This window comes from Arachis hypogaea, chromosome 7 (genome assembly GCF_003086295.3).
Source record: "Arachis hypogaea cultivar Tifrunner chromosome 7, arahy.Tifrunner.gnm2.J5K5, whole genome shotgun sequence".
Taxonomy (NCBI): Eukaryota; Viridiplantae; Streptophyta; class Magnoliopsida; order Fabales; family Fabaceae; genus Arachis; species Arachis hypogaea.
This window is the reverse complement of record NC_092042.1, coordinates 8,748,585-8,820,673: the sequence shown is the minus strand read 5'-3', so window position 1 is coordinate 8,820,673 and position 72,089 is coordinate 8,748,585. Positions and strand designations below refer to the sequence as shown.

Genomic DNA, 72,089 nt, shown 5'->3' with positions numbered 1-72,089 from the left:
AAATCGAGAAACAACATCATCGAAACTGCAAATTCGGAGGAGAGGAAGCTGAAACTTTCATGATTGTGCACCTTCAGCGTTGGAACTTCATTCGGAGCGTCGACAGTAGAGGAGACCTAACTAAAAGTATCATCCATAATTACACATCACTATGGATTTCAGATTTGTACAGTGCAGGGACAGTACCAGAAAGAGCATTAGTGTTGCAACGGCCATGAGCACACACCACATTGAAGATCATCTTCTTCAGGAGTGTAGTGACAAGGGAGTCTAGATTCCGGGACGGATGCGTTTCAGTTAGGGTTATTGGGTTTAGTTTAAGACAAAAAAAAGGTTTAACTTTATTTTCTGTATAAATTTTAAGTTTAATTTATATTATTGTTCGGTTGATTCTAAATTTTTAAAAAATTTAACTGTCAGAAATATATTTAAAGCAAATAAAAAATTTCTAAACAAAATTTATATATACTTTTAATTTTTGACAAACTTTAAGAATAAAAAATAAATTGAATTTTGATACTGTTCGTATCAGGAGTGGAGATCACGAAATGGGGAGTTGGAAAATTAGAGATCCTAACTTTGACGAGTGTAGAACCAGCCGAAGACAACCTGCAAGATACTCTAATACTTAAGTTAGCAATGTATTTTGATAGTATGATATTGTTCAAAATTTACCTGCTGAGTTTTCTTTCTTTTTATCCTTGTATTTTGAAATTACCGTTTTCTCAGCATTCACTGCTTTTATGTCATGTTCTTAATATCATGATTTGGCAGTTTCATGATTTAGTGGTGTGACCATTGCGCCGTATTCGACGTTATCTTGTAACATCGGATAACATCGGATTCTTATTTAATTGTTATCTTATTACGTCATTATTTGTCTACAATAGATGCACTATCAGTATAAAGCAGCTTTATACGTACATTCAATCACGTAACACTACATTATAAAAAATAATTATTATTTTTATTGACCACGTGAATAGTCGTCTAGAAATATGGATATTACAATTATATAAAATATTTTACACTATTAAAACATCAAAATTAAACTCATAAAAAATATATTTTATCTTTTAATATTTTTTCCCTTCAATAATTGTAGTTTGAACACTTAATTAGCTTGTGAAAAATCATGATGCCGGTCAAGTGGAATATATTGTTGGTAGATACATCTTATTTAAATTTCTGATATAGGACTTTGTATTAAACTTATAATTCCACGAGAATGTAATGTATGTTGTTTATAAATTAAATCTGTTTGCGAGCTTATATCTTGTTTTGTCCTTTGTGGGATGGTGGTCAGAGTTGAAATTCCAACTATCCATTATTGCATGCATATGTTTGACTAATTAAACGACATATTTTGAGCTAACGATTAATAAATAGATTTAATGAATAATTGAACAATGACTAATACAAAGTAATAATAAGTATTAAATTGTGCTTTGCATTTTGATGATTATTCGGATCACCTACCTTCCACTTCCCTTTATGTTATAGTGATGATAGTTGTTATAAATTCCAAATAGTATAATAACACTATAACATAACTTATATGCAAACTTCTCAACGGTGGTCCATTTTAATTAGTTTGAGATAAGTGCATACTCTACCCAATAAGTCTACAAATAATAAAATTAACATCAATGTGCATAATATGTATGTGCCATTTGCGTTCTATGGCTGGAATTTAGGAATTCTTTCTTTAATATTTTTAAAATTCCAATACATGCTTCAAATATTTACAATATACACTACAACGATATAAATTATTTTTTAGGGTTATAATGTGCAAAAGAAAATTAAAATTTGTCAAAAAAACAAATTTTGACACTATTTTAACTATGAAAATATGTTAATAAAAATTTTGTCAAAAATAATATTTTAACATATAAGCGATTGTGAAAAAAATTTAAATCTTATTTTGATAAATATTGGTTGTCAAAAATAATTTGTTAAAAAATTTTGAGAACATATTTTCTGTGATACTTATTAATTGTCAAAAATACTATTTATTTTGACACTTATTGACTATAAAATATTCTCAACAAAAAATTTTAACAAAGAATGAGATGTGATCTTGAAACTAAAGAATAAATTGAGATTTTGAAAATAAAGAATGAGTAGTATAATCCTAAACTGAGAGCAGTGTGATGTCAAAATTAACAGAGCCCAAAGAAGAAAAAAAATAGTAGAGTAAATTGAAAACAAATGAGTGTCAAAATTGAGGAGTAATTTTCTACGGTTAAATTTTTCGTCAAGAAAATATAGAAAATTTGACATTTGTGATATTTGTCAAAAATATATATTAATTTTGACATTTAATTATGGTGTTAAAAAATAAAGTGTCAAAATAACTCTATTTTCTTGTAGTGATAAAAAATTTAAATATTATTTAAAAATTATCAGTTTATATTTTTAAAATATTTAATTTAATTTGATATATTTTAATTTTATTTATTTAATTATTAAATTAGACTTTATATTTATAGACTTAGTATTTTTTATTTTAACTTAATAAAAAATTATAAATATATTCTTAACTAAGAAATTAAAAAAGTGCAAAAAACTTTTTTAGTTTCATCGTAACTATGATATGGATAAGTGGGATTGAATGGGATTAGAAGCGTGCAAAACACCTTGTCCATACCATAATTTTATCACAAAATTAAAAAGTACTTTGCATTTTTCTAATTTCTCTTTATATTATGACTACAATAGTTAAAGAAGTATTTATATATAACCTCTTATTAAATTAAAATAAAAAAATTTTAAATCCACAAATATAAAGTCTAATTTAATAAATAAATAAATAAATAAAAATATATTAAATTGAACCGTCTAACAATATAAATTAATAACTTTTAAATAATATTTAAATTTTTCATATTACGAATATTTAAAATATATATCAAGCTATCTTAAAAATTTTTTACATGAATTCATTTATGTGACAAGAGATTCAAGTCTATATATTAAACAAAGGAGTTTAACTAACATATATTTTTAAGATATAAATTAAAATTATTATTAATAAAATAGTTTAATTTTTTAATTTTAAAAAATACACAACATTTACATTAAAAACTAAACTTTACACATTTTTTATATTAATTTTTTATTAATAATTTTAACATGTGTCTTTTAAGTTTTAACATACATGTTAGTTAAAATCTCAATAGATACTTATTACTGCATAAAAGATGACCATTGCGTGCCCGTTAGCGCTATACTTGATGAATTCTTATACTCTCAATTAATACTAGTATATTTCAATTCTCAAGCTAATGACATTTTCTCTCGACCAAAAACTTAAAAAACTAAGGATAGTTTTACCCAACAAAAAAGTATGTTAATTTAACTATAGGGTGTTCATTATAACAAAAAAAAAAAGATTTTTGTCTGTTTTCTGGGCTTATGGCCCCTTTTGTCAACAAAAAACATTATGACAAAAATAACAATACAGGAAATTCCAAGTCCAAAAAAAAAAAAACAATACAGGAAATTAATAGTTAAAATAGATTTCAAAAAATTATGTGAGGATTATACGTTGGAATAAATTAATTTCAATAACTCAGATCATCCATATTGAATCATAAAAAATATAACATAATGCGGAAACGTACCTGAATTCATAAACATGAATTATGATTGGAAGATTTTGGATCTTGTGGTTCTTTCAATCTTCCTCAACCAAAGCCTTCTGTATTCCTAGGTGGCTGAACTGTAACTCTTTTGATGGGGAAAGAGCAACAAAGGCGGCTTTGGTATATTGGGGACCGAAATCCTGAAGGTCTATTTATATTTGAGCATGACACCCATTAAATCCTAAAACCCAAATAAAATAGTATCTAAAATCCAAAAGATAATATATCTAAAATCAAAAAAGATAATTATCTAAAGAACAAAAGATAATATCCGATTTTATTCTCATTTAATTCCAAATCAAAAGTAACAATGACTTATTCAATTAGAATTTATAACAATAAATGAGATCATCATTATATAAGTCATTTAATTTGAAATAGCATCATTTGTGATTATAATTGATATATGTATTGCCCACAAATAAGTTAGGAAATTAAATAATTTCCTAACAATCTCCCACTTGGGCTATACATATATTCTTTCTTGACATAATCACATCTTATAAACTTTTTGCGCGCATCTGAATGCTATTTCTCTCATTATTTTAACAATTTGGTCCGTCTCATACATTAGATATGGAACTACCGCAGTTTTTATCACGTTAAATGCCGTGACTAAACCACGCAAATCACCATCCTAATATACTTAACGATATAGATCAAATTTGGATGAGTAATATGAAAATTACATGCCAAGTGATCTCATGCATGTCTATTTCCAACTGGTCCAACTTTATTGAGATCAAACATAATACAAATATTGCAAAATGAACATTTCACATAACATGAAATAAACCATCAACTTAATTCTGCAGAAAATAACTCAATATCTGTCATAGGACATATAGCATAAAATAAACTCCCACTAAACTAAAGCATCACAAATATTGACACCCATCTGAGCAGTATGCTCATGAAAGACTTTAGGGGTCAATCCCTTGGTTATTGAGTCTGCTAGCATATACTCTGTTCCTATATGTCCTATGGAAATCTATTTTTCTTGAACTTTCTCCTTGACAACTAAGAACTTGATGTCTGTATGCTTCGATTTAGTCAAGCTCTTATTGTTATTAGAGTATAATACTGCTGACTTATTGTCACAAAATATCTTTAATGACCTTTCAATGTCATTTACTATATGAAGCTCAATGACTAAGTTTCCTAACCATATGCCATGAAATCAAAATCAGAGTACCTAATGATCTCCAAAATTTTTTGATCTCCGATAAATAAGCATGTAATCCTTTGTTCTCTTTAGATAACGCATTACGCGTTTAACAGCTGTCCAATGATCCATGTCCGGATTGCTCAAGTATCTATCCAACACTCCCACTATAAATGATATATCAGGACGTGTGCAAACTTGAGCATACATTAAGCTCTCAAGTGCTGATGCATAAGGTTTATCATGCATTGCTGTCCTCTCAAGATCATTTTTAGGACATTGTTTGAGACTGAACTTGTCTCCTTTAGCTATGGGTGTGTCCATTGGTCTACAATTTTTTATGCCATATCTACTTAAAATCTTTTCGATATAGTTCTTTTGTGATAATCCAAGAATACCTTGAGAATGATCTCTTAGTATCTCGATTCCTAATACAAAAGAAGCATTACCAAGATCTTTCATTTCAAATTTGTTCGATAGAAATTTCTTAGTTTCATGCAACAAGCCTATATCGCTACTAGCAAGTAGAATGTCGTCAATATGTAAGACCAAAAGGATGTATTTACTCCCACTGAACTTGCGGTATACACATTCATCTATGATATTTGCCTCAAAACCATGAGGTAATGATTTGATGAACTTGTGATACCATTGACGGAAAGCTTGTTTGAGACCATAGATGGATTTTTTTCTTTCTCTATTGGATCTCAATAATGACACTTCTTGAGGTTGTTGAGCTTGCTGTATGGATTGGGATTGAGGATGATTCTCATTATTTTCCTGTGATGTAGCAGTATCATGAGCAACAACGATATTCTCATTATTCTCTTGTACTGTAACTGGATCTACAGTAGGATTCTCATTGTGCTCTTATACTATAACTGTGTCTTGAACAATAATAGATACAAAGAACTGATCATTGTCAGTTATAGAATCCTCATCAAAAGTAACATTCCTAATATTTCATTCCCCTCAAACTCAACATCCTCAAGAAATCTTTCATTTTTCGTTTAAAAAATAGACCTTAATGCAGGATTGTAAAACTTGTACCCCGTGAACGCTCAGCGTAACCAACAAAGTAGCAACTAATTGTTCTTGAGTCTAATTTTCTTTCATACGGCCTATAAAGCTGCGCCTCAGTTGGACATCCCCAAATATGCAAATGCTTTATACTGGGTCTTTTCCCAGTCCAAATTTCATATAGGGTTTTGTTAACTGCTTTGCTTGGCACCCTAATAAGGATGTACACTGCGGTCTTTAAGACTTCTCCCCAGAGTGATTCAGGCAAGGAAGAATGACTTATCATACTTCTCACTATGTCCTTAAGATTTTGGTTCATTCGCTCTGCAACACCATTCATGCTAGGTTTGCCTGACATGGTGTATTGCGGAACAATACCACACTCCTCTAGGAAAAGAGCAAAAGGCCTAGGACGTTGCTCACCTGAACCGTCATATCTTTCGTAGTATTCACCAGCACGATGAGATTTGACAGCTTTAATTTTCTTTCCAAGTTGAAGTTCAACTTCAGCTTTGAAAGACTTGAAAACATCCAAGACTTGGGACTTTTCATGAATTAAATATAGATACCCATAACGAGAGTAATCATCTATGAACGTAATAAAGTACCGTTGTCCATTTCAAGAGACAGTAGGGAATGGGCCACATACATCGGTATGTATCAGTTCTAAGACATCTTTAGCTCTCTGGGCACCTACTTTCCTTTCGTTTGTCTTTTTTCCCTTTATGCACTCAATGCAGATTTTAAAGTCCGCCAAATTTAGGGGTCCGAGAATTCCATCCGACACGAGCCTATGAATTCTCTGTTTAGAGATGTGGCCTAGGCGTTTGTGCCATAATGATGCCAAATTCTCATTCAGTTTTTGTTTTGTACCCGTTTGCAGTATTTCATTATTATAGGAATTTAAGTTTAAGCCTATATAGATTATCCACCAAATGACCAGAGCAAATATTATTTGAATTATAAAAGAGACTGACTTTATTGTCTCCAAATGAACAAAAATAACTTGATTTGTCCAAACGAGAAACAGAAACCAAATTTTGTCTAAATGACAGTACATAAAATGTCTCTAATAAATCCAAGTAAAATCCACTCGTGGAACATAATCTAAAGGTTCCTATAGTTTCAATTGCAACTATATTGCCGTCTGCCACGTAGATGTATCTTTCAGCATCACTTGACGGTCGGCTCCATAGGCAACCCTGCATAGTGACACTTACATGAGTAGTAGCAGCAGAATCTACCCACCAAGTATCAACAGGTACATAACTTAAACTAGCCTCAGAACAAACGAAAGTAAGAATTATACCCTTCTTCGCACGCCAAGTGGCATATTTGGTACAATTCTTCTTCATGTGTCCCACCTTCTTACAGAAGAAACATGTTAAAACTTGATCCTGTTTCTTAGCCTTTTTTCTGCTGAGAAGGCGCATCCGTAATAGTATCACGCTTTTTTTTTTATACTGAGAAGATGAAGCCATGTGAGCACTTTCAGTCTTATCTTGCTGTAGCCTCTTTTCTTCTTGCACACAGTGAGATATAAGCTCATTTAAGGACCAAGTGTCCTTCAGAGTGTTATAACTCACTTTGAATTGCCCAAAGTGTGCAGGAAGAGAAATCAAAATGAAATGCACGAGTAAATCTTCAGACAACTCTAACTTTAGTGCTTTCAATTTTGAAGCAAGATGAGACATTTCCATAATGTACTCCGTTATGTTCCCTTTATCTTTATACCTCATGGAGACAAGTTTTGCTCAAAAGACTACTTGCCTCCGTCTTTTCATTCTTAGTAAAGAATTTTTCAACATCCTTTAGGAACTGTTTGGCATCTTTATCCTCAGTAATTGAGCCCCGAAACGCCTCAGAAATTGAGCGTTTCATGATCATAATGCTCATTCGATTCGATCTCTCCCACTTCTCTATTTGAACCTCAGTGAGATTTTCAAGAGTGGAAGTGGATTTCTCCTCTCGAAGAGCTATATCTATATCCATACAACCGAGGACAATCTCCATGGTATCCTTTCAAACTTTAAAGTTTGAACCATTCAGCATAGGAATACTGCTAATTTGTGCAGAAACATTGGTAGCTAAAGCCATAGTTTCTGGATTAGAACAAAAGAAACATGCAGTACACATTAGTTAAATAATGGAAAAAAGTCCATATTGAGATATCTAGAACAACATTAATTTTCAATCTTTGGATAGAAAAAGTAACTGTAAGTGATCTCATTGCAGTAATCAAATATTGTCAAAATTCCTGTCACATATTAAGCCTTTCTTTGGACCGACTGAATGCGCACATGGAAACTTAAACTTCGCAACCTATTTATTACCGCATATATTTTCTATTAATTGGCCAAACAATAACCTTCTTTTGGGCCGATTATTGACAGCATAATTAATAAAAAAATAAACAAAAGTGTGCAATGCTTATTATTTGGCCAAACAATAAACTTCCTTTGGGCTGATTATTGTTTGCATAAATAATAAACATTACTTTATTCTTAATTAGTTACCCAAATATGTATTTACTATCAATATGTGTATGTAATTCGGCTAAATACAGACATTCCTTTGGGCCAACCAATATTCGCATGAATTACATATCACCATATTTCTAATGTCTTAAATAAATTAATTTTTACAAAAGAGGCTACTTTAGCAGTATAATATTCAATCAATTTATTCTAAAACTAAATCTTTATAAAATAGATGGGTATACTAATCTAAATTATTACTAGTTTCTTTATGTAATAATTAAATAATATTTTTTATTATTATTCAAATATTATTAATATATACACGTAACTTGACCAAATATAGATCTTTTTTTGGATAGATCAATATATGCATAAATGGCATATACATAATAATCCTAATATTCCAAAAGAATTAACCAATTAACTTTACACCAAATTAATGGCATACCAAATTTAAATCCTTAGACAATCCAAAATTTTATATATTTAATATATTAATTATGATTCTCCACGCAACAAAATTAAATTTGAATACCGGTATTATTATTATTTATTTATTTCAAAATCACAACTGCGCATCAGTGATTTTAACAAAAATAATAATAATAATAATAATAATACATGGAAGAATTACTAATATTTTGCAATGGATTAAAAAAAAAGGCTATGCATACAAAAACCATACCGTCAAAATACAGTATGCACATTTACATAGTCAAAAGGAGGCTGATTAATTTTGATATGGAAAAGGTTTTGGTGATGTGCATTGAAATGGGTGTTTCACCAAATTTTGCACTGCTATGGATATATAACAAACGCAAGTTGCGTTTTTTATGCTTCACAATTAATTTTTTTTTGCTTTACAATTGAATGGAGACAAACGCATGTTGCGTTTGTGGAATTGGAATTAAAAAAAATTTTTTAATATAAAACGCATGATGCGTTTGTGAATTTGATGGGCTCAGAAATTTTTTTGGGCAGAGTAAATCGCATGTTGCGTTTTATTTGGTCCAAAAATTTTTTTGAAGTCCGTAAAACGCAGGTTGCGTTTTATATGTAATATAATATTATAATGAAGAACTTTGCCTATAAATTGCTAACTCAGCTATCTCAAACTCGTACCTCACTCCTAAATTTCTCACTTGTGCCCCCTTTCACCTTTCATTCGTTCATGCATCTCTTAATTGTGAGATTTTTTGGGTATTAGAAGGGTTAAAAAAGTGAGATTATGGAAGGTATTGCAAATATACGAGTGTATTATAACGGTGAGGTTATATCGAACACACACGAAGGAGTGACTTTTGTTTGTGAATGTCCGTTTTCATTTGCTATTCCATATACCACGAGTTTTGTGGAGTTGCAAAATGGTATTTGTGTCAACATACCAAGTCACATTTCGAAAAAGGTGAGTTATATTTTGTACAGGAGTCCTGTACAAGTATTTGGTGGGCTGATACAGTTTCAAATAATGGCTATCACTGACGATGCAAGCATGCAGAGGATGTTCTGTATTTATCAACAAACCCGATTTCAGGTGCCGCTAATAGAGCTGTACGTTGAGTTTGAACAGCATACGGGGGTGGACGAGTTTGACGAGGAGGTCAACATTAACGAGTTTGGGGATATAGGCTGGGAGGAAGATAACGACGACAGTGAAGAGGAGTTCGAAGCCAACTATGAAGTCGATGACGAAAACGATGACGGAGATCTGGCCGGCAATCCGGCGGTGCCAAATGAAGCGCATGCTGTTATAAGCCAGCAGTCGTTTGGTGTTCCGTCTTTTATGCGGACTCTTGATCTCGAAGCCATGCATGCCCCAGAATTTCCTGAGTATGCGAATATGGGTATGTTATATTATGGTTATTAATTCACGTTACCACTAGTGTCCATTTTATTTGCCTTGTCTGACTGATGGTGGTGCGCTTATCGTTGGTGAAGGCAACGCTGCGGCCGAAGATGGTGAATTCAGTGTCGGAATGGAATTTGGCTCTAGAGAGTCGGTGATATCTGCAATCAAAAGCTACACTATCTCTAGAGGAGTTGATTACACTGTGTATGAGTCTGAGCCGCAGACATTCTATGCGAAATGCAAGGGTTATGGTGCCGGGTGCGATTGGCTTATCCGAGCTAGTTTGATTCGAAAGAAAGCTTGTTGGGAGATCAGGAGATACAATGGCAAACACACGTGCACCATGGGAACTATCTCGCAAGATCATGCCAAGTTGGACTCAGACACAATTGCAGATGCCATTAGGCCGTTGGTCGAAGCAGATCCGTCCATAAAGGTGAAGTCTATTATTGCAGAAGTTCAGTCAAAGTTCAACTACACTATCAGTTACCGCAAGGCTTGGTTGGCAAAGCAGAAATCGGTCGCAAAAGTTTTTGGTGGTTGGGAGGTTTCTTACCAGACTCTGCCAGTTTGGTTGAAAGCAATGACTGCAAAGATGCCAAGGTCTCGTGTTCAAATAAAGACGCTCCCTGTTTACCGTGAGAGTGAGGAGGTACAAGGTGTAAGAGTTCTTCAACGCGTTTTTTGGAGCTTCTATCCGTGTATAGTAGCATTCCGACACTGCAAGCCACTGGTGCAGGTTGATGGGACACACCTGTACGGAAAATATAAAGGTGCGCTTCTAGTTGCCGTTGCACAGGATGGGAACCAGAACATTGTGCCTATTGCGTTTGCAATAGTCGAGGGTGAGACGGCAGACGCGTCGGAGTTTTTCCTAAGCAACCTGCGGAGATATGTTGTGACCATCGATGGCGTCGGCATTATTTCTGACCGCCATAACTCCATCGACGCAGCAATAGCTCGCAGCAACGGTGCATGGTCACCGCCAAGAGCGTGGCACATGTACTGCATCAGGCACATCGGTTCCAACTTCTTAAGGAGGTTCAAGGCTCCGTATTTGCATAAACTCGTGGTTAACACAGGTATTTGATTTCGTTGTTATGGTTCTGTTCCTATTAATTTCGTGCAACTTGCTTATGATTAAATGGTTTCTCCAACAGGATATTCTAGGACGGAGCAAGAGTACAACAAAAACTACCAAAGGCTGAGAGAGCGGGGTGAGGCGTATGCGCAATGGTGTGATGAGATCGGTGTTCAGAGATGGGTGTTGGCATTCGACGGGGGTCATCGTTGGGGACATATGACGACAAACTTGGTAGAGTGCATAAATTCTGTCCTGAAGGGTGCACGCAACCTTCTTGTGACTGCCATTGTTAGGTCTACTTTCTATCGGTTGAACGAATTGTTCACTCGGAAGAGCTCCGAGGCTCATGAGCGTGTCCGCAATGGATTCACATATTCAGAATTTGCCACCAAAAGAGTCGAAGAAAGTTTTCGACGTGCAGGCAACATTGTGGTCAATAGGTTCGACAGGCGCAACGAGATGTTTGAGGTTCGCGAAATGCAAGATGGTTCCATTCACACCGTTAATCTCGCGCACCGACACTGCGATTGTGGCCACTTCCAGGTCGAGCGACTCCCATGTCGCCACGTCCTTGCATGTTGCGCCAACCAGCGTCTTGATTGGCAAATATATGTGCATGACGTGTACAAAATGTCCGAAATTTGCAAGGTCTACAGAGGCGAGTTTGTCCCGATGGGTGACCCAACTACGGCCGCCATGTAAACTGCACACCAGTAAGCACGAGACCTATTAGTAACATTATTTTTCTTAACAAAGACCCTAACCTAAATGGTTAAAACTTACATCGTTGACTCCCATGTCATCGAGTCCTCGTCTGAACTGCGCCGTAGACCTCCGTGTATATCTTGTATGCCGGCGCCAATGACTCCACCTACGCACAAGTAGGATGACCTCAACAACAACAACAACAACAACAACAACAACAACAACAACAACAACAACAACAATAATAATAATAATAATAATAATAATAATAATAATAATAATAATAATAATTACATCAGTAAAGTACAATACCGTCGCGCAAGTGGAACACCAATATTGAGAAGCTGATTGCGCGGTATAGGGGCCATGAACGGCATACGCTCCCACGCCCAAACAAAAAGTAAAATCAGTGGCCCATCCATCTCTTTACAGTTATACCGCGATGCACGACACAACGATCTGTATAGATGTGCCAGACTAGCTGCCCCCCAACTGTATTGCGAGATCTGATGAAAATCCCGAAGTAGAGGCAAAAACTTCGAGTTCAAAGACGTGGTGGACTTATCTGGAAAAACCACTGTACCAAGCACGCAGAAAATGTGAGCCCTGACGTACCGCTCAATAGACTCCTGCGTGTCACACGCTTCACTGTCTCGACACCGCCGGACCCAATGGAGATTTACCTTGCCCAACACGTGATCGTCCGGACCCGGTTGCCTACCAAAACAAGCGAGGCAGTTATCCACCAAAAACTGGTAACTGCTATCCGATCTACCCGTGACGGGTTCTCCGTTAACCTGGAGGCCAAGTATATGTATCACGTCTTCCAGCGTCACCGTCACTTCACCCACTGGAAGGTGGAACGTATGGGTTTCAGGCCTCCATCGTTCCACCAAGGCACTTAAGAGTGCAGAATGACCTCTCATTTCACCAATTCGCGAAACGTGTTGAAACCCAGTTAATGCTAGTGCCTCTGCAGCTCTCTCATTAAAAGTATCCGGCGGATCAAGTTTTCTAGGCAACAAATTTCTGATCGCCTACAAAAAAAATAATATTCATTGAAATAATAATAATAATAATAATAATAATAATAATACTAATAATAATAATAATAATAATAATAATAATAATGCAACTACCAATAATAATAATAATAATAATAATAATAATAATAATAATAATAATAACAACTAGCAGTAAATAATAATAATAATAATAATCATAATAATAATAACAATGCAACTAACTAATAATAATAATAATAATAATAATAATAATAATAATAATAATAATAATCCGGTTATTACTACTACTACTATATTGATAACAATAATAATCATCATCATAATAATAATAACCACTACTATTATTATAATTATTACTACTACTACTGCTACTAATAATAATAATAATAATAATAATTCTACTTCAACACTACGGTTATAATAATAATAATAATAATAATGCAACTACCAGTAATAATAATAATAATAATAATAATAATAATAATAATAATAATAATAATAATAATAATAATAACTACCAGTAAATAATAATAATAATAATAATAATAATAATAATAATAATAATAATAATAATGCAACTAACTAACAATAATAATAATAATAATAATAACTACCAGTAAATAATAATAATAATAATAATAATCATAATAATAATAATAATGCAACTAATTAACAATAATAATAATAATAATAATAATAATAATAATAATAATAATAATAACTACCAGTAAATAATAATAATAATAATAATCATAATAATAATAATAATGCAACTAATTAACAGTAATAATAATAATAATACCAATAATAATAATAACAATAATAATAATAATAATAATAATAATAATGTTGTTACTAACTAACAGTAATAATAACAATAACACTGTTCAAATAAAAAAAATAAATTAAAAATAAATATATTTATTTATCATAAAATTAAAAAAAATTATATTACCCATTGTGGATGATCCAAATACTCAATAATGTGTTCTTCAGGTAACGTAAAATTACGAACCATTTTTTTTTTCATAAACTGAAACCCAGCCTACTATTTCTTCTTCTTCCTCCCACAGGCAACACTCTCATCTCATGCTCCTTCACCGCAGCTTCATCTCACTTTGTTAGACTCTCCCTCTCTCCATCTGCGTTTGTATTTTGTCTTTTTAAAGCCCTCTCCAAACCCATTCATCAGACACGCGTCAAACATGCAATAAGGGTCAGTGACAATCGCAACTTGCGATTGTGGAGTGCTGCTTGACCAAACCCTTTGCCATGCATTGGTTTAATTTCTACCCAAGAATAAAACGCAACTTGCGTTTTTCAGTTTGCATCAGACACATCCCATCCATGCATTGGTTTCATCTTTGTTTATCAATAAAACGCAACTTGCGTTTTTCAGAAACTGTTTTTGACAGATCCACATTCCAGGATAACACACCATGTTACAATAATCTTGCATAACACCATTTTTAGTTCCATTCATAAATTATTTTCTGTCAAAAGGATTTTGAACAATTTCCAATTTTATCACGTGATAATGATAATCCTTATTTTATCATAAAAAAAAACTTTTTGCAGGTTCATATGTATGTATACAAAGAATACGTGGATAATAATAATATAATTCAAGCTTTATGCAATTCGAGATTTGCAAGCCGAATACATATAATCAGTGGCGGATCCACGGGATCTAAGGTGGCCATGGTCCCCCAAATTTTTTTAAAAAAAATAGTAAATAGTAATAATTAATAATATTAAATTTTTTTATATATAATATTAAAAAAAATATAAATTACAAAATTTTATAAATTAAAAAAACTAAAAACTGCATTATGTATTAGATATTTGAATTATTGTTGCTCTTGTTAATAAATAGCCCATTCTAATAATTAATAAAAATGGTTCTATTATACTAGCCCAAGCCCATACTATTAATTAAAGTAACCCTAGTACATTTTTCAAATATTTGTTTCAAACTATCATAGGCATAGCGCCACTTTTCTCTCTCTTTTAGTGATTCCCAAACTTTTGGTCTTCTACTCTTCTCATTCTAATTTTCTTTCCATACCAAAACAAGACATATGAAGAAAAACCATTGAAGAGAAGTGAACAACAAAATATTAACCATTGAATGCACAACAAAGATTCAAAGAGGTATATTTCAATTTTTTTTAAGTTAATGACAATGTCAAGTATTATTTACATTATTTATTTAAAATAATTAATTTATTTTTTTTATAATGGACAGTGTTCAAAGATTGAAGTGAGGACAAAACTCAATAGAATTATTTTTTTGTGAGACTTGGAACAAAAAATAATCAGGTAAATCAATAACTTTATTTTTGGTTATTATATATTTGTGTTTCTAAAATTATTTGTTATTGCTCAATAGGTTTAATATTTTTTTTTTTTAAGAAAATAATATATATGCAATTATTTTTGTTTTTTTTGTTAGATAGTTCAAGTTAAGTTAAAAATGTCAAAGATGAAAACAATTCACTCATTTAGTGAGCAAGCAACCGAGCTCCTCATACTGAGTACATCTCTAGATCCTAAAGATGTTTTCAAGTTATTCAGTGTTTGCAACATATGCAATCTTGTAAAGAATTTCTATTCTTTAGATTTTTCTGAGCAAGAAAAGATTCAATTGGATTATGAGTTACAACATTATGAACTTGATGTGGTTAAAGCTCCAGATTTTCAGAATTTGTCTACTCTTGCTGAATTGTGTCAAAAATTGACAGAGACAGGAAAATCAAATATATATCCTTTAATTGATAGATTAATTCGTCTTGTTTTGGCTCTTCCTGTGACAACAGCAACAACTGAACGGGCCTTTTCAGCTATGAAGATTATTAAAACAAGGCTTCGAAACAAGATGGAAGATGAATTTTTAGCAGATTGTATGATTGTATATATTGAAAAGGAAATTGCTTCAAAATTCACTTCAGAGATGATAATTGATGATTTTAGTTCCATGAAGCATCGTCGAGCAAGTTTAAAAATATCAAAATCTTAAAGTATGTAGTTGAACATTGACTTTTATATAATATAATATAATTACTTTTTTGATATATATGCTACAAATCATATTTTGTTATTTTTTGTTATATTTTATATTTAATTGGCCCCCCTCTTATGAAATTTCTGGTTACGCCACTGCATATAATCAATATATATACATATATCGAACCAGTAAAATAAACACAAAAATAAATATTCTCAATTATTCAAATAAGGATGGTTCTGATATCACTTGTTAGAATAAATTAATTTCAATAATTCAGATCATTCATATTGAATCACCAAAAATATAATATAATGCGGAAGCTTACCTGAATTCATAAGCATGAATTATAATTGGAAGATTTTGGATCTTGTGGTTCTTTCGATTTTCCTCAACCAAAGTTCTTCTGTATTTCTAGGTGGCTGAACTGTAACTCTTTTGATGGGGAAATAGCAACAAAGACGGTTTTGGTATATTGGAGACCGAAACCCTGAAGATCTATTTATATTTGAACATGACACCCATTAAATCCTAAAGCCCAAATAAAATAGTATCTAAAGCCCAAAAAATAATATATCTAAAATAAAAAAAGATAATTATCTAAGGAACAAAAGATAATATCCGATTTTATTCTCATTTAATTCCAAATCAAAAATAACAATGACTTATTCAATTAACATTTATAACAATAAATGAGATCATCATTATATAAGTCATTTAATTTGAAATAACATCATTTGTGATTATAATTGATATATGTATTACCCACAAATAAGTTAGGAAATTAAACAATTTCCTAACATTATTGTGAATGAATATAAGAGATTAATTAGTTTATATTGGTACTTCACTATATATATATATATATATATATATATATATATATATATATATATATATATTGTATTACTTTATTATTGAGTACTGGAGTAGTACAATTTTCAATGAATGAGTTTCAGTTTTATCCTTTCACTTTCACTTCCATGTTTCACCCTTTCACTACTTCCACTTTCCACGTTTCAAAGTTTTCTTCTTCTTCAATTCTACTTCCTGCATCAATGTATGAGAACACACTCATGCTTTCAATTTCTTACTCTACCTCAATTGCTATTATGGTATTCAGAGCCTGAAATCCTGCTTTTCTTCAAATTCTGATTCATCCTTAATTTTTTTTCTCCAATTTTTTTGGTCCCAATTTTTGCTCCAATTTTATTTTGCCCCTTTCTTCATTTCTTCAATTCGGTGTTCTATAATGTCAATTACTCTATCAGAATCTTCAACCAAGAGATCGATCTCTCCAATTTCTGAGAAGTTGGATCACAACAATTATAATACATTGAGACACCAAGCTTTGCTTACAATTCAGAGTTTAAGTCTTGAAGATCACTTGTACCAAAGCAAGATTCCACAACAATATGAAGAAGATGCTGCCAAGAAGACTAAAACAGAAACTGAAACCTTCAAACAATGGAGATTAGATGATCTTACTCTATCAATGTGGGTTCTTGCATCAGTCACAAAGCCCTTCAAGAACAAGATCCTTCAGTGTCATCGATTTTATGAGATTTGGAATGCACTCAATGACTATTTTGCTGAGACCTCTGCCACAAGAATTCAAAGCTTAAAAGCTCAACTGAAATCAGTAAGAAAAACTGGATCGATACCAGATTATCTTTCACAAATCCAGGATCTTGTCGACTCTCTACAATCTATTGGATATCAAATTCAACAAGATGACCATATCTCAGCAATTCTTGATGGTTTACCTGAGGAGTATACCGTCTTTATCACTTCTGTAATGTCAAAATTATCAACCTACAACGTGCCTGAAATCGAGTCTTTCCTTAAAGCCTATAATGATATGTTGGAAAGATACAAGAAACCACAAGGTGGCATCCCCATGGCAAATCTGGCACAAGCACCATCACCCTATACCAATCAATCTCAGAGAGGTTCTTTTCTTCGAAGAGGAAGAGGGGGAAGATTTGGAAGAGGAGGTCATTTTTTTAATCAAAGTAATCGATCTCAGTGTCAACTTTGTGGTCGCCAAGGCCATGTGGTTCAAACTTGCTTCCATAGATTCGATCCTAACTTTCAAACATATGGAAATAGCTCACAATCACCACAATCTACATTTTCCTACTCTAACACACAACCACCACCACCATCATCACAGTTCCATCAACCAAGAGCTTATTTCTCAAATCCTCAGAATTATCAGAAATCTGTATGGTACCTAGATTCAGGAGCAAGCCACCATGTTACACCAGATTCACTCAACTTGCTGAATTCCAACTCTTCAATTTCAGATTCTGATCAATTATTTGTAGGTAATGGTCAAGGTACAAAAATTCTAGCTCAAGGAACCTCAATTCTTTGTGATAAAGACAGTAAAATCAAGTTTCTTTTAAATAAATTACTTCATGTCCCTGAAATCACACAGAATTTATTAAGTGTATCTCAATTTGCTTTAGATAATCATGTCTATTTTAAATTTTGGCCTTATGATTGTATTGTGCGTGATCAGGACTCTCAAGAAATTCTTTTCCAAGGCAAAGCTAAAAATGGCATATACTCCTTTCAAAATTTGTTTGTTCCCGTGCCTAATAAATCCTTAATGCATAGTTCTTTGAATAATTCTGTTTCTTGTAAGCATAGCATTACAGATTCTTCTATTAAGAAAGCATTTGTAGCTCAAAGCAACAAAAATGTAACCCTTGACCTTTGGCATAAACGCCTAGGTCACAGTTCAATAAAAACTGTACTTTCTGTCTTGAAAACATGTGGAGTTCCTGCCCAATTTGATTCTAATTCTGTTCAAATATGTGAATATTGTGCTATGGAAAAAATGCATCAGCTGCCTTTTACAAAATCTGAATCAGTTTATACAGCACCATTAGATCTTGTTTTTGTTGATATTTGGGGTCCCGCTTCTATGATGTCTAGAAATGGATATAGATACTACATCTCATTTGTAGATGCTCATACAAAATACATAACTATTTTTTTACTCACTCATAAATCTCAGTCACTACAATCATTGAAAAATTATAAAGTGTTTATGGAAACTCAAACAGGTTTGAAGATTAAGGCTTTGCAAACTGATAGAGGTATGGAATTCATGTCACACTCCTTCACTCAGTTTTTAACTGAACATGGTATTATGCATAGAATCTCATGTCCCTACACACATCAACAACAAGATAGTGTAGAGAGTCATAGGCATATAACTGAAGTAGGATTGTCACTTTTGGCTATTGCTGCATTACCAATGTTATTTTGGGAAGACTCCTTTCTATCAGTAGTATATATCATTAATAGATTACCAAGTTCTGCATTAGAGAATAAATCACCTTTTGAAACTTTATTTGGAAAATTACCAGATTATAAGAACTTTAAAATATTTGGATGTGCTTGCTTTCCTTATTTAAGATCTTCTAACAAAGTAAAATTTGCTTTCAAATCAGAAAAGTGCTTATTTCTTGGCTATGATAGTAACTACAGGGGTTATAAGTGCATGACTAAAGATGAAAAAATTCACTATTCAAGACATGTGATATTTGATAAAACTAAATTTCTTTACAATTCTCTATTTCACAATAAAAATTTAGTGGTGAACCATGATACAGTTCAAGATCTGCCAGCTTTTACATTCAACACTTTACCCAAGACTTCTAACCCTTTCCAAACTCTACCTCTTCTAAATATCTCAGATTCTACCTCATCGACTACCTGTCCTGACACTCAAATTACTAAGCATACCTCTTCTAGTACTAGCCTCGATCAGAATTCTTCCATCCCAATTTCAGGTCTTGAAATCTGTTTACCTTTTGAAAGTCCTACAAACACTAGTTCTACCACATCTTCTAATACTCATAATATGCTCACAAGATCAAAAACTAGAAACAATAGACCTCGAGCATTAGCTATAACTTCAATAGAACCTTATGATTTGATTAACAATATCCCAAAAAATGTTAAACAAACTCTTTAGTGTTTACATTGGAAAAATGCAATGGATGCTGAAATCCAAGCTTTAGTAAGATGTAACACCTAGAATTTAGTTGAACCACCAAAGCATAAAACTGTTATTGATTCTAAATGGGTATTTGCTATAAAAAGAGATCCATTAGGCAACATCATCAGGTACAAAGCCAGGTTAGTTGCGAAGAGTTTTTTACAGGTTGAAGGCATAGATTACAGCCAAATATATAGTCCAGTTGTGAGACCTACTACCGTGAGAATTGTAATTACTATAGCTCTATCACGTGGATGGACACTAAGGCAATTTGATTTTGATAATGCCTTTCTGAATGGTATTCTTGAAGAAGAGGTATACATGTATCCACCAGCTGGTTACCAATTTGGAAATACATCACAGGTTTGTAAGTTGAATAAGGCAATCTATGGATTGAAGCAAGCTCCAATAGCTTGGTTCAATACATTGACTGCTACGTTATTACAGTTTGGTTTTACTAGAACCAAAAGTGATATTTCATTGTTTGTTAAACACACTGATACATCTACCACTTTTCTCTTAGCCTATGTAGATGATATTGTTGTCATTGGAAGTGACCCTGGTGAAATAGACAAACTTATCTCTGATCTTAACAAAATCTTTCCGCTTAAAGATCTTGGAAAACTCAGTTATTTTCTTGGGTTAGAATTTTCCTATTTAGCAGATAGATCCATTATAGTTTCCCAACAAAAGTATGCTCGAGATCTATTACAAAAAGCCAAAATGGACACTGCAAAATCAATGCCTACCCCTATGATCTCAGCCTTAAAGCTTACATCAGATGGTGCTGAACACTTTCAGGATCCAAAACTGTATAGAGAGATTGTTGGATCACTTCAGTATTTGACTATTTCAAGACCAGATCTTGCTTTCTCTGTGAACAAGGTCTCTCAATACATGCACTCTCCAACAATTGAGCACTGGAAAGCTGTCAAACGCATCCTCAGATATATTGCATGTACAGTATCAGCAGGTATTAAATTTCAAAAATGTACTGACTTGAGACTACTTGCATTCGCAGATGCAGATTGGGCAGGGGATTTGGAGGACAGAAAATCAGTTACTGGCTATTGTGTATACTTAGGAAGCAATTTGGTATCTTAGAGGAGCAATAAGCAAGCCAAAGTTAGTCGTAGTAGCACTGAGGCAGAGTATAGGAGCATGGCAGCATCTCATTCAGAATTAGTATCTATACAGTATCTTCTAAAGGAGCTTCGAATTCCACAATCCATAGCACCTACTATTTACTGTGATAATCAAAGTGCTTGCTCATTAGTGGCTAACCCGGTCCTTCATACTAGGTGCAAACACATGAAAATTGACCTTCACTGCCTAAGAGAGATGGTAAATCAAAAACAACTTTATGTCCTCCATATACATTCTATAGATCAGATTAGGGATATTTTCACCAAACCTCTCTCATCATCTCTATTTCACAAATTTCGAAACAAACTTAGAGTGGTTCTTCAACCCACTACTAAATTTGAAGGGGGCTGTGAATGAATATAAGAGATTAATTAGTTTATATTGGTACTTCACTATATATATATATATTGTATTACTTTATTATTCAGTACTGGAGTAGTACAATTTTCAATGAATGAGTTTCAGTTTTATTCTTTCACTTTTACTTCTACGTCTCACCCTTTCACTACTTCCACCTTCCACGTTTCAAAGTCTCCTTCTTCTTCAATTCTACTTCCTGCATCAATGTATGAGAACACACTCATACTTTCAATTTCTTACTCTACCTCAATTGCTATTAATTATAATTTAATTCTTAAAAGATCGGCTCAAATATCTCAATTTAGAAATTTTTTATTAAATATTTTTATTAAATGATTATTAATTATATACCGAAAAGACATTTTTTATCCTGTGTAATAAATATAGTAGTTATTTTAAATTTTGTCATTTAAATATTTCTCTTTGAATTACAAAAGTTTTTTAAGTTTAAATTTAGATTAGTTAATAATAAAATAAAACTAAATTAATGTTAATTTGAACCTATTAAATATTAACACAAAATTTGCCATATTTTTTTAATAATTTAATCATTGATTATTAATTTGATGAATAATTATAATTTATATTCATAATTTTTGGAGACATAAAAATATATAAAATTAATAATATATTATCTTTTATTATTTTATGTGTGGAGAATTTTACTTGCTAATGTATAATAAATGTAATTAAAATTAATGAGATCAAGAAATATTAAAAATGCAAGATTATAAAGAAAAAAAAGATGTTTGTTTGAGGAAGACTTTATTCATTTTTTAAAATTTTATGGATAAAATTGATTCGTATATTTATTTTCAAGAACTAATATAATTATATATAAAATTTATAATATATCAAATAATACGTAATATATTATATATCATTGACATGATATATCAATTAATTATTTTGTGATATATAACATTTCTGGCACGTCATTATATTATGTGATATTTTACATAGTATAAAAGAACAATAATATAACTTACAATTATATCTTTCAATTATATCATCATTTGCATACTTCCATAGTTTTATTTGAATCACGGCGACTTCCATAGTTCTATTTGCCAAACTTTTTTTTCTTTCTAGAAATTAACAAATAAATTATTTTAATAATAGTAATATAATTAATAAATTAATTGTGTGTTTTTTTAATCTAAAATAAAAATAATATAATAATGATATTTATAATTATTATTTAAATTAAATAGTATTTATTAGTAGTTAGAAAAAAAATATAATTATAAATTATACTTTTATTATATGTTTAGATAAATAATGATGATGATTTTAATTAATAATTAATATTAAATATATTTTAAATTTAAATATATTTTTAATTTAAGTTATTTAAATCTAAAAATAAATATAATTGTGAATTTAAATTTGACTTTAAATATATTTTGGTTTTAATTAAATATTTAAACTTGAATTTAAATAAAATTTGAATTTAAATATATAAAAATACGTATTTATAATTTAAATGTAAATATATTTTAAATTTAAATATATATTTAAATTTGACTTTAAATATATTTCGGTTTTAATTATATATTTGTAAGGGTTAAGTACTGTTTTGATCCCAAAAATTTAGTGCCAGAATCGAAATCGTCCCTCATCTAATTTTCGATTTAAAATTGTCCATATTATTTTTTTCGTATTAAAATTGTCCTTTTATTTAAATTTTTAATTTAATTCCTAAACTACCCCTATTCCTATTTTAATAATAAAAGTTATAAAATAAAAAAAAACGCATGTTTGGGGGGCGGGGGAAGAAAACGCGTGGGTGGGGGGTATACGAAGGGGCAGGGGAGGGGAGGAAAAGGGAAGAGGGGGGAGGGGGATGGCGCCGGCGCCGGCGAAGTTTGGGGCTGCCGTCGCCGTCGCCGAAAGAAATGAGAGAAAGGGATACAGAGAAGTGGGGGTTGGGATGAGAAAGAAGGGGGGACAGGGAGGGGGGAGAGAAGGGGTCCTCGCCACCGCTGCCGACGCCGCTCCTCGCTCCTCGCCGACGCTGCTCCTCGCTCCTCGCTCCTCGCTGACGCCGCTCCTCGCCCTCGTCGACATTGCCTCGCCCTAGCACCGCTGCCGTGCCGTCACGCCTCGCCCTCCTCGTCGAGTCGTTTCTGCTCCTCTTCCTCTGCTTCTCCTCGCCCTCACCGTCGTAGCCTCCTCCTCGTCGTCGGCTTCTGTTCCGCTGCTCCTCGCTGCCTCTGTTTCTTGCTTCGATTTCTGTTTCTGCTTCGTCTTCTGCTTCTTCTGCTTCTTGATTTGTTAAATCTTTGATTTGTTGAATCATTGTTGGTTTTGAGTTGTTGGTTTTCTTGATTTCTGGATTTCTTGATTTCTAAATTGTTGTTTGCTGTTGATGGAAGAAGTTTGCTGATTGATCTGTGTTTGTTGTTTGCTGTTGTGTTGGTGGTTGTGGTGGTGGTGGTTGTGTTGGTGTTGGTGTTGGTGTTGGTGGTGGTGGTGGTGGTGGTGCTGTGGTGGTGTTGGTGCTAGTTGTGGCGGTGGTTTTGGTGTTGGTGGTGGTGGAGGAGGTAATTGTGTTGGTAGTGGTGAGGGTATTTTTGTCCAAAAAAATTATAAGAACGATTTTAATACGAAAAAAACGTTAAGGACGATTCTAAATCGAAAATTAGACGAGGGACGGTATCGATTTTTACGCTAAACTTTAGGGACCAAAACAGTACTTAACCCATTTATAATTTTGAATTTAGATATAAATTAAACATTTTTTTAATTTAAGTATATATCTAAGTTTAAATTTAAATATATTTTTAACTTAAATATATATTTAAAACTAAAAATATTTTTAATTGTTAATTTAATATATATTTAAATATATATTTAAGTTTGAATTCAAACATTTTTTAATTTAAATATATATTTAAATAGATTTTGAATTTAAATATATTTTAATCATATTAAATATATTTTATGCCTTTCATGATGAAAGATTATATCAATTTTGTTCGATATTGTAATCAATACTAAAGGCATGCACTAATTTATAGAGTTCTTGTCTCTAATTTATATGTTATAATTAGGTTTTGGCTATTTAGAGGTTTGACTCTTGACCTAATATGAATGATTCATCCTCCTTTGACTAAGGGGCATATGTTTATCTTGGTGGCAGTCGACTATTTTACAAAATGGTAGAAGTTATGCTCATGAAAAAAGTTATCCAAGCCAAGATAATCGCCTTTATTGAGGAATCGATTGTTCATAGATTTGGTATTTTTCAAACGCTGACTACAGATCAAGGGACCATGTTTACTGGTCGACAAATAAAGGAGTTTGCTGAGTCACAAGACATTAAAATAGTACGTTCGACTCCCTACTGTGCATAGGCTAATGGCTAAGTTGAAACCATTAATAAAATTCTGATAAGTTTGATGAAGCATATGGAGAGGCAACCTCGAAACTGGCATACTACACTAAATGAGGTGTTATGGGCTTACAGGTATTCTCCAAGAGAATCAATTAAATCGATTTCTTATGAGTTAGTGTATGGCCATAAATCTAAATTGTCACTTGAAATAAGTTTGTAAAACATAAGGGTGACAAGACAGAATGATTTGCTAGTCGAACAATATTGGTCAAGTATGATTGATGAGTTAGACCAAATTCGATTCATGGCGCTAGACAGAATGATAAAGCAAAAAGAAATGATATCTAAGTCATACAATCAAAAAGTGAAAAGCAAAAAATTTGCATTTGGTGACTTAGTATTAAAATTAATACTTCTGATCGAACAAGTCAAAGACAAATGGTCTCTTTTATGGAAAGGACGTTTTGAAATAGAAAAGTTTTCGATGGCTATGTGTATGGTATAAAATATACAAATAGTAGTCGAACCATGTATGTAATTAAAAAATACGATTGTCACTAAAACAAAGTAAATTGAGAGTATTAAATAAAATAAGTACAAAAGATAGCTAGAGCAAACTCCTAAACATGAGTTTCAGATTCTCTTGACATTGGTCCATGTTTGAGGACTCTTGCGCTGCATTTTGGACATTGGTGGCTCGAGTGACTGCTTCGACTAAAGCACCTCGACTTGAAAGTTTGGAAGCATGAGCCTTCTCAATTATTTGCAGTCGAAGAGAGAGAACATCATTTGGTGGATGCAACTTTATTTTTTCCTAATTTTAGACCAGCCATTTCTCTCTCTAAGACTGCAATCTTCGACACCATTTGTCGTTACTTTGCCCGACCCTCCAATAAAACTTCAGTGACCTAAAACTTAGCCGTGTCATATTTTTTCAACTGAGTATATCACAGTCGGCTAAAGTCGCAAGTGACTTGTTCAGTTCTTGGTTAGCATCATGAATTTTGGAAAGGTGGGAGAAAACGTTATTAATAAATGAGCTAAGAGCTAAATGTATGTCGGAAGAAATACGTTGATTGAAAAAAGCAAGCGCATTAGTAAGTCGAGTCTTTAGGACAGTATCGTCATTGATATCCTTAATAAAATGATTCAAGAAATCAAGCAATTAAAGGTTGATTCTGTCGATACTTGAGGATCTTGACCCATAGGCACAAGGGAAGTAACTTCTTTGATAATAATTTTTCTTTAGTCGACACTGCCTAAGTCGACTTCTCCGCTTGAGAGATAATAGTGCTCAATTCTGGACTAGAAGACAACACCATTATTCCTTCAGAGAAATAAACTTGTCGAGCTTCAGATATGATATTTTCCACGTTAAATTCGATGTCATCGAAATTCAAATATCCAGCTTCTGGAGAAGGAACATTAAAAGGTGGTTCCATATTTTGATCGACGAATTTTTGTGTCGATAATACGGGAGTAGTGTCTTCGTTGATGAATTTCTGTCTCGACAGTTCGACAAGTTTTTGTGTTGAATGTCCAGGAACAATAGTGACATTTGCAGCAATCAATCATGATCCATATGTAGGCCCAAATTCTTGGTGAGTTTTAGCATCATTAGGAAGAGGCATATATCGAATCTAAAAAAGAAAAAATATAAAGATCAAGTGGCAGTCGAAAGGTACTTAGCATTGAAATTTAAACAAAAGAAGTACCAATGGATAATTGAAATATGACATGCTGTTGTCGACGATTAATTTTGAGTTGGAGTCAGGACAGAATTAGACGGACTAACAATGTGAGTAGTCTAAGTAGGTTGAAGAATTCTGTTTCAGCATGAACTGGTTGATCCACTTTTCGATCAAAAGGATTGTCGATATCAACAACTTAAGAGGAAGTCCCTTTTTGAGATTGCTTTGACTATAATATATTAGAAAAATAAAAATTTGCAAGGTGAAAATTTTGAGTTGCAATAGATATTATTAAGTATATATCTTTGAGGTGGCATGTCGAACTTTTTGAAACTTTGGTGTTTCAGCTCTCGTCAGGATATCAATAGGATCACACTTCTTTGAGGTAAGAGTTGCACCACTCAACCTTCCTCTATTTTGACCTCTCCCTTGTTTGATCTTTTTTTAGGGATTGTGTCTTCATTAGTATCTTATTTTTCTTCAACTGGTTGTGGGTCAGCAGCAACTTGAGTGATAGGTGTCTGTCAAGTAACTGAAAAAATTAAAAGGTAAGGTGAGTCGAGCATCAAAATGATGCCTAAAGAAGTACGAAGTACTTGAAAAGAAATTAAATATTTCTTTTATATACTCACTTTTGGTTTTCTTTGATGTTGTCTGCACAGTAGAAAAAATCATATTAGAGAGGTCTTGATTGATAGATGTACATTAAGCAGAAAAATACTTTGACCACCATTCGTGAAAAATAGGAGTCAATAAAAAACAACGATTGATATTCAGATACTAGTATTGAATCGACATTTTTTGGTGGTTCATCTCTAACATCTTGTCGAATTCTTTTGTCTCCGACACCTCATAATGAATCATTTGAGCCTTAGAGTCGAGATACACAAAAAAAGTAAGGCTTGGACTAACCCAAACTGTGAGGCTACACACTAAAAAAAATGAACAACTAGTTTCTTCTTAAAAGTCCTGGTTGATTCATAAGATAATCCGACAGGGAGAATTTGAGGAAGTACTCTATTCAAGGAACGACTCATTAAATTTCAGAGAACATTATGTATTCCCAGAAAAGCGCGCGTCATTTTATATGATGCGTAACTGTCTTTTCAAATTTTGAGAATTTGAAAAGGTTGCACATGTCTGACATGAGGAATATTAAAACTTGTATTTTTTGAATAAAATATCAAGTTTTAAAGGGGCAATTTAATGGTACAAAAAATGGACTTTTTTCGACAATAAGAAGTTTCGATTGCTAATGGTTTTGACTACAGAAGCAGAAATGGGTAAGTTGAAGTCGAATAAAGATGGTGTAAAGAACGTCGAAGTCGAAGGTAGTTATTGCCTTTCCTTGAGTATTAAGGCTTACTACTTGACATTCAAGTTGAGTGGAGAACATGGGTGCAAAATTTGAGGAATAATCCTACCTCAAAATTCTTGGGAATCAAGATTCTTTATAGTCAAGGTAAGGTCATGACGGAGAAAAAGAAGGAAGTAAGATTGTGGGCCAAGATTCTCCGTGACAAGTCTATCTTGATGGTCTATAAATAGGACAAACTCAGAAGAGTTCTAGGACTTCTTCAAAAACACTAGACCATCACAGATAAACCTCCGCCAAAATTTTCAGTCCCAACGATGTAACGAAAGACCATAGAGCACAAGTGCATGTGAGTGTTGGAAGTCTATTTTTATTTGCTTTTCTTTTATCTTCTTTTTTTCGTTTCTTTTTTATTTATTTATTTATTTATTATTTGCTTTACGCATTTTAGTTTTACTTTCGTTCTTCAAGCATTTTTGCTTGCTTTCAATTTTAATTTTAAATAAAGTTTCATCTGTATATTTGTAATTCTTTATTACTTCTCACAATTCGAGCATCTCATACATTTCGACACAAACGTTAAATAAATTTCTGGTCGAACTCATTCTTTTTCAAAAAAATCATATTTACTCTCCGATATTTAAAATCTTGATACAAGTTTAATTTAACACTCTATTAAAAAATTTGTCAAAGTTACCAAAAATAAAGTGAAATAGAATTCATTTCAAGTTTTATGTTTGATTCTATTTTTATTTATGAGAAAAATTTGTTTGTAAAGTTCATTCAATCAATAATACAGTGTACATTCTTTTTTTTATTTGCAAAGTCTATTTTAATATTTATATATCATAAATCTTAGGGTTCTTGATACAATTTGATTGACACCTTCTATCAAAATCAAAAAATTAAAATCCAAACAAAACAATTTTATTTACACTTATATTCACTCGACGGCTTAGACGCCACTAACAAATCTTTATATAATTATGTTTGGAATGGACATAAAATGTAACTATCATTATCCATACCCCACCTCATATCCATGCAATTATTATCACTTGAAAAAAAAAAGAAAAGAAAACTACTCGGTTAAAAACTGGAGAGATCAAGTTCGGTTGAATCAAATGGTCATCCCTAATCAATTTTTACGTGAGTGTATCCAAGTGCACCGTTAAATGAATATTTCGATCGAGTCACGTGCAGTGCCAAGTGCAGCTGTGCATATGAAAACTCGCATAATTTATGGATTCAGAAGGTGATATCTCTGCCATACATACACGTGCAGCCCAGCATTATTTCTGCAACACATGGATCGCCAGAAAAATGTTGTACTTCTAATTTCTTCCTTCTACTTTTCCCTTCCAATAATTAATAACAAATTGTGTACGTATAATGTTGTTAATTCTATTATTTTTCCCTCTATTAGAAATTCTAATGTCTTTTTTTTTTTAATTTATAATCAAGCAAGATTAATTCTTATATGCTTTCATTATTGCTTGCTTGTGTTAATAATTTATAATTATTGATTTTTAACTATTTTTTATAGAAAAATAATTAGACGTAAGTTTTTACTATTATTATTCTAACACTGACAAAAGCCCATGATCTCTTCTTCAGTCATGTAATGAGACTCCATGTCGGTAGCATGTTGATGTATTAAAAGCGGTATTAGATAAGTACTGAGCATTTCCAAAATTGGTAAAATTAAACAACAATGGTATATGGTATTATTAACAAAGAATTCAAGGTATATATTGGGGTTATTATTACGTTACTATTAATAATGGTTCATGTACCTAGAATAGTAGTATATATAAGGGGTTTTCATTTTGATTGTTTGGGCCATAGCATGATGTTGCCATTAATATGTTCCATACACATACACCACAAATAACCTAATACGTGTAATCAAATAGAATTTTATATAAATATTGAATTAAAACTAATAAAGAAAGTACTGTTGAAAATTGTATAGATTGGTGTCTATAGTCATTAGTCTTTGGATTCCCATGACTATGATAAAAGCTTATAAGGACCATTGGTGGTGGGGTTTCTTTTTTCAGTGAGAATCATGATGGGGATGCTCCATGTTTCAATAGAACAGTACGGTGGTAAGACCCACTATGGGAGGAAAATCGTTCAAAAAGAAAGATAGGCAAAAGAATCAAACTTGCTAGTGTTGCTTTCTTTTTTTGTACTGAATATGGTGTCTCTCTCACTCATCTAGTTAATGGCAATGAATGCTCATTGTTCTCGTGTCCACATCACCCAAAAGCCATATATCTCATCTTAATTCACTACAAGAATATAATAATAACCCCTCTTATCACAATTCTCATCGAATCATCCAATATCATTGCAATTCGCATAAACAAACTGATTTATTATTAGTCAGACTCAGTTTAATTTCTTTCTCAGATTTTTTTTCTGATCCAAACAATTTCTTATTAATGACAGCATATTTTTCATGATGGAGAATTACACGGCGAAATTAATAGCTAAAAATTATTAGATGAAACCAATGCAGTCGATTTCACGTGAAGTTAATAGCTGAGAGCTATTTGATGAAAATTTAGTCAAATCAATCAAATCATCTAATGGTTTTCAATTATTAACTTCACGTGAAATCGACTGCATCTGAGTTTTCACCTAATTTAATATATGTAACTTAATTATTTTCTAATAGTTCTTAAGAAATTGTGGTCGAAATTGTGGAAAAAAGATGTGAAGATCAGGCAAATTCATTGACGGAGTTGTTAATTATTTATATGAATTATTAACATATACAACAAAAGGGGCTGGTTTTGATTGATTAGAAAATTGAGAAAACAAACAACAAGGAAAGGGACAATAATTGAAGATCGAAAACATCTAAAATATATATGGAATTTGAATGAAATCGTCGACTACAGTGGTGGGAAAGGATTGAGAGGAAGAAGAAGAGGCGTGGCAGAAAGCAGCAGTGTCATTGAAATCAGAGGAAGAAGGGAATTCAGGGAAAGGAGGCAAGGAAACTTGAGAATGATTGAAATGAAAGATGTTATCGGAGGAAGAAGAGGAAGAAGTAATAAGAGAAGTAGCATCAGCAGTAGCAGTAGCAGCAACAGCAGAATAGCGAGCAAGACGATCCTTGGCAATGGCGAGATCGTGCTGAAGCTCGAGCATTTTCCTCTGGAGGAGAGCAATGGCGCCAATGCAGCCGTAAACAGGGTCGCGGAGGCGGGCCTCGGCCTCGTAGGCGAGGGAGTTGACGGTGTCTTCCCGCTGGTCCTCGGGGACCTCGACGAGGATCTTGCTGACATTGCTGGCACCGAAGACCTTGTGAACTTTGGCGAATTTCTTGCACTCGTCGGAGCGAAAGTAAGGGGCGAATATGCAGTTAGGGATGCACCTTCTCTTCAAGAATTTGCAGGCGGCACAAGAAGAACTTGAACGTGGCTCGTAACCCTTCATGATGGCTCCTCCTCCTGATTTTTTCATAACAAGAAATGAATATGGATGTGTCATGTGTGTGTATGCATCGCTATTTAAGGGGAACCACATTTCATGCCACAGTTAGATCAGGTGAACGTCGCACTCACTCTCCAGAAGAACACTTGCATGGGCCACGCCTCTGCTGTCCTTTTACACCTTCTTCTTTCCTTTTTTCTTTTTTCTTTTTTCTTTTTGCATGAGTTGTATACACAAAATTACTTCTTTTCAATTAGTTTCCTTGTATAATAGCTCCATTCCATCCAATTTTCATCATATTTTAAATTGGTAAAAATTTATATACAATTATTTTTATGCAAAGTTAATAGTTGAAAGTCAATTAAATAATTTAATAAATTTAACTAAATAATCATTTAACAACTCTCAATTCTCAATTATCAACTTCACTTAAAATAACTTCATGTGAATTTTTATCTCTAGAAGTAGAGAGATAATTAAAATGGTAATATTTTATGTCAATATGTAAAACTCATAGTTTTAGTGACTTATTATTTTAAGTGGATCGATTAATGATTGGTTCGATTTACGAGTATTTTTAAATGTTCAATTTTAAATTTTTAATTTAATTTTATTTTAGATTTTACAAAATGGTAGATCAATATTTGTTCATCATATAATATAAATAGTATTTTAAAATTAAATATGAGATTTTTAATCAATATTTAATTTTAATTCAATTTAAATTTTATGACTTCGATTTTCCACTAAAATAAAATAATCTTTTCATACTACAATCAATATCATTTTATCAATAATTTCCAATGAAGAATGAAATTAAAACATGGTCTACTTTTATATATTAGCTTTAAAATCCTAAAAATCACTCTATTAAACTTGTTTTAATAATTCCATGTATATGTAGAGTGGATTTTATTTTCTTGAGGATGGAAACTCATGTGTAGTCGCATGAAATTGATACCTGAGAGTTGTTAGATGATTTGATTGACTTGACTAAATTTTTATCTAATTATTCTCAAATATTAACTTTACGTGAAGTCAAATTTCCCTGAGTTTTCACCTTTCTTGAATTGATCTATCATATTTAATTTAGTTTTTGGACAATTTAGTTTCTGTAATTTCTGTAATTATTCTCTTATACGGCTAGTCATGCACATATTATTATCATCGCTTACGTTATTGATTGAAAATTTGAAAATTGGGAGTGCAAAGGTAGGTCCAAATAATTGATTCATGTGGACAATGGGTGGTGTGTGTTGGTAGTTTTCAAGTTGGACATGATAGTTCATGAATAAAGATATGGGGATATTTTGATTGACTAAATTAAGAAAAGAAAATATTCGCAATAAATGTAAACTTATCCCGTTGGAGGTGATACATTGCATACATGCTCAGATGGAAACCAATGGGATCAAAATTGAGTACTTTGGAATTTATATTACATGTAGTTTTGGAATCTATAGTACACCATAGTGGAGCCAAAAATAAAGCTACCCATATATTGTTTTCTGCCTTTTCTATCATTAGATATTCCGTTACTTCGGTTGTTATTTTTCTCTTTCAATTCTAGTTGCTTTCTAACAACTCAAACTGTAAATAAATTACATATGCCTACAATATCACTGCATGCCAAATTTTATTACATCGAATTAAACCACTACACATTATTGGTAGTAACTAGTAACCTAATATGAGTTTCCCTTTTTTATTTCTAAACGAATAAATAAATTTTGGGGGGGGGGGGGGGTGTTCTTTTTATTTTATTTTATTTTTTGTTTTGAGAAGGCGTGGATATGACATGATATATGGTAAAGTAAATAACTACGCACGTGTATATATAATTTAATTTTGATTTGTTGTGTGTATGAAATAATTTATATGTATCTAATTACGATATAACAATAAAAATAATTATTTTTTATATATTGATCTGACTACATAAATAGTCATTCAAAAAAAATATTTGAATAAATATGATCGGATAACTATATAAAATATTTTATACTACCAGTATATCAAATATATATATATATATATATATATATATATATATATATATAGTGACGGATCCAGAAAATTTTGGTAGTGGGGCAAAATTTATATAACATCATAATTATTTTTATAATAAAAATAATATATGTATATAAAAAATTAAATATTAAATTATTTATTAATTATTATATATCTGTGTATAAATATGTATTGTTTAACTTATTTTTAATGTGTATTTTATATTTTAATATATATTTTATACAAATAATTATTTTTTATGTACATATAACATAATTATTGTTATGATTATATTTTATTATTGTAAAATATGATTAGCCTTCAAAATATCTAATATATAAATTACAATACTAAAATAGTAATTTAAATAATAATATATAATTTAAATTTCTATTATTTTAGGTTTTATATTTTAAAAAATTAAATAATTTTTCTGTTAACTACCATCAAAATTTCTCTCTTTTTATATATATTACTAAATAATTATTTAAAAATTCACTTCCTAACACAATTAGAAGTCGAATCTTATTTATATTTATAGTTAAAAAAGTTCTTTCAATTAATACAGTTGTTATAAAAAATTAAAGCTAATTTGAAAAGAAGATAAATAATATTCTTTTGAGTTGATTTTTAAAAAAGAATACTAATTTCATTTAAATTTGAGAATTGATCATTCTAAGTTTTAACGAATTTCTAATATAAAATTTTTAAATTGACGATTAAGTACCAAAAGTTGAGTAAAAATTTATTGTGGGGTCAAATTTAATAATTTAATGGGAGGTAAATAAATATTATTATCATATACTACTCAAAAATATTCTAAATTGTAGTGGGAGCGCTTGCCCCCACAACAATGTATGTAGAACCGTCCCTATATATATATATATATATGACATAATTCCGTTAAAAAGTAGTGTTAGCAAAAGTCTTAAAAACATTAATAAAGGGGTTTAATAGATAAAGTTTCTGTTGAAACACTAAATAATACAATTTTTAATGTATTTATTGAAAAAAAATCTGTTAATAGTAATCTTAATTAATGCCAAGAGCACTTTCTTACATAGACCTTTTTCTTGGATAATTTACATAAACTTTTATGTATAAGAAAAAACAACTTTTGTGTATATTTAATGATATTGTTTGAAATTTCAAAATCCTTCTTTTTAAAAATTTTTGTATTCTTAAGACGTTGTCTTATTAAAAAAGCTTTTCAAATGCACTTTAACAATGCTTAATTAAGATAGAAAACGATACTTTAAAAGTTTCCTCCATCATCACTTGAAGGTTTCATTGCTTAAGCAAAATAAGGCCAAGGGTTCATGATGATAAATTGATTAATATTCGTTATTTTGGACACGCGCTAGGCCATAGTAGCTGAATTTAATATTAGATTAATTAATTAACTAAGCAATACATAGATTCAGTAGTTCAAACTGTTGCAATAGATTCTAAGAATAATAACTTTTGCATCTCTAATCTTGTCCTCACACCAACATTTAAGTTGGAGAAATGAAAAATTGATTATATATATATATATATATATATATATATATATATATATATATATATATATATATATATATATTCACTTGATTAAGAAAGCACAACTTTTTACCAAAAAAAGAAGAGGTTCGACTTAATCATAAATGTCATCATTCTATACTTCTGTATGTAATGGAAATTGCGAAATGAGGCAGTGAGTTTTGTTTTTGTTTTTCATTTTATTTTGAGGTTATAGGTAATTATAATCTTATGTAACAGTAAAATGTATGTTTGAATTCTTTAAAGAACTAATAGTTCGAGTAGTTTATATTTTAATTTTTTATTTTAATTTTTATATTTTTATTTTAAAGTTTGTGAAAAAATTTAAAATAATAAAAATAACAAAATTAGGATATGGCTCTTTTCTGTTTTGATTTTCTATTTTTACTTTTAAAATTTTAAAAATAAAAGACAAAAAATATGAAATAAAAGCAAAAGTCAATTACATCCTTATGTTAATATTATTTTCAATTTTTTATAAAATTTAAAAACAAAAAATACTAAAAATAAAATAAAATATAGAAACAAAACCCAATCGACGTAAAAGAGTGTATAATTTTTGGGTGAAGTTATAAGTGAGAGTCGTTAGACGAAAATTTAATCAAATCAGTCAAATCATCTAACGGCTCTTAATTATCAACTTCACGTGAAGTTGACTATACTTGAGTTTTCACTATAACTTTTATCATCACTCAATTAATCTAGTTTTGGTAAAAATTGTATTGTTTCTACTAGTCCTTCATCAATCTATTATTCTATCACATTAAATGATTAAGTGATTCTAAAAATTTTCTTAAAAAGATCTTCAACGTAAACACACGTTTCCAGAAGACTTATGTTATATATATGTATTTGAAAAATGATAGATGAATAAATTATTTTTGTAATTAAGTTTAATTAATTTTTTTCCAATAATTTTTTTTATTATCAATCCTTAAACTATTGAAATAATTTGACTAAACTTAGTTACTAAAATGACTTGATCATATATAGTATTACTGAATTCTTTTTACATCAAATTTATGAGATCCACCCTAATTACAAATGAATTGTACCTAAAAAGAAGTGATAAAGAAAGGAAGGGATATATATAGGCAATGGAGAAAAATATAAAGGAAGGTAACTTAAGTTATGTAAACTCTAGATGTGTTTTTGATTTGGTAAGAGAGTGGGACATAAGATAACATGTAAAAGAAGAAGAGGGGAGGATAAATGTCATTTCAAAAAGACTTTGGTGGTAAGAGATAGAAAAAATGGAAAGCGATGGAAGATGATAATGCATGCACCCTCCAAAACCCAAACTTCATAATATAGAGCCCACTTTGTTTAATGCGCGTCGTTTTCCCTCAAAACAAACAAGGGACAACAGTGTGTGGGGTGAGAATCGGAGGCACACTACCAGCCGTTAGATCAACATCAACGGTCACGAGTGGATCACGGAATACTGATAAATGGCCTCCGTGAAATGGGCCGGCCCAAGAATGATTGGTGATAGACTATAAGTAAATAAGCCCCACCCTTTTTCTACTTTTTTTTTTTAATATTATATTTTGTTTTCTTCATCCGTATTTAATATTTAATAGTTTTTAAATCATAATAATGTGACTCAATGTGGACGTGAATCATGATTCAGACTTTCTGATACGATGTACTAAAATGGGCCTAGGCCTATTGCTTGACTTGGTCATAAGCTAGTGTGAGTAGTGAGGCACCCCCCGGTACTTTCTCCCTCTATTATTTGCTTTGGTTTTTTGGAATCAAATTCACTTTGAACTTTGGAGCAAATGAAATGGTTGGGAAAAGTAGAATCTGGTGGTTCAAATCCGTAAGGGAAAGTAAAACATAGGAGCTAAATAGAGTAGGGATAGTTCCAACCTTCTTAGATCATTTGGTCCATTTTTTTGTTCTATGCATTCTTCACAACTCAAGTTTATATGGAATAGTCTGGAATATGTGAAATTCATAATATCATCACTTTTTTAAGAATATTTTTTCCTTTTCGTATATGTGGTGAAAGATTGAAAAGTGAAATTCCGTTTGACCCTTTTTTTTTTCTTCGTTTGTGATGTGAGCACCATATTTGTCCAGTCATCCTCTCAGGTTATAATATCCTTTTCTCCTTTTTAATAATTTTTTTTATTTAAAAGAATAATAATGTTATATCTTGGCTATTTTAACAATTAACAATGAAATTTTTATAGTTATCATGTTAATTTTTTTAATATATACAGTTCACATGTAATAATATCAAAGGATAATTTATATTTAGTATTGTTCCGAGGTAATAATTTTGGATATGGTTGTGAGATTCAAACGTTTTTAAGAGTAGATGAAGATTTTAACGTTTAAGTTTGAACGGTAATAAGATATCTACAAATGATTTTGATACTTAAGTTAGTAAGAATTTTAGTAAATTTTATATAAAAAATAGATTCGTTAAAATATATGTGTTGGGGTATTTATAAAATAGCAATGTAAGATTTAGTCATTTTTTAGAGATATATTTTTTATATTAAAAGTAATTATCATCAAAGTAACGCAATTGAGCACTTATCTTACTCCCCAAGTCAGGTCGATTACGAATTTTAAAAGCTCGTATCTAAGTCAGTCTAATCAACAAAATTAAACTTTATAGATTGGATTTAATACTAATGAGCTAATTTTGTTAGATCCAACTTAAATATAATTTGTCTATTAAAAGAAAGATGAACTGAACTCATATTCTATAAACACAAGTCTAGATAAATATCATTCATAAATTAAAAAAACACTCATATTTCTTTTTTTATTCTTGCTCCTAATAATTAAGATGTTTGAGTAAAGCTACTCTCATATGTGGGAGGTTAAAACAAAGGCTAGGAAGTGATGATGGACTACTTTACCAAATTTATAATTTATTTATAATTTAAATCTTAAATTTGGTTTTCTAAATTTTCAATTACCTTTAATTTGAATTTAAATTTTTATTTTTATTAATAACATACTAACGTGACATTAATGTGTACAATTAGTATTACATATAAAATATAATTTGTCCATGTGTTAATTAATTACACGTAATATATCAAAATAAATGATAGTGTTATATGTTATAACATGATTTATTCACGCATTAAATTGATGTTATATGTCGTAATATTATTTGTCCAAATGTATGTTATTATTGCAAGTGACTTAAATTGACTTTTAAATTGTATTAAATAACTCAATTTAAGTTTTAAAATTAAAGATTGTATATCAAATTTGTTCATATTTCATAATGAACCAAACTTTTTCATATGCAAACCAATAAAAATTAAAATTAAAATTCGTAATAAATTAGTCATTGATTTTTTTGATTGAATAATAGTGTGAGAGACAACTAAAAAATATTAAAGGCTATCAAATTGTTTTGGGTCCAACTGGCAACTATCACCCTTTAGTCGATTCCCCCCACCCTACTCTTATTGGGCTAGGCCAACAAATTTTCACATGATTGAAGCCTTCCCTGACCAAGAAAAAAACAGGAGCACCTTCTCAACCTCCTCCTTTTCTGAGAGAATTGAATCAATTGATAAACGAAAAGCTGCGAATTCCGGATGGTGACATCACTGAGGAGGACCGACTACGACATCAGCTCCATGCATCAAGTCCCCGAGTTTCTGATGGAAGTTTCGATGACAACGGCGGAGCGTCGAGACATTGGCTTCGAGGAAGAAGAGAAGAGCTTCGATTAGGGTCGGGCATTAGGGGGTTGGGTCGCTGGGCGAATTCGGGTTTTGGGTGTTAGGCCGGGTCAGTTTTCTGGCCCAAGGCCAAGTAAAAAAAAAACGAAAGCACTCCCTGACAAAAAAAAAACTGTTAACAAAAATAAAACATCCAGACCAAAATAAATAAATAAATAAAAAACCCCTTAAACCCTCGACAGTGGCAGCAGGCTAAAAAATTAGCAGACTCCACCCTTGGTCGTGAGCGGCCACCGTCTGCTCGGTTCTCAGTCGCATTCGCCGTCGCCGTGGTTTCTGTCTCTGCTTCTTCAGCTCGCTGGGGAACATAGATAGAGTGAGTGCTGTTCATGTTATTGTTTTAGCTGCTGCTTTATTAGATTAGACAGATTGCAGAAGAATGAAGGTCAAAGTTATATCTCGTTCTGTTGATGAATTCACCCGGGAACGAAGCCAAGACCTTCAGGTATTCACTCCTTCAATAAACTGCTATTTGTTTTCCGTGTCTCTTTCTCATTCACTATTTAACCTAACATTCTTGTTATTATTGAAGAGGGTATTCCGCAACTACGATCCCAACCTTCGTACTCAAGAGAAAGCTGTTGAGTATGTCCGTGCTCTCAATGCTGTCAAGTTGGACAAGGTTCGCTTCTCTTTTTCTTTCTTTCAATTAATTCGAGAAAATATGATAGTTGAATGCGAATTTTTTTTTTCCATTTTTAATTTGAGTTGTTTGAGATGGCTTTGATGTGTGTAACTAACATAAAGAGTTATGGGCATATGGCTTTACTTTGTCTCTTATTTTTTTTTTCTTTTCCTTCTTATTATGTGGTTGAGTAGATTTTTGCAAGACCGTTTATAGGTGCAATGGATGGGCATATAGATGGGGTTTCCTGTATGGCTAAGAATCCTACCCAATTGAAATGGATATTTTCTGGTGCAATGGATGGAGGTACTTCAATTCTTCCTTGTTTCTTTCTCATGAGTATATGAATGTTCCATTGTATGGGAAAATTTGGCTGAAAATTTATGCTTTTAGCACTTGGGCTATTGAAAGAAACAGCAAGAGTGAATTCTGATTGTAAAGAATCATCTACACATTAGGGCTTTATATAATACAATTTTTTTCCCAATATAGTAATGCATCTGTTCTTTACAATTATGTCTGTCTCTGTCAGTTTTGCTGGTTTTAAGATTGATTTTCCTTTGATATAGTTGTTAAGTAATGCATCGTAACTTTTCCTTAGAGTACGCTTAATTGATTTTACGTCTTAAATTCGTATGCAAACTATGATAAATGAGAGGAGGGTTGCTTATATTTTGGGAACAAGTAACATTTATCTTTGCTGTATGCGCAGATATTCGTCTCTGGGATATAGCTTCCAGGTAATTGGGTTTCTTATATTTATTTTTCTGTTTCTGTCTGCATTTTCTAATCAATTAGCCTATGACTGTACCCATCGTATCTAAATATTTTTTGTTGATTCTATTTATCAATGAAAAAGGCGCACAGTTTGTCAGTTTCCTGGTCATCAAGGTGCTGTCCGAGGCTTGACTGTATCAACAGATGGGCGCATGCTTGTGTCATGTGGTACTGATTGCACGTAAGATCAACCGTTTTAATCTTTTATCAAATCCTATTAAGCTATCATGACTATAACATTTAACTTCGATGGTTAGCTCTTCTGATATAAACTGCATTTTTTGTTTTGGAGTACAGTGTTAGACTTTGGAATACTTCTGTTGATAATCTTATGGAGTTGGGTCACTCAACTAAGAATTCTGTAGAGGTAAGATGTTATGCTGCAGATTAAGTTTTCCTATTCCTTTTTCACCGGTTATTCTTCCTCACACAATTTTGCAAACACTCTTCTGCAGCCAGCAAGTGTTCATGTTGGGAAGAATGCATTTTTGTAAGTATTGGTGTGATTCACCAGGAAAACATTGAAACTTGGTTTAATATTATTTTTAAGTGTAGCTTGCTCTTGAATGTTTAGGGCTGTTGATCACCAGTGGGATGGTGAACTTTTTGCCACAGCTGGTGCCCAAGTAGATATATGGAATCACAACAGGTATCAGTTTATTTATTTCGGACAAAGAACTTACCCATTTTCTTAATCTTTTTTCCCTTTAGAATTTTTTTTATTAGTTTGTCTTTCATATTGCAGATCTGAGCCTATAAACAGTTTTCAGTGGGGAACAGATTCAGTAATTTCGGTTCGGTTTAATCCCGGAGAACCAAATCTCCTAGTAGCATCTGCTAGGTATGTGGGAATCGTAATAGATAACCATTCAGTAATTGTTTATATCAATAATTAAAATCCAAACCCCCCCTCCCCCTTTCCTTGTAAATGTCCTGATCTATTTTGCCCTTCTTTTTTCTTTTTGCTTCTGTTTACTGCTTTGCTTATTTTTTGCCATTCTTGTTGATTTTTTTCTCTCTCTCTCTCTCTCTCTCTAGTATTTATTAACTTGATAATCTGCTTGTTTGAATACAATATTCTTATTGAGATATTCCATCTCTGTTATCTAAACCCTGTTACTGAGAACTTGGGTATGTTCTGTTTTAATTTTGACAGAATCGAAGTGGAAAGAATTTATTGTTTGCGAATGAGTTTTTAAAGTGATTTTAGAACAGTGGACTTGTATGGATGATATAAAATAGTCACAATTTTAAAGTAAAATAATTAAAGTTATACTATCTACTTCATTTGCCTTGGATGTTGTGCAAGATTTCAAAGGACTTGTATGATTCATCCCATGCTAGAACATAAGTAGTTGGGTCATTTTACTTCTGTTTCCCCGACACGATGCATGAGTTCCTGCCCGTCTGCGTATGTAATGTTTGAGTTTGAATTTGTCATGAGTTATTTATTTGTCTAACCTGTTTTATTATTGTAGTGACCGAGGTATAATGTTATACGATCTACGTATGGCTACTCCAGTGACAAAAATGATAATGATGGTAATTATTCTGTATAATTAGTTTCAATTTCAACACAGGTGTAGATTTTCATTTTCCTAAGTCGAGCAATCAATTTTACTTTACTTTAGTAACTTATTCTCTTATTTACTTCTACTTCACAGTAGACTATATCATTGGTAATTCTCTATTGCATTCTTGCTATCATCATCATATTTGTTCTTTCTGTTTGCATTTTTATCCAAATTACTTAGTTCACGACTATACTGACCTTTTTTCACTATGTGGCAGACCAAAACAAATTCGATAGCATGGAACCCAATGGAACCAATAAATTTCACAGCTGTAAGTTCATGAGATGAATTTAACCAGTGTTTTTTTAAGCTATTATTGTATTAAGATTTTGGTTGTAGCTAACTTCTAAAATATTTATCTGTGTTTTTGAAATTCTATCTTTTCAATTATTATTTGTATTCTTATGGACAAATTGCGTTACCATGCAGGCAAATGAAGATGGAAATTGCTATAGCTATGATGCTAGAAAGTTAGATGAAGCCAAATGTGTTCATACAGATCATGTTTCTGCAGTGTGAGATCAATTTTCCCTAAATATTTGCTATCTTCTTCTCTTTCATAATTCTAGAACTTATCAACCATATTATTCATATTTTGTTCTACAGGATGGACATTGACTATTCACCGACTGGTCGAGAATTTGTGACTGGATCGTATGACAGAACAGTTAGTTCACTTGGACTTCATTTTAATCCTTTGTCCTTTGACTTATGTTGTTACGTAACTATATTTTTATGCTTCAACTATTGGTCTTTTCCAGGTGAGGCTTTTCCATTATAACAGTGGTCACAGCAGGGAGATTTATCATACTAAGAGAATGCAAAGGTTTGTGTAGTTTATAAATCTTGAATTGAGGGGTTTTTTGTTATTTTTTATTTTTATTTATTTATTTTTGTATAGAGGTCACTAAAAGTTGATATTTTCTTTGTTTATCAGGGTATTCTGTGTCAAGTTCAGCGGTGATGGAAGTTACGTGATATCTGGAAGTGATGATACTAATCTCAGGCTTTGGAAGGCTAAGGCATCAGAACAACTTGGAGTTGTAAGACTTCTTTACATCTACTATCAAATTCATAGATGCATCCAGCCGTAAACCACTGCTTCATATGGAAAATATATTGTTTTGTGTCTGCCTATATGATTCTTCGTTTACACTTGAGTATGGATCTCTTTTTATTTCTTTTCCCCCCTTACAAAAGGAAAATTTATTTGAGATACACACCACATTCCTGCTCAAGGATCCATTGTTGTGATAATTTCGCATCCAAAATCACAAGGTCTAGTTTAGTTGATCTACTTATGGCGTAGTTGATTTTCATTGATGAGTCGTTCTCTATTTTTATGGCAAAATCTGTCATCTCTAGTTGTGGAGCATCTTGGCCACTTATTCCTATTGTAAGACCCTTCCCTCCTGAGGATTATGATGTTGTGTTCATGATATAGGTTCTCCCAAGGGAACGGAAGAAGCATGAGTATCATGCAGCCATTAAGAAACGTTATATGCACCTGCCTGAAGTTAAGCGTATTGCTAGGTAAGATTTGATCAAACAATTTTGTGAACCTCAACTGCTGACAAGCAATACTTTCTACTTTGTACTTATTTTCTTTTCTTTTTCTTAACAGGCATAGGCACTTGCCCAAGCCAATATACAAAGCTGCGGCTTTGATGCGTGCCATGGCAGATGCCAGGAAAAGAAAACAAGAGAGGAGGAAAGCTCACAGTGCACCAGGGAGCATTACGACGCAACCACTACGGAGACGAAGAATTATCAAAGAAGTTGAGTAAGGTTTTCATTGGCGAGCGGTTCATATTAAAGATCAAGCAGATATCTTTAAAGAATGTTGTAATACTGATATGGGAGGTTCTATGTATGTCTCAGATGGTAAATCAATAGGTTATAGTTTTGTGATGTTGCCATTTGCAGTTCAGTCCCAAGGCAAAGAAATTTTGGTTTGTTATTGGACCTAGTAACACTTAACACTTATGAAAAGCATCATGCTCTCTTGGACATGTAAAACGCTTTAACATGAAAAAAGGAGAATAATTTTAGACAAAATGTTTTACTACACATTGGAGTTCTTAGGACTCAGTAAACTATATATGTGCCAAATATAAAATGATTATATTTATTTTGTTACAAATAGACTACTCTTGGCCTTGTGGGAAAAGTATGAATGCAATATGCATCAATATTATTATATTCTCTTATTTTCTTTTCCCTTTTCCGTATGCATAAGCTTTTCTATAATATAAAAAAAGATAAGAATTTAAAGGTAAATAAAATTTGTAATATTGCATTTAGGCATAATTATCTAATTTAATATTGACTTTTCCTTGATTGTTTTCTAATTTATTGTTGTGGGATTTGAACATTTGGTTGATGAAATTTATATATTTTGTTATTTTTTAATTTTTTGGGAATTACCGAATTACCTATCTTTGTTACAAGTGCACACGCACTTACTTTACTAAGCACACATTAGTTTCACTTTATTGTGACAAGTTATGATTATAAAAAAACTGTATAATAGAACCGGAGGCAATTTGGCCTATTCAAAGTCAGAGGAAGCAGCTTAAGGTGTCCTTTTGCTACAATGATGAGCAAAATCTAAAGCTGACCTCTTTTAATCAATTTTAAACTTGAAGAATTCATTATAATGCTTACTATAGCCACTTCATGTTTGCCGAAATGTGGAACGAATCTACTATTGTGGTTACTAGCTTACAAGGAATTGCACACCAATAGTATTTCTTATCCCTTAAAAAATGGAATGCTAATCTGTTATGACAGCCAGATATTTATTTTTGTTAGCAACCCTTTGTGTTGCTTATAGTATCTAATATGGGTGTAGATACTAGGTACATTCGGTTGAGGCATTATTCTTTATGGATGTCACAACTCACAAGTCACAATGGACTCTGCACAAAAGACAAAAGTGTCATAATATAAATTAGAAAAATAATGTTTGCATCATTCTTTTTTTCATACTTTTCTTTACACATTTTTTAATGATATAAAAGACAATTTTTATTTTTGTTCTCATTATCAATCATTTTTAATATTAAAATAAAAAACATACAAAAAATATGTATAAAAATAATACATATAATATCATTCTATAAATTATATTAGAAATGATAGTGGTGTGGTAGAATATTTAGAATCAGCCGTTTAGGCTTTCAGCAGTCACAATATGTTATATTTTATTTTTAATACAACCATGGAAAGTGTGATGTTTTTTAATATTATAAAGTAGAAATTTATTCTATACTAAATTATCAGAGTTTGTTTTTGTATGTCTTGTATTCTAATTTCTAAATAGAGGGGAAGAAGAAGAGTTTATCTGTTAGAGCAACGACTACACCAAAATATATTGAAGAGAATTAAATATAAATATAAATTTGATGTTATAAAATAATTTTCCAAAAGAATGTACACATATATATTGAAATTGAATAGTCAAGTTGCAGACGCTATAAAGAATATTCATTTGTGAGATAGGACAAAAATATCCCTAAGTAAAGAAAACAATTGAAAATTATGTTTGACATGGCTCATCAAATAAACTAAAATATCTAAGGCTTGAATAAGAAAATGTTGCAAGGCAGGAAAATCCTCCAAATGGCAGCAACTTATGAATCCTCAAGTCTCCTCCAATGTTTTTTCCTTCTTGTCCTTAGCAATAATTGGACAAACAGAAAGAGTCAAGGTCCCATGCATTTCATTCAGCAACACTTGACATTATTATATTTTATTTAAAATCCAATTAACAAGCTTATTACTTTGTCAACCATAACACTAAGAATGATCATAAACATTTATGCTTTATAATGTGAGGAACAACTATGGATTGTGATGCTCTTACTCTATCCACTATGACTATCTCTTCACCAGGATTGTTACCAACTGAGACATTGTTAGATTCTTTGGTTCACATATCCAATGAAGTTGTCTCAATAGAGAAGCTTCCATTTGTGCAAATGAGGAATGTCTCATCCATGATAAGGAGGATCAAGCTTCTCTCTTCATTGTTTGAAGAGATTCAAGAGGCAGAAACACCACTCCCTCCTTCTTCAACTCTTTGCTTCACTGAGCTTTTATCAGTGATCACAAGGGGTAAGGTTTTGATCCAAGAAATCAAAGATGCAAGCACCCTTTGGGGCCTGATTCAGTTAGAATTCATCTCAAACCAATTCTATGTTCTTGTTAAAGAGATGGGAAGAGCCCTTGATATCTTGCCTCTTAGATTGCTCAACATAACTGCAGATATAAGGGAGCAAGTGGATCTTCTTCACAAACAAGCGAAGCGAGCCGAGTTAACCATTGATCCTAGAGAGCTCCAAAGAAGAGAAATGCTTCTAGAAGTAATGGCCAACAACATGATGCAAAACAAGAAGAACAAGGGCTATATGGATTTTGGTAAAATGGAAGAACTGTTAAGTAGCATTGGTTTGAGAACTATATCAGATTATGATATAGAAATTTCAAAGTTGGAGATTGAAGCTCAGAATCAAGCAGGAACAGGAGGACTAGTGGTTGTGTCAAACATAAACAACCTCATATCTCTTGTTTCTTATTCCAAATCAATGATTTTCAGAGATGGAGAAAATGAAGAAAGTAAGAAAGAATCTTGTTCATATTTGTACAACAAAGTCAATGATAGTTCTTCATCTTCTCAATCCATGTCAATTCCTGACGAATTTCGCTGCCCAATTTCACTTGACTTAATGAGAGATCCTGTGATTGTTTCATCCGGCCACACATATGATCGAAATTCGATTGCGCAGTGGATAAACTCTGGCCACCATACTTGCCCCAAAAGTGGACAGAGGCTAATCCACACTGCTCTGATACCAAACTATGCACTGAAAAGTCTTGTTCAGCAATGGTGCTATGACAACAATGTTCCATTGAATGAGCCTAATTCTTCAGTTTCCGAGGAAAAGAGCAATAAGAAGAACTCAAATGACGGCGCTATTGATCACATCTCTGCCAACAAAGCGGGTGCAGATGCTGTGAAAATGACAGCAGAGTTTCTGGTTGGAAAATTGGCAACAGGCTCAGCTGACACACAAAGACAAGCTGCCTATGAGCTTCGTTTACTGGCGAAAACCGGCATGGACAACCGGCGAATCATAGCTGAGGTAGGTGCTATTCCTTTTCTGGTAACACTACTTGGATCACATGATCCAAGAATCCAGGAACATGCAGTGACTGCCATGTTCAACCTATCAATCTATGATAACAACAAGGTTCTGCTCATGTCGGCCGGCGCAGTGGACAAAATAGTCCAAGTTCTAGAACAAGGGAGAACAATGGAAGCCAGAGAGAATGCTGCAGCAACAATATTCAGCTTGAGTATGTTAGATGACTGCAAGGTTCAAATCGGAGCGCGGCCAAGGGCGGTTCCTGCATTAGTCCTCCTCTTGAAAGAAGGCACACCAATTGGGAAAAGAGATGCAGCAACTGCACTATTCAATCTTGCAGTTTACAATCCAAACAAATCAATAATTGTGAGTTCTGGTGCAGTTGATGTGCTTATTGAATTGCTAATGGATGATAAAGCTAGCATTACTGATGATGCATTATCAGTTCTTGCTTTGTTACTTGGATGCTCACAAGGACTAAAAGAAATAAGGAATAGTAGAGAGTTGGTGCCACTTCTCATTGATCTTCTAAGATTTGGATCAGTCAAAGGGAAGGAAAATTCTATAACACTTCTTCTAGGATTGTGCAAGGAAGAGACCGAGGTGGTTGCGCGGCGGTTGCTGGCGAATCCAAGGAGCGTGCCGTCGCTTCAAAGCTTGGCTGCTCATGGTTCATTGAGAGCTAGAAGGAAGGCTGATGCATTGTTAAGGTTGCTCAATAGATGTTGCTCTCAGCCTCATCATTCTCTTTGAGTCATACATGTATTATGTATATTCTTCTTGTCATTCTTATAAGTTTGTTACAATGATTTCTCATTAGAAAATAATCGTTAGATGATTTAATTACACAAGTTGTCAAAATATTTTAATTTTTTTTGGTTGGATTTAATCACATTTCTTTAGTAAACATTCTTGTTATTTACGCTTTTTTTTAGCATTGAAAATTGGAAAAAATTTAAAAATTTATTAAATATTATTTTATTTTAATTTTGTCTTAAAAATTTTCATTTTACATCAATTGTATTTCTGATTGCCAATGATAGAACTTTATATTCGACTTATTGTGTTAAAGGTTGTTCTTATAAAATTGTTGCTAAATTGATCTTTAAACTTTTTAAAAAATTAGCTAGCAAAAATATTTTCGATGTAAATAAAAAAATTTTATGATAAAAGTAAAACTTAAAATTATTGTTAATATTTTTGAAAAATTTCAAAGACAAATTTTTTTTTTTAATTTGTTTTTATCATTTGACACCTCTTACTAGATAGTGTGTATATATTATGGGTGCACATGGGTCGGGTGAAACCGGGTTTGATGGGACATAGATCCGATCCGAAATATAAACCGGGTCTATTTATTAGATCCGAACCCGACCTTAGACCCGATGAAACCAATACACTTTCGGGCCACAATTATACCGGGTGAAAACCGGGCCGTTAACATTACATTACGTTGATACCTTCTTGTAAGTTAGCATGTAAAAATATCCAAATTTTCAAGACTCCAACCATTATTTAACATGATAAAATTTACTTAGAAAAATATAACAAGAACCAACCCTTCTTTAAAATTAAAGCATAACCACAATCAATACTAAAGCAAAACCACAATCAATACTAATATTGTCTAATAGTACTAACTATTTAAATTAATACAAATAACACAATATTATGCATTAGTCTAAAGTCTTATGCATTCTAAACATAAAACATTAACTTATAGTCTTATAATGACTAATAACACAAAATATTAAGGTTTACAATACTTAAATTCCATATAAGAATAGTCATGATCAATCACTAATAACACAAAATATTAATTGTGTATGATGACCGGGCCACCGGGCCGACTTCGGGTGACCCGAGCTATGGCCCGGACCCGACCCGAAATAATGACCGGGTCTATTTTGGAGACCTTTATCCGGTTCTAAACCCGATGAAATCACACCAAATTAGTCCCTAAAATGTTCGGGACCGGGCCGGACCTTCAGGCCGGGCCGGGTCTGTGCACCCGTAGTATATATGATACAATTGATTTGAGTTTTTTACACCCATCTAAAAATTCAAAAAAAAAAATCTATTCAATATACAGAAAAACAGGTATATATAATACAACTTTTTTTTTTTATATGAAAAATTAAATTAACTTTTCACCATTGCATCCATATAGCTTGCCAGAGATTTTGATGTATGGGGTTTTACAATTACACCCAATTTACTTGTACTTATCTGCAAACTTGCCATTAGTCATAACCAATGTTTCAATAAAAGGTGTAAGGGAAAAACATGAAAGTGTGTAATTGTGAATGCTTTATATTGTAAAGAATATATACGTGTACTTATTTTAAATGTTTCCTATATATAATTAATCAACTATGGTGCGTGTAAAAAAAAAAATTAAATGTCATATATATTTATATATAAATATATGATAATTAATTTTTAGTGTGTATATAGTATTTTTGATAATTACAAGTTATATTTGAGTTTAAAATTTCACAAATTTCATAACTTGACATATATGAAATTCAAAAGTAACTAAAAAAGGAACATTTTTATAGTTAATACCCTAGCTTTATTATTATTTATTTTATTTTATTTTTTTATTCAGTCAAACCAGCATATCAGAGTTGAACAACAAGCATAAATATGACTATTATACCAAATTTCATAAGTTTCACAATATTTCGGAATAAGATGGGAGTCTTAGTAAACAAAATTGTAAATTGAAACAGACTATATTCCCATAGAAAAATATATATGACATATGATTCAATCCACAATTGTATAATTTTTAATACAAAAAATAAAAGGATTTTCAATAGTTTTTGTATCTCATGAATCAATTTTTTAATATAATTTTAATGATGGTGATGTTTGTATAATTCTCTGTGAGGAAAATGGAATTTCGGATCAGCAATTATCCTTGTGCCTAACTCGCCACTATAGAAAGATTGAAACAAGAAACTAAAATTGGCTGATTGATGGCAGATAACCTTTTTGTTTCCCAAGCTGTTTTGAATTAAATGATGCTATAATGACAGCGTTGTCTTAACAACTGAATAACTTGTATGTAACATAATTTTAAAGGGAGAAAAAAGATGCACTTCTAAAGTTTGTGAATTCTGAATGACAATCAAGTCCTAGAACAAAACATGCCAATCTTGGTACACATTTGCCGTGCAATGAGCTTGGCTTATATTATGAACCCTAAAAGGGATACTATAACTGCAAAACCAATCCAAAAATGTTCCGAAACCATCATAGAACAGTGCCCTCTCCTGACATTGTATGGATAAAGGGGAAAAAAAATGAAAATTCAAACTGTTCATGTGTGAAGTGAAGATTACATTGAAGGAACAGGAATCTCAGGCATTATGAAGGAGCTGAGAAGCTGAACCTAAAACCAGTCTTGCCTCGATCATGTTCATGCTTCCTGAGTATATAAAAGTAGTTACCCTGAAAAACAAGAATCGTGCAGGTGAGATTAATAAGTTTTGGTACAAAGCAACTAAAATAGTAGAATATCAACGATTATTAAGAACAATGCTAATCTCCCAGTTCTGATACATTAAATTACAATGATAAATTCAAATATGAAATAATGTCAAGTGACTTCACCCGGCAAGTTCAGATGACGGATCGGATTTTCAGGAAGATGATATTATAAGCAAGTATTAAGTGCTCAGCTCAGAGCGAAAAGTGAGGGAGAAAGGGGAGATTAAAGTATCTAGATTTCTTTAAAAAATATATTTCCCTTCCCACCATACATTTTGCAGTCTATCATTGGCATTTCACTTCAATATTTTCCCACATTTTTTAGTAGCGTGACCTACTTCTTAGTTAGATATAGAGGTTGAAAATGAAGCTGACCTCTAGGCGGAAGAGTCGTGTGGGAATAACAATTCCACACCCGACCGATGTTCGAAAGGATTCTACGAACTTTCGAGCAGAGAATTGCTTATATTCATTCTGAGTTAGTTTGGCAGCATTACCCGAACCAGCAAAAACATGTCCATGGATTCCATGTTCTCTCAACCACTTGATTGGAAGATCAAAAGATAGGTCTGCAAATGCAGTAACAGCAAGATCTCCTCCTATAAAATCCCATCCAGGGGAATCACTGTTGTTACCATCAGCTCTATCCCTACTTTGCCTCCGTGGTTCAGTAGGACCTAACCCCCTAGTTTTAAAGCCCCATAATGTTGTTGGTCCTCCTAAGGTACAAACTGGGGAGAAGTCACCACCCAAATAAAACCTTTCTGGCAGTGGAGATGTCTTGTTCATGAATCCTTGTCCCCATGGAAAAACAGCACCGGCAGAAATCCCAAGGTTCAATGCTGTATTATAAAACCCAAAGGGGACAGCAAAACGAACATCAAATTCCTGCATTGGAACTGGAAGTATTACAGAGCTACTTAAGAAAAAAGAATTTTAAAAGGGGCAACAAAAATAAAATAAATAACAGATATGAAGATCCAGAAGGTATGCCTTGCCTTGGTGGACAATTTCTGACTATTTTACCATTAAAACAAGGTTAAACTGTTTTGGTCATCAAGGTTTATCCTGGGGGATGAATGTCTTATGGCCTAATATCACATCCACCACTCAGCAGTGAAGTTATTATGTGGACAATTTCAGCAAAATGAAATCCTAAAATCTAGCTCACTATCAACAAGATACTGAATCCATTGAAAAAGCATAGCACCATAAGCAATCAATCATCTCAAGATAGAGTCACCATTTGAATTCACCATAAGCAATCAATCATCTCAAGATAGAATCACCATTTGAATTAACCAAATACATTGTTAAATATATTAGCATCTCTAGTTTTAGTTTTGACAGCCAACATCATCTGAACTGAATGATGTCATCAGAGATAGCAAGAGACAAATGCTAATGCAGATTATCTTATATGGGAAGTGGTTCTGATATTTTCCCAATCCAAGGAGATAGTTCCACATGCTCGAACTATGTCAATTAAGAATATTACCAAGATTATTCCAATAATTTCTAGTTCTTCTATCACTATCACTCAATAGAAAGATTATCATGTGTAATTAATAACAGACAAATTAAAACTTTTGCAGTGCAGCATATAAGTCAACAGACAATAAAAGGATTTAATCAAACCTGACGGAGAAACCGCAAACTCCGGTTATCTGGTGCAAGACCACCAAGATGGGTGGTAGAGAGAAAAGCATAGCCTCTTGTAGGCCTAATAGGTGAATTTCTCCTGTCCATTTTAAAGGTATACTTCAAAGATGAAAGTAAACCGTGCCCAAGCTGCCTCCTTATAGACCTGGATGATGTTTGTGATGGATCTGTCAATGTGCGCCACCCAAGACTGTAAACCAAGTCATGGTGCTTTGTGGAGATCAATCCAAGAGAAGCACCCAGTAACTGTTCTTTATACGAAGAAAACTCCTGCCAATCTTGGGAAATCAACGATATCCGTGCCACAATAGGGCTCAACAGTTTTTTAATTCGAGGCGCATAGACCCCTAAGCTCAACTCTGTTGCTTGGCTGCCACCGTATGCCAAAGAAGTATCCCATATATCACCATAACCCAACAAGTTCTTGTACTTCAGAGCACACTCAAGAGTCCAAGAACTAGTCTACAAAAATCATTGCACGATTCCCACAAGAGAAAGAAAAGAATGATGCATTAGAATCTTTTCCTTATTAGAATTAGCATATCCAACAATACATTATGTATATCATTTTGTTCACTAAATTACAATTCAAGTCAGTCTAATGAGTGTTTAAATGACTTCAAAACAACTTCTAACAAAATGTTCTAAACATAGTAATCATAGAATTTTGTGATTTTGAAAATCAAATCTTCATGGTTATTCAACAGCACACAAAGGCATGCCAAATTTTCGAAATGACCTATATTTCAAGTCAAGGGGAGTCTTAGAGCAACAGTTGAACAGTCCCGGTGAGATCTTAAGGCTACGGATTCAAGTCATGGAATTGGCCACTAATGCATCAAATTAGGCTGCCTACATTACATCTATTGGGAGTGGCACTAGGATGCTTTGCACCAGGCTACCCTTTTCTTTACACCATTTTCAAGTATTTATAAATGTTTTACAAATTTCTACTGCTTACTTTTCTAGACACTACCAAAAAAGTATGAGAACAAATATGTCAAAAGTTGACATTAATAAGCTTTAAACATCAACCAATATGACCAATCCTACATATATGATCATCTCTGCAGTAAATTCTCTAAAATCCAAAATTCATGCCATCAATTTTCTCAAATGCAAACACGGCACTAACATCCAAAAATCCACGGGCAAGTAAAATAACCCTAGAAACTTGAATCCAAAACAAGAAATGAGAACAAGTAGATACCGAGGGTTTGGTATAAACGCCGCATTCGCCGGAAACGGTGTTGTTGGACTCAACTACATCAACGACAACGTTTGCAGTATTGGGAAGCTCTTTGGGACCAGGCTCGAGCCTGACCTTGCAAGAATCGAAGATTTCAAGAGCCTGGAGCCTGGCAATGGCGGCTTCGCAAGCACGCATGAGGTCCTGCATGGTGGTGGCAGTCTCGATTCCCTTGAGCTCCGCTTCGATGACCCAATCCTTGGTCTTCGTGTTGCCTTTTACAAGAACATCGTGGACTCTGATTGGGACCATCTCCGACGAGAGTCTCCGCGCCAGCGTTTCGACCTTGAAACGCTGCTCACGGAGCTTCGAGGCTGCGGACTGAGGGGTTCGAAGATTTGGCAATACGTCTTCTTCTTCTTCTTCTTCGTTTTCTTCTTGTTCTTTTTCATCTTCTGGTTCGTCGTCTTCTTCATGTTCTTGTTCGGCATTGTCAGTGAGAGGGTGTGGTTCTGTGTTTGTCATTTATGGAGGGAGCTTAGTTAAGTGTGTTGGAGATTCTGTTTTGAATGTTGGAAGAAAGAAGAAGAAAAATGAATTTGCAGTTTTTGTGAATAAAACGCTGCCCAAGAAGACGGCGATGTAGATGCTAATTCAATTCACCTTCTTCCTCCATTTCCTGCTCTTTTTCAACTTGCCCAAAAAAAAAAAAAAATTTAAGGTCTTACTCAAGTTGAAAATTCAATCCAGTCGATTTTACGTAAAATTGATATTTGATATTTGAGAGTTGTTAGATGATTTAACTAATTTGACTAAATTTTCATCTAATAATTTTCAGATATCGACTTTACTTTACGTGAATTTTTATAAGCCAAGAATCAGCCAACTGATAAACCAGTGTTTCTTTTTCTTGTAAATTGGATAGTTTTGAATATGATTTCTATGTTTCATGTATTACCATTAATAATATGGAATCAACTAATGAATGATCAAACATCTGTTCTGTGATTATCTCTTAATACTAGTATATCTTCCCTCATGTTTTGAACGTGGTCAACAATAATTTAACAAATAAATTAAATTATAAATTAATAAAACTAATTATAATTAATTATGTTGTTCCATTTTTGGCTGATTATTAGTTTGTTCCATATACTTTTTCTTTTTTATTTTATAAGGGTGTGTTTTTCTTTAAAATGGAAGAAAACGGGATTTAACATTTTAATTATAGTTGTTAAAATTAAAGTGTTGATTGAATATTTGAATCGATTAAATTAGTAGTTTATTGATTTACTGATTCAACTGATAAATTATTGGTTAAATAAGTAGAATCAATCTTGCCTAAATAAAAAATATAAAATAATAAAAAATTGAATAAATTAAAGTTTTCGGTTTCAAATTAATTATTCTTTAAAAAAAATAAAGTACTAATTTAATCTTCCACAATAACAAACGGTAATATTTATATGTAGTGTTAACTACTGTGACGTATCTTTTAATTTTTGTAGCAAAATTTTACCTGTTTTAATATAATTTATAATAAATAAAGAGCAATTAATAAATATTATATGAAAACTCAAAAAATAATGAATGCTTCATTATCCAAAACTACATCATTTTCATACTTATGTGACAGTAACAAGACATGCATCATTGTAGATAACAAAATACATGGGTAATTTTATTTTGTTTCGCAATTTGCACTATTCATTAATGAAAGGATATACATGTCCACTGTTTATTATCGTGGAGGATCGAATTAATACTTTCTTTTCTAGGACTAATTAGTCCTAAATCGAATTTCTTGAAAATCTAATTGTCACTTTACTCTAAAAAATTTAAAATAAATATTTTTACTAATATTTTAATATGTATATGTAAATGTTAAAAATATTTAATACTTATTTTAATAATTATATAAATCCTAAAGAATTATAAATTAAAAAAATAGTATAAAACTAAAAATAAATTATATATATATATATATATATATATATATATATATATATATAGCACACATTATAATAAAGGAACAAATAGTCAAGTAGTATGGCATGGTATGTTGGAAGGCAGCTAGAGTATATGAGTTCAAACCGGTTCTCGGATTTGTATCGAACCGGTTAGTTTTGGCCAATTTGTGACGAATTGTTCGGTTTTTGGTAGTTTATTTGTATTTTCGGTCTATATTTCTAATCGAACTGATAAAACTATTAGTTTAATAATTTTTCCATCGAATCGATTGGTTCTTACAACTACGGATTTAACAAGACACTAAGGAATTATTTGTGCATTCGGTCCATACTTCCAACCGAACCAGTAAAACTACCAATTTATTGATTTTTCGGTCAAATCGGATGGTTTTTACAACTACAGATTTAACAGGACACTAAAGAACCGTCTTGACAGATTTGCATTCTGTCCATATACGCCTCCTTGTACGTCTTTCTTCAAAATAGCCAACCCTCTTCTAGAACTCAAAATAGCCACTTTCTCGTATCAGTACCTCATATTTAAACTCATCATTTTTAACTATACTAGTGTATGTTTCCGTACTCTGTGCAGGATAATACATAAAATTATATGAAAAAATTTATTAAAAAATTAAATAAATTATATATAGTAATTATTATTATAAATATTTTATGAAGTTATAATTAAAATCAAACACTCGGAATTTTTAATATTAAAAATAATTAGTATTTGTCTTAATTAATTTGTGTTTGTTGACTGATCATCTCACTCGTCCGCTTAAAAAATTATTAGGAGTTAAAATCTCACTTTGTGTGTGTAGCAATCCATTGGCTAACGGTAAACCCTTAATAAATGGAATATCAATACGTGGTTAGACTTGACAGAAGCACTCGAATACGCAGGTACTTGACCCATCCATGCCCGATTGGAGAGGGTAATAACTTGACTCGAGTCGGGACAGATTTTGCTCAGGATAGAACATGGTCGTGTTTAGGGTGTACCTGCCCCGGATATATACATATAAACACTTTTTAGGAATTAGAATTTACCTCACATCATAGATTTAGTGATTCACAGTTTCAGTACATACTCTATAGCCATGCAAGAGAAATCCAGTCATCTTCGCCCAGAGTCTTTTTCTTCTCGGCTTCTTCACAAAAAACCTCATAGCTCCCGTCATCGTCGTTGCTGAGCCCATCGCCGCCTACCCCTTCACAGTTCCCATCTTCCTTCACAGCTCATGTCGCCATCGCTGTTTATTCCGTTATCGTCGCTTCAAGTTGGACAAGTTGAAAATAGGCATGCATGAGATCATTTTTGCATGTAATTATTTCTGAATTTTTTCATCCAAATTTGATCTATGTGGTTCAGTATTTAGTATGGCGATCATTGTGGTTTTGTTGCGACACTAATATGATAAAAGTTACGGTAATTTCATAACTAATATATGATACATACCAGATTATTAAAGTAATTAGGGAAATAACATTAAGATGTGTGCATAAAATTTATAAGATGTGATTATCTTAGAAAAATATATATGTATAGCCCAAGTGGAAGATTATTAGAAAATTATTATTTCTTAATATATTTATAGACAATACATATATTAATTATAATACCAAATTAAGTAATTTCACATTAAATGACTTATATAACGATGATCTTATTTATTGTCATAAATTTTGAATTAAATAAGTCATTATTATTTTTTATTTGAATAAATGAGATTAAAACCATAGATACTATTTTATTTGAGTTTTAGAATTTAACGAGTGTCACACTCAAATATAAATAATGACTTTAGGATTTTGGTTTCTAACACATCAAACTCGCCGTCGTAGCTCTTTTCCTACAGTAGAATTGTGATTCAGCCCTATTAGAGATACAGAAAAGTTTTGGTTGACGAAAATCAAAGAACCACAAGAGTCAAGCTCTCTTATCTCAATCATGCTCTCGAATGAAAAGACACTTCCGCGCTCTCAGTTATATTTCTTAATGATTTAACATAGATGATCTTGAGGTTGAGAAATCCTAAAAATTTCAGATAAAATAAAATTTTTATTCAATCAAATGATGATAAATAATTTTATTAAATTAAATTATATTGATGTGATCATTGGATGACAAAAAATGCTAGAAAAATAAATAAATAATATTTTAAGAGTATAAAAATATTAAATTGTCATTTTAATTTACTTTTTTTAATCAATGACAATAAATATCCTGAATTAATTAAATTTTTGCAAAAAATTATATACCTAAAATTATTTTATTTCTTTAAAAATCTTTTGAACATACAATGGTTCAATGAGAGGTTGACTATTGAGAATTGAATATAATATTTTTAAATTCGTATTTTCAATAAAAAGATGTACTTAATTCTATCCATTATAAATAATTATATATTCACTATTACTTATCCATCTAAATAATTCTAACATTGATAGAATATTATTTTTAAATGCAAAAAAATTTAAAATATATTTATTCTATTTCAAAAATCAATATTCATATATTTTTTTAAAAAAAATGACAAAAATATTACATTTCTTAGTTAAAAAATGTAATAGACAATTAAATATCACTAATGAATAAAAATGAATGGGATATAATAAATAATAATTTTAGTAATATAATTAATTAAATTAAATTATTATATACAATTTTTATTTTTTATCTTATTATAATTTAAGTTAATATTAATGGTAAAAAACTAATTTTAAATAATCTCAATTTGTATTTTATAGCATAATTAAAGCACAATTCATAATTTTTTATTTTGTGACTAATTAATATTTTTTAAATTTTTTGGTTAAATCTTCTGTATTTTATAATTGATAAATTTTCTCTACAAATACAAATTTGTGATGAATACAACTATAATTAATTAAGAAAATAAAAAAATCAAATAAAAGATAAAAAATAGAGTAAAAAATTATTTTGAAACTAAAAATTTGTATCTTATTATATAATCAATTTTGTTACTCACTTCTTTTATATCCAAAAAAGTATATAATATCACACTTATTTTAAAAATGACGAAATTCTTCAAATACACGGTATAATGTATAATTTAAGAATCATAAGATAAAAAATATCTAAAATTTTATAATAGTATTTAAAATTTTCAATAACGATAATACAAAGAGTTTAAATCTACCAAATGAATTCTAAACCTCAATTCAATAGTTACCCTTTGCGCATCTTATTTAAATTTGAATTTTAAAATTTTATTTGTATCTTCTTTTTTTCTCCTAATATAAATTATTTTTGACAAAAAATAGAAAAAAATCTATTAGGCCAAAAAAATATTCTATCAAAAATTATTATAAGAAAATTTATAATTAGAGAGGAAAATAATAAAAGCATTAATAATAATAAAAAAAATAAACTCATATTAAAGAATGTTAGAAAAGAAATAATAAAGTTCATATTAATAATAATAATGTTGAAGAATGATGTTAATGCTTTAGGTTTTTACTCTCTGCCTTTGGCCATCGTTTTTTTTTTCTTTCTTTGCTTTTTTATTTAAATTATTAAGTCATAAAAAATAAAGAACAATTCAAAAAAACAAAAACAACAAGATCAATAGTAATTATATAAATTAAAATACATATGAAAAAAATAAACTATTATATGATAAAATTAACATGAGTTATATTTTATCATTAAATAAACAAATTTAACTCAAAACAAAATTACATGTACAAAAAAAAAAGAGTTAAAATATCCAAAATGATAAAAATGTTATTTTTATAAAACAGTGAACTTCTAACTAAATTAGATTGTATTAATTATTATTAGAAAGGGTAAGAGAGAATAGTAGTAAAAAGATTTGTGTGTATTTAAGTTATGTAAAATGATACACTATAAAAGGATATTTATAAGTGTTAAGAGAATCGAAATAATAAAGTCGTAATATCTTATAATAAATATTTAAATATGTTAAATAATGTTAATTGATCTAATTGATCTTAATTATATTCTAATATCTCTCCTCAAACTCAAGTGACAACTTGAGTTTGAAACTTATTTGAAACAACTAAATAAAAAAACATAAATTGATTGATAAAAGAAATAAAAGGATAAATAAGACAAGAATTGAAATTGAATAGAAAAGATAAATTGTAATTGAAATAAAAATAAAAATGATAGGTTGAAATTAAATACAAAGAGAATCACTCTACTTTCTACCCAATTTTTTGACGCAACAAAAAGAGACTCCTCGACCTAACTTGTCAATGCCATAGTTTGGAAATTGAATCGAATGACTCTTCAACCTTCTATCCAATTCCCCGATGCAAAAAGAGAGACTCCTCAACCTCAATTGTCCACACCATAGTTTTATCACGAAATCAAAAAAGAGGTTTTCAAAACCTCTAAATCATTCTATATTTCTACTACCCTAGTTGATGAGGTATTTATAATCTCTTAAGTTAAAATATAGAGAATTCTGAGTTCATAAATATAAGAACCAATCTATTAATTAAATAAATAAAATAAAAACACTTTAAATTAAATTAAAATATTCTAAAAATACAAACTAATATCTTCTAAATAACACTTAACTTTATATAACGAACATTTAAAACTCGCATCGCTATTAGTTAAAACACTAATATCAGTAATAACTACAATTTTAGATAATAATATGCAATCATCTTATAATTACAATATTACCTTGTATGGAAAACATGTAACAGAAATTCAAGAAACGGTTATTAAATGGACATAGAAAAAGGGCAATTCACATAAATAAATTGTTTCACCTTTAAAATTACGCAAATGTATTGTTTCACATATTTATAGAAATCGCTATTGATAGTAGCGGTTTACACAAACACAGAATTCGCTGCTGCCAGCTGCGGATTACGTTGAGTTGTGGTAGCATGAAAACCGCTATTGCCTGCCGCTGCATGATTATGATTGGTCATAAACCGCTACTATCAGTAGCGGTTTATATACATTGGTTTATGTATGTAAAACCGCTAGAGGCAGCAGCGGTTTACGTTGAGCATGAAAACAAATAGTAAAACTAATCTTTATCTAAAAAATAATTACAAAACAAATAATTAATGATATATACTATTTAAATAATATCATAAATAAAAAATTTAATTTATCATTTTACAATATAATTTAAAAAATATAAATATGCATGTGATAAATTTTTTATTTGTATTTATTATTAAAAGTGAGACTAAATTACAAATAAAAAAAATACAATACTCAAAGTATTAAATTATATAAATCAAGACTAATTTTTTTTATTCTCATCTCTTTTAAAATTTATAAATAATAAAATAATTTATTTTTAGCCAGAAGTTCACTAAATCATATATTTTCTTTTTAAAAATCACTTCATTCTCTCTTATTTATATCAACCATACAAAAGAGATTCGGAGAGTTTGAAACCTATGTTGTATTCTTTGCTGCTGATTTGTATTTAAGGTTCTAGCTAAATGAATTTTTTTTATTTGTGCAACTTTATTATTTTATGCCAAAAAATAAAAATTATTTGTATTTTATAGTTGATTGATTGGATAAATAATAGTGATAGCATCATAATTTTGATGAATAAAATAAAAAATATAAATATCCATGTAATAATTTTTTATTTGTATTTATTATTAAAATAAGACTAAATAACAAATCAAAGAGTGAGTATTGACAGAGTACTAAAATATATAAACTAAGACTAATTTTTTTATATTCATCCCTTCTACAACTCACGAATGATAAAATAATTTATTTTTAGTAAAGAATAGTGAATCATTTTGATCATTCATGAGTTTTAAAAGGGACGAAGATAAAAAAAAATTAGTCTTAGTTTATATATTCTAGTACTCTGTGAATACTCCCTCTTTGATTTGCTATTTAGTCTCATTTTAATAATAAATACAAATAAAAAATTATTACATGCATATTTATATTTTTTTATTTTATTCATCAAAATTATGATGCTATCACTATTATTTATCCAATCAATCAACTGTAAAATACAAATAATTTTTATTTTTTGGCATAAAATAACAAAGTTGCACAAATAAAAAAAATTCATTTAGCTAGAACCTCGCAGCAAGGAACACAATCCAGGTTTCAAACTCTCCAAATCTCTTTTGTATGGTTGATATAAATAAAAGAGAATGAAGTGATTTTTAAAAAGAAAATATATGATTTAGTGAACTTTTGGCTAAAAATAAATTATTTTATTATTTATAAATTTTAAAAGAGATGAGAATAAAAAAATTAGTCTTGATTTATATAATTTAATACTTTGAGTATTGTATTTTTTTTATTTGTAATTTAGTCTCACTTTTAATAATAAATACAAATAAAAAAATTATTACATGCATATTTATATTTTTTAAATTATATTGTGAAATGATAAATTAAATTTTTTTATTTATGATATTATTTAAATACTATATATCATTAATTATTTGTTTTGTAATTATTTTTTAGATAAAGATTAGTTTTACTATTTGTTTTCATACTCAATGTAAATCGCTGTTGCCTCTAGCAGTTTACATTCGTAAACCAATGCACATAAACCGCTACATCTAGTAGCGATTTATGACCAATCATAATGATGCAGAAACCGCGACAGGCAACAGCGGTTAACATACTACCACAACTCAACGTAATTCGCGACTAACAGTAGTGGATTATGTGTTTGTGTAAATCGCTACTGTTAGTAATGATTTTCATAGATATATGAAATAATGTATTTGCATTATCGTTTTGAAAATAATGTATTTATATAATTTTAAAGGTAAAATAATTTATTTAGGTAAATTGCCCATAGAAAAATCAACACAAAATTATTTAAAGCAGGAAACGAAGAGAAAGCTCAAGATCAACTGAATCTAAATGCTTGAGAAGCATCAACCGAGACGACTAGTAGCATTCAAGCAAAAGAAATTCTAGGTAAGAACAATTTTTTTTCCTTCTCTTTATATTTGACCAAACACTAATTTAAAATGAAGAATCATGTTATTATTTTCATGTAAAATTAATAGTTAAAAATTATTAAATAATTTAATTTATTTAATTCAATTATTATCTAATAATTTTCAATTATCAACTTTACATAAAAATAAATATATTAGTTTAATTCTTTTTTCTTAGTGTTGGCTTGTATCGTTCCCCTACTAGCAATGAGAGGGACGATAGTTCAAGAGCTTGTTCTCGTTTAGCGAAGCGGGGCGCCACTGAGGCCATAGCTCACATTGGAGAGTAGGCCACAGGTCTTAAGAAGAGACCACACAAGCTTAATAGAAGGGCAATTTACTTATTTAAATAAAATGGCAGAATCCTTTACTTAAATATGCAAAACGGATTGTTGTTACGTGCATGTGTAAAAATCCTATTCAATGTAATCCGTGGCAACCCACCATGATTTTCGAAACGTGCATAAACCGTGGCAGGTCCCAGCGGTTTAGGGAGAAACATTATTGAGTGTAAACCGTGGGAGGTCCCAGCGGTTTACGAAGGAGGCGTGGCAGGAATAAACCGTGGTAAGTCACCACGGTTTATGAGGAGAATGTACTGGTCATAAACCCTTGCAGGTTACAACAGTTTATGTAGGGTAAATAATGGCCAGAAAACCTTGTAGGTTTCCACGGTTTACAATGACGGGAACTCTATATATATGTGGGTGATTCAAGCTCCATAAGAGATCATTCTCACAATGGCTAGTGAGGAAGAGAGTTTTCTTGCCTTAGTGCATTGCTCTGGGAAAATAAAAAAAAGCAAAAGCTATGGTGTGAAGTTTACCGACAGAGAACCACTGAGTATTTTTATCTGTTCGTCGATGAGTTTGTCAGATTTGAAGAACAGCATCTTGGAGAAGTTTGGCGTGTTGGGTAGCAAGTGGGTGAAGAAACTATTCTACAAGATTCCCATGGCGGTTGTCTCGACCGGTGTTCAGTATGAAACCTTTGCGGTTAAGGCTGATGAAGATATTAGGATTTTGTTCTACTGTGTAAGGAGTTTTCCGGAGATCAGAATCCATGAGTTGTTCGCGAAGTTGGAGGTTGGTGTCGATAGTTCTGGGGCATCCGCTCCAGTTCCTAGCCCAGCTGCCACGGGTGGTGCATCTAGTTCGATGCCTGCGGTCAGACCGTATCTTCCGCCGGTTCAATCACCTTCGTTTGCAGCTGATTTAGACCGAACGGAGGTTGTTGGTTCTGTACCTTTGGAGAATGCAGCAGTCATTGAGCCTCCCTACGTTGTGGGCACCGGTGGTGGCCTGTTACCTTATATCGAAGACATTGGTGGACCTGATCAAGTAGAAAATGCAATGCGTGACGATAAGTCTGACCAGGAGCCTGTTGATATCGTAGGTGACAACGACGATGACACAGATGGCGATCCACATGCGCAGCATCGGCCTTCAAGTTCTGCTTCTCATCAGTACCCTCCACACTTCTCCACACTAAACTTGGATGCTCTTGGTCAACAGGAAGACGGTGGTAACACAGTGGGGGGATCTTCTACAGAATTTCAGATTGGGCAATCATTCTAGAGTAAAGATGAAGCTATGCTGAGTGTCAAGGACTATAGCATCCGGCGAGGTGTTGAGTACAGAGTCATCGAATCAGATCATTTGAAGTATCATAGAAAATGTAAGGAATTCGGCAAGGGTTGTAGTTGGTTGATTCGTGTAGCGCTTCGTGCACGAAAGGGCACTTGGGAGGTTAGGAGGTACAACGGGCCACACACATGCCTCGCAACTTCTATTTCAAGTGATCACCGTCAGTTGGATTACCACGTTATCTGTGCGAGGATTCTTGCTATGGTTAGGGCAGATGCTGCGGTTACGGTAAAGGTACTTCAACAAGCGACAGAAGCCGATTACGGTTTCAGGCCTAGTTACAGGAAAGTTTGGATGGCTAAGCAGAAGGCAGTGGCACAAATATATGGAGATTGGGAAGAGTCTTACGCGGAGTTGCCACGTTGGATGCTAGGGGTCCAGGTGACAATGTCGGGAACAATCACGGTGCTGAAGACGTCTTCTGTTCGGATTGGTAGTGGGGTTGATGAGTCGACGGTGTACTTTCACCGGCTTTTCTGGACATTTCCACCCTGTATCGAGGCATTCCGGCATTGCAAGCCCCTCGTCAGTATTGATGGTACCCACTTGTATGGGAAGTATGGAGGGACGCTGCTGTTGGCGATAGCTCAGGACGGGAACTCGAACATCCTCCCGATAGCATTTGCCCTTGTGGAGGGCGAAAATGCAGAGTCGTGGTCATTCTTCTTGTCCAATCTCTGAGAGCATGTGACTCCTCAGGAGGGTATCCTTGTTATCTCTGACAGGCATAATGGGATCAAGGCAGCGCTTGAGGCACCTGAGACTGGGTGGCTGCCTCCTCGGGCTTTTCGGGCCTACTGTATTAGGCATGTGGCTGCGAATTTCGCCCTAACGTTCAAAGGTAAGGACTCAAGGAAGATGTTGGTGAATGCTGCCTACGCAAAGACTGAGGCTGAGTTTTACTACTGGTTTGACATCATGCGGACTGAGAATCCAGCAATGTGTGACTGGGCCAACCGGATGGAGTATGACAAGTGGACCCAACATGAGAATGCTGGTCGACGGTTCGGGCACATGACCACAAACATCAGTGAATGTGTGAACTCCGTGCTAAAGGGAACTCGCAACCTGCCGGTCACATCGTTGGTTAAGTCAACTTACGGGAGGCTTGCTCAGCTATTTGTGGTACGGGGACAGACAGCAGAGGCACAACTCGGATCTGGGCATGAATTCTGTCAGGCATTGGTCAAGGCTATTGATCGGAACCTAAGAGACTCTAGGTGCTTCACTGTGACATTATACGACAGGCATTAGTCCGAGTACACCGTCGCGGAGACAACACCAACCGGGAGCTTCTCGCTGGGTAGCTATAGAGTTTCCCTTAAAGATCACCGATGCGACTGTGGCCACTTTCAGGCACTGCATTATCCTTGTTGCCACGCCATTGCGTGTTGCGCCTACTCCCGGCTTAACTGGGCGTCATATGTTCACGAGGTGTATCGTATGAGTGAGGTGTTCAACGTTTACAAGCAGGGGTTTCTCCCACCTATCCCTGAAGAACTATGGCCTCCATATGCTGGGCCTACCATCATTCCTGACCCTAATATGCGGCGTGCAAAGTAAGGTCGTCCAAAGGCAACCAGGATCCGTGGAAGTATGGATCAGTCTCAGGAGAACCAGCCGAAGCGTTGTGGGCTACGCCGTCAGCCTGGGCATACGCGGAGGAACTGTCACCAGCGAAGACAGAGTGGTGGAGGGGATGCGTAGATCTCATGTCGTCTAAAATGCCGTCTATGCTGTTTCAGTTGTTTCAGGGTCTAGATAATCTTAGTAATGTATGGTTGGTTAAGTCTGTGACTGTCAACATGTTTCTTTAATGCAAAAATTTCAGATGAATAAATTCCTGTTATTTTACGTGTTTGATTAAACCACTTTGGTATCGTTCATATTGTGCATTATAATATAAACCATAGAGCTACATATCAAAGAAGCTGAAACCGGTTAAACTGCTTGGTCAAAAGAAAAATAACATTTAACATAAGTCTGAAAGCCATAAGTACTCACTAGCATGCTAAATACATAAACTAACAAAGTCCCTACCGGACGGGAACATATAACATAGCTAATCAGAATCCTCAATGGTGTCACTGTCATCATCGTCGAACTGGCCAAGCATGTGACCTCCGGTGCCACACAAAGGAGGACGCCTCACCCGCCTCGGTCTGTGATCTGCCGCTGGGACTGAGGGCTGTGTGGGAACCACGCTGAAAGCAGAGGCAGGTGTCCCTCCTAACGCAAACCATGGGTCAGACGGAGATACTGCAGGCTCGTTGAGGTCAACTGCCAACTGAGCCTGAACGTCGTCACTCCGTGGCTGCTGATCAGCAAACTGGGCTTGCTCCTCAGGCATCTGTGTTCTATAATGGGTATCATCATCATCCCTAAGCATGTCTGCTATGTCCCTGTAGAACTCGGACTCAGTAACAGGATCATCAATGTCCATCCCGACAGCCGTGGTAGTAAACTCAGCAAAAGCATGTGGGGTCACGTTCCCAAACAGTTGAGAGCTAGTACCCACGTTGAACGTCGGCTGATCCACAGCTGATGCTGATCCAACTACCTCCTCACCGGGCACGTGATGAGTGCCGTCACCCTGCTCGGATGGTCCTCTGTCACGCGCACCTCGACGGTTAGGCCGCGCAGGTGGCCGTCTGCCTCTACGTCGAGGAACACGGTAGTCCACTGCATCCCCAGGCTCAGCTCCAGGAAGGTCCTCCTCCAAACGGTCGGCAAACTCCCTCCACTCGCGATTGGTGGTCCGGGTCCCTATACAGCGACGCCGATCGACTCGTCTGTTATCTGGTCTGTCATAAACGTGCACTCTAGGAGGTGTCTGGGACGACCCTTTGTGACGCGCCTCCTCAGTCAACACAATCGGCCTCGGATCCTGAAATGCTACATTTGGGGATAGGAACCTGTGCGCCACATGGCACCACCACTCCAGGTACTCTGCTGATGGACCGGGGTCGAGGACTCGATTGACCCATATGACTGACTGAAGCCTGTTCTCCCAAAACTGGTGCCACTCCTGATAATACGTGGGAAACCACCGGTCCCCACCCCTATCATCCTTCGCATGTAGCCAATCTATGTTCAGAGCTGGCTGTGGGAGATGCTGAACACCGCCGAACTGGGGTAGAACCCTATCGACCTGGTGCCACTCGATCGCAGCAAAATATATCAGGCTAGTGACGGCCGTCCATAGCCTTCGGTGCTCGTCAGCTAGTATCTCCGGATGAATAACAGCAGCAACATCAACAGAAGAATAAGGCTCCCACACAAACTGTATCGAAACAGTAAGAGTTTCATTAGACAATGACATTTAAGAAAAACTAGTTCAAGTATCAGCAATAAATAAATGACTCACATCGTGGACACGCAGTCGATCCAGTGCAAGGCGTGCGGAAACTAATCTCTGTGCCCCTGCATCGTTCCTCGGCACAAACTCAGCCCACCTATAATTTTAATTGAAATGATGTCAAGACAAACCATAACACATGCTGTGTCTACAATTTATGAACGGAAAATACTAAACCCTACCTGGAAGTAAGAGGAAACCCGAACCGGTCAAAACCAGTGGGCCTCAGAGTGGGAAACCTCCAGAAAATCCAAGACTGTAGTAGCTGTAGCGGCCCAGCCAAGTTAACGACGTTCCTGTTTGTACCACGACAAAGACACCTATACAACCAGGCCAGCGTAGCCGAGCCCCAGCTATATCTGCCCAAGTCGTCCAATGATGCCAAATAAGGCAACCGGCGAAAGTGGACTCGGTTTGCGTTCTTGTCCGCAAACAGCTGAGACGACAACAGCATCAGGATATAAGCACGTGCGTATACACGCACGGTCTCATCAGTAGCATCTGCAGGGAGAACCTGGAACCTCTCGTGGAACCATGTGTAGCACACTGTCATCTGCTTGACTTTACTCTGTGGAGGTAACTCCCCGAACAACACCCGGAACCACACCCATGCTGGTCTACCGTGTTCCATCAGATTCTCAAACTCAGTCAGGCACCCACTAACGGGCGCACCATCAATCGGCAAACCCAGCTGATACGCGACATCCTGCAAAGTAATGGTGCACTCACCAAACGGCATGTGGAACGTGTGGGTCTCCGGACGCCACCGCTCGATAAATGTGCTAAGGAGAGACTCACCAGAACCACTGACTGTTTAGCCTAGCCAGATGATACAAGCCTGCAGTCTCCAGATACGGTATAATCCGGTCATGTAAGGGTATATTCTGCTGCCTCCTAACGGCGCTAATAACCCTACTAGGCTGCAAAACGTGGGTAACAAAATCCCTTAACATACAACCATTACAAACAACATCAAACATAATTTTCGTAAAAATTATTAGAATCGTCACATTAAATTCATTGATTCTCTTATTGTGTATTAAACAATGAAGCTACGAATACTATGCACTCATGATAACAATATAAATAAAGATAAAAAATATTTTTCAATAAAATATTAACATTTATAATAAAATATTTTACAAAAATACTATTAACCAGACTAACAAAATAAATAAGCATAATAAAATATTTTTACTAACAGTACCGATAATAATATTAACATTCACGTAGACAATATTAATAAACGCCTCACATTTTGATTTACAGTAACCATAATAATATCAATATTTATGTAAATAACATTAATAGAATAACAATACAAATAAACATCATAAAATATTTTTACTAACAATATTCCTAATAATATCAATTGTTATATTAGTATGAATTTTAATAACAATAATAATAACAATAATAGTAACTAACCTCTTCGTCGATATATCCTGCCACGTGAGCAACGCCATTTAGTCGGTACAAGCGATCCTCACCCTCCATTGGCTCCACCACCCACTCCTCCTTCGAACCTCCAAAGTTTTCCCAAATCCTCTCAACACAAGAAGACCTTCCTTTTTTTTGTGCTGATGCAAATGATCCGTCCCAACCTTCAGCGGATTACTTATATAGCTCCACATACATAAATCGTGCGAGGTTACAGGGTTTTATTTTTATTGCGCTGTCCACATAAACCGCGGTGGGTTACCGGGTTTTATGTGTAATCCATGTTCTTCATAAACCGTGGTGACTTACCACGGTTTATTCCTGCCACGCCTCCTTCGTAAAACGCTAGGACCTCCCACGGTTTACACTCAATAATGTTTCCTCCTAAACCGCTGGGACCTGCCACGGTTTATGCACGTTTCGGAAACCGTGGTGGGTTGCCACGGATTACATAGAATAGGGTTTTTGCACATGCACGTAACAACAATCTGTTTTGCACATTTAGGTAAAAGATTCTGCCATTTTATTTAAATAAGTAAATTGCTCTTAATAGAACTATGAAAAAATCAAAATAAAACAAAAAATAATTGAAAAAAATCAAAATAAAACAAAATTTATCTGTTCAACTTAAAATAAAATATATTCGATATTAATATTTTTAATACATAAATAAATACATTAATATTAAGTCGATATTTTAAATACAATATTTATAGTCTAAAAAAGTTAAAATAAAAATCTAAATAAAGAATTCAGTAGGAATAATTCTCTTAACGAGATATTTAATTTCCACAAATTGAAAATAAAAATGAGTGGATAATCATACAGAAATAAATTAACATTGAGACTGATAATGTGATATTTGAATGAATGTAATTCGAGAAAAAATAAATAAATAATACTGTTAAACTATGATATAAAGAGAAGAAAAAGAATTAATAATATGATAACATTTGTGATTATACGAGAGGATGCAAGTAATTATATAGATTTCTAAGGATAAAATAATATAACTAAGTTTGTTTTAAAATTCAAATGAAACAACGTATTATGTATTCCAACTATACTATCATTTATCACTGAATTTTGAGTAAGAGTCTTGAAAGTAAATAAAATATTTATATAATGTATATAATAAATTATATCTTGTCATAAAATTACTTATCCCAAAAGTTTAAGTTAATTTTAAAGTTTATCGAGAGTTGAATTTCGGACTTTTCGAATTTAGAGTTCGGATATCATGTCATGATACCACTCATTCCAAAAACTTCAATTGATAAATAAATGTAGCATTAATAATTATATCTCTAATAATGAATTAAACATCTCTAAACTTCTATTATATACATTGTCCAAATATTCCATTAATTCCTTATATTTTTTCTTTGAATAAATATAATCTTATTTTTTAAACAGAAGATAATTAATAATTTAGAAATAATTTCTGAAAAGGATTAAATAATTGATGAGAAACGGGCTGTTCAAATCACTTTATTAGCAAATTACCTAATCAGCGAATAATTTGATAAAGACCTGAGACGAATGTAAAATCTATTAGTTTCACCCTACTCCTTCACCTAATCAGCGCCTCCAAAACCCTAAGCCAACAAACCTTGCTAAACCTAGCACAAGAGCTCCAACCGTCTTCATTTCCAGAGCGTCGCCACTATTGCCGCCTGACCGCCAGCATTTGCCGTCGTTGCCCGTCGAAGGTGTCGTCGGCCGTTGTTTCGTGGATCCTCTCCCCCTCTTCGTCGCTTGGTCTTCCTGGATTCGTTGGCGTCGCAGCTTCCGTCATCATCGGCAACGCAGTCTTCGTGGTCATCACTCCGAGCTCACTCCTCCATCACCAAAAGTAAGTCTTGATTAGCTTTCCTTCACCTTGTTACTGCATTTCTTTCCTTAGCTTTCTCTTTCACTGTTGCTGCTTCTGCTTAAGTTATGATTATTTATCTGACAAAACAAAAAGTTTATGTTGACCAAGTTTTCTTTTTTGTTCTTTTCTTTAAATGTTGAACACTTTTTTCTTTCCATCTAATAACATGATTCCTCAAAATTGCTTATTGCTTTATGTTTCTGCTTCTGCATCTCCTCACTGTTTGGAATTTGGAATATTGGATCTGGGGTACTACTTGTTGGTGAAAATTAATTTTTTTTTGTTTGGGTTCTGTTTTTCCTATCTTCTAATGAATTCCTCATCCTTTTGTAATTAGAAAGTTTGTGTACAGTGTGAATTCATCATCTCCCTCACTGGTTAACATCCCAAATAATTACTTTTTGAGAAAATTTTGTGTTTCTTTTCCTTCTTATTTCCCTCAAACATAATGTTCTTCGTTCCAGATATTTTTCTTATTAGCTTAACACTAAAAACATTGTTGTTTATTAGCATGCATTTATTCACTTATGTTTGGTGTGCTTATTCATCATTGTGATTAACTCCCAATTTTTTTTCCAATAGAGGGAAAAAAAGGTAATAACTTTGAATTTACCTTCTCGGAAGCTATATTTTTGTTTTACTGGGTATAATATATAATACAAAATCTGAAGATATACATAAAAGGTGTATGATAAGATGATAACCCACCAAATTGTTTCATTTAATTCCTAATGGATCTATCTACACGTTCTATCAAATACCCTTAATTATGAGTGAACTGTTTTCTCTACAGATTACTGATATTTATATATATGGACATAGTCCTCCAAAAAAGTGTTCTGCTGAATCATTCATTGGTCCCTGTCCTTCCCTAGCCACGAGTCTTTCTTCATATTTGTTTATCCACCTTAGCTTCGTGTTGGAATTGAGACCCATATTGTCTTTGATGCTAATCTGCTCCATCAATTCCAAATTTTAATGATACCAATGCATGGCATGTGTTTGATTAATTAATAGTCACTAAACTTAACACTCATCACTAAACCAAAGTTATTGTAACTATCAGTAAAAATGTAGCTTCACTTTCTTATAATTTTTCAAAATTGCATATAGCATAGAGAACAACATATTTATTAAGTTGATCAAATTTAAGAGTCTCAAATAAAATTACTAATTTTCAATCCTTCTAGCTACTAGTTCCCAAGGTAACTAACCCCATATGCTTAGTTTTTGTTCCACTCCACATGTTCTCTTCTAGGTAGATTTTTTTTAATAAAATAGAATAATTAATATAGTAAATCTTATGATAAGTGTCATGCAAGAATTGTGTTGTCCACCTTGTGCCACTTCTTTGGAGGAACACAGTAGACCCACCTATGTGTATATATTTCATCAAACCCTATGCTCTCAGGAGGGAAGAGGGCACAGCCCCTGATGGGGACCTTGTGTTTAGAGTTGTACTATTGGCCAATCACCCTTTGAAAGCAAAAGCTCACTAACAAAACAAATAAATAATAATATAAATAGTATAATAATTTTGTTCTTTTTCTTTGTTAGTTTTGAATTCAGATCATCAACAAAGGATAAGGTATTAGTAGAGAACATGCTTCAGCACTTAGGCTTCTGACAATGATTCTTCTTTTTGTGTTTATACTAATGATGCCACTAAGGGGCTTATGCAATGAGACCATGTGGGGAAATTAATATTTTAATTTCACTTTAATTAAAGTTACAAGTTAATAATGTTTCTTTTGGGGGTTATCATTAATGTCACAACCCATTGGG

The 72,089-nt window shown here is 32.7% G+C and overlaps 7 protein-coding genes across 7 annotated transcripts in view; 4 read left to right on the top strand and 3 right to left on the bottom strand.

The window, feature by feature from the left end:
• Positions 1-12,243: 12,243 nt before the first annotated feature.
• On the bottom strand, positions 12,244-13,996 carry LOC140174272 (serine/threonine-protein phosphatase 7 long form homolog). Its single transcript, XM_072198671.1, has 2 exons — positions 13,934-13,996; positions 12,244-12,990 (listed from the first exon to the last, which is right to left on the bottom strand). Exons 1-2 carry the CDS (start codon positions 13,994-13,996, stop codon positions 12,244-12,246), a joined length of 810 nt encoding a protein of 269 aa, XP_072054772.1.
• Positions 13,997-30,586: 16,590 nt separating this feature from the next.
• Positions 30,587-31,606, bottom strand: LOC112702349 (LOB domain-containing protein 21). The gene has a single exon (XM_025753346.3). The coding sequence runs from the start codon at positions 31,396-31,398 to the stop codon at positions 30,727-30,729; it is 672 nt and encodes a 223-aa protein (XP_025609131.1). The 5' UTR covers positions 31,399-31,606; the 3' UTR covers positions 30,587-30,726.
• Positions 31,607-38,306: 6,700 nt separating this feature from the next.
• LOC112702348 (uncharacterized) lies at positions 38,307-43,626 on the top strand. The gene is made up of 17 exons (XM_025753345.2): positions 38,307-39,027; positions 39,115-39,204; positions 39,402-39,513; positions 39,920-39,947; positions 40,067-40,165; positions 40,282-40,351; positions 40,440-40,474; positions 40,559-40,633; positions 40,730-40,825; positions 41,463-41,526; positions 41,776-41,829; positions 41,988-42,073; positions 42,165-42,225; positions 42,320-42,384; positions 42,496-42,601; positions 43,003-43,091; positions 43,183-43,626. Exons 1-17 carry the CDS (start codon positions 38,962-38,964, stop codon positions 43,343-43,345), a joined length of 1,359 nt encoding a protein of 452 aa, XP_025609130.1. The 5' UTR covers positions 38,307-38,961; the 3' UTR covers positions 43,346-43,626.
• Positions 43,627-45,296: 1,670 nt separating this feature from the next.
• LOC112702347 (U-box domain-containing protein 1-like) lies at positions 45,297-47,615 on the top strand. Its single transcript, XM_025753344.3, has one exon. The coding sequence runs from the start codon at positions 45,407-45,409 to the stop codon at positions 47,459-47,461; it is 2,055 nt and encodes a 684-aa protein (XP_025609129.1). The 5' UTR covers positions 45,297-45,406; the 3' UTR covers positions 47,462-47,615.
• Positions 47,616-49,759: 2,144 nt separating this feature from the next.
• LOC112702346 (uncharacterized) lies at positions 49,760-53,805 on the bottom strand. Its single transcript, XM_025753343.3, has 4 exons — positions 53,079-53,805; positions 51,845-52,330; positions 50,582-51,094; positions 49,760-50,167 (listed from the first exon to the last, which is right to left on the bottom strand). Exons 1-4 carry the CDS (start codon positions 53,580-53,582, stop codon positions 50,084-50,086), a joined length of 1,587 nt encoding a protein of 528 aa, XP_025609128.1. The 5' UTR covers positions 53,583-53,805; the 3' UTR covers positions 49,760-50,083.
• Positions 53,806-63,576: 9,771 nt separating this feature from the next.
• On the top strand, positions 63,577-64,884 carry LOC112701086 (uncharacterized). The gene is made up of 2 exons (XM_025751886.1): positions 63,577-64,286; positions 64,356-64,884. Exons 1-2 carry the CDS (start codon positions 63,577-63,579, stop codon positions 64,882-64,884), a joined length of 1,239 nt encoding a protein of 412 aa, XP_025607671.1.
• Positions 64,885-69,958: 5,074 nt separating this feature from the next.
• LOC112702345 (uncharacterized) overlaps positions 69,959-72,089 on the top strand; it is a 4,616-nt gene continuing 2,485 nt past the window's right edge. The window contains exon 1 of the mRNA XM_025753342.3: positions 69,959-70,283. The gene's annotated coding sequence lies outside the window, so the exon portion shown is untranslated. The remainder of the gene's footprint in view (positions 70,284-72,089) is intronic.

Coding starts and splice junctions, on each gene's coding strand:
- LOC112701086 (XM_025751886.1), top strand. CDS start 63,577: ATGCTGAGTGTCAAGGACTATAGCATCCGGCGAGGTGTTGAGTACAGA. Junction 64,287..64,355: donor GGCGAAAATGCAGAGTCGTG/GTCATTCTTCTT, acceptor TATCTCTGACAG/GCATAATGGGATCAAGGCAG.
- LOC112702349 (XM_025753346.3), bottom strand. CDS start 31,398: ATGTGGTTCCCCTTAAATAGCGATGCATACACACACATGACACATCCA.
- LOC112702347 (XM_025753344.3), top strand. CDS start 45,407: ATGGATTGTGATGCTCTTACTCTATCCACTATGACTATCTCTTCACCA.
- LOC112702346 (XM_025753343.3), bottom strand. CDS start 53,582: ATGACAAACACAGAACCACACCCTCTCACTGACAATGCCGAACAAGAA. Junction 52,331..53,078: donor GCGTTTATACCAAACCCTCG/GTATCTACTTGT, acceptor TGATTTTTGTAG/ACTAGTTCTTGGACTCTTGA. Junction 51,095..51,844: donor GTTTGCGGTTTCTCCGTCAG/GTTTGATTAAAT, acceptor GTTCCAATGCAG/GAATTTGATGTTCGTTTTGC.
- LOC140174272 (XM_072198671.1), bottom strand. CDS start 13,996: ATGGTTCGTAATTTTACGTTACCTGAAGAACACATTATTGAGTATTTG. Junction 12,991..13,933: donor ATTTGGATCATCCACAATGG/GTAATATAATTT, acceptor TTTTTTTTGTAG/GCGATCAGAAATTTGTTGCC.
- LOC112702348 (XM_025753345.2), top strand. CDS start 38,962: ATGAAGGTCAAAGTTATATCTCGTTCTGTTGATGAATTCACCCGGGAA. Junction 41,527..41,775: donor TGACAAAAATGATAATGATG/GTAATTATTCTG, acceptor ACTATGTGGCAG/ACCAAAACAAATTCGATAGC. Junction 41,830..41,987: donor AACCAATAAATTTCACAGCT/GTAAGTTCATGA, acceptor GTTACCATGCAG/GCAAATGAAGATGGAAATTG.